This window comes from Salvelinus namaycush, chromosome 10 (assembly GCF_016432855.1).
Source record: "Salvelinus namaycush isolate Seneca chromosome 10, SaNama_1.0, whole genome shotgun sequence".
Classification (NCBI taxonomy): Eukaryota; Metazoa; Chordata; class Actinopteri; order Salmoniformes; family Salmonidae; genus Salvelinus; species Salvelinus namaycush.
In genome coordinates, this window is record NC_052316.1 from 20,115,241 (window position 1) to 20,187,329 (window position 72,089).

The window sequence follows — 72,089 nt, forward strand, 5'->3', positions numbered from 1 at the left end:
CCTGACCAAGGCCCTTCTTCCTGATTGCTCAGTTTGGCAGGGCTGCCAGCTCTAGGAAGAGTCTTGGTGGTTCCAAAATTTGTCCATTTAAGAATGATGGAGGCCACTGTGTTCTTGGGGACCTTCAATGCTGCAGAAATGTTTTGGTACCCTTCCCCAGATCTGTTCCCACACAATCATGTCTCGGAGCTCTACGGACAATTCCTTCGACCTTGTGGCTTGGTTTTTACTCTGACATGACCTGTCAACTGTGGGACCTTATATAGGCAGGTGTGTGCCTTTCCAAATCATGTCCAATCAATTCAATTTACCACAGGTGGACTCCAATCAAGTTGTATAAACATCTCAAGGATAATCAACGGAAACAGGATGCACCTGAGCTCAATTTCAAGTCTCATAGCAAAGGGTCTGAATACTTATTTAGTTATTTCTGTTTTTTATTTGTAATACATTTGCAAAAATGTCTAAAAACCTGTTTTTGCTTTGTCATTATGGGGTATTGTGTGTAGATTGATGAGGAAAATGTTTTATTTGATCCATTTTCAAATAAGACATTAATGTAACAAAATGCGGAAAAGTGAAGGGGTCTGAATACTTTCCTAATGCACTGTATGTATTCATTTGTGGATGTCCGCCATTTCGTATAATATGTTACGAATTACAATTTGTAGGATATGTTACGAATTCCAATTTGTTGGAATTAACAGTAGTTAACTAGGTGGCTAGGTGGCTAACGTTAGGTAGGCTAGGGATTAGGGTTAGGGTTAGGTGTTAGGGTTAGAGTTAGGTGTTAGGGTTAGGGTTAGGGTTAGGGTTAGATAGGCTAGGGATTAGGGTTAGGGTTAGATGTTAGGTGTTGGGTGTTAGGTGTTAGGGTTAGGGTTCGGTGTTAGGTGTTAGAGTTAGGGTTAGGTGTTAGGTTAAAGGGTTAAGGTTAGGGTAAGGCAGTGCTTAATTTGAACACATAGCGAGAGCGAGAGGGGGTTATCGAGGCGGCTCTGTGATACAGGAACGCATGAGAAAGTGACAAACACAATGCAGCAGCGCAGAGGACAGAGTGAACACCCAAGTATCCTACTATCTATGTTGGTGAAACGGACAGCGCTCTCCAAGGTGCTGATTAATTTGCAGCATTTTAGACATCACTGCAGAACACCCGCCATACGTATAGTCTATAGCAGGGATGGTCTGCTTACCTATATGTGCGTACCCTAATTTTATGCAATTCTACTCATTTTGCCATGGGGCAGAGAGGAAAATTAGCTGTTTTTTAGCAGAACACGCATATGAGAATATATAGACCTCCTGCCTATGTGATAACATGAAGCACATATTCAGATTAACTTCACAGTACAGAACAAGTTTGTAAAGGAAAAATATGTTCCTACCTTAGTTTTCAAAACCTTCCACAACGTCTCTCCCCATGTCAAGTCCATTTAACTCCTGACAGTCAATTTCTTGCTCAAAGCAAGAAATGTTGCTGTGATGGTTAGCCTCCTTGTAAGGCTGTTTGGAACACTGGCTGTAGTGTCTATTTTTTCATTTTGAGTGTTAACTATAACCTGGGTGTCCTCTTTAGGCTTGTCTACCAGTCTTTTCTAGACCCAAGCTCCCTACCTTTTTGCATGTTGTACAGCCCAGCTTTGAAATTTGCATGACAAGCCAGGGGTTATAAGTTTGCTTGTTCTTGAACTGAGCCTTCGTCCAAATTGCACCTGCTCCAAGCACTATGTTGGTGGATACACAGCGAAGAGCAGGTCTGGAATCAGTGTGGCAGGATAGGGTGATTACACAGAAGGATCCCTGCACTTTTACGTTATGGTTTTTCTAGGGGGCGGGAGAAATAACGAGGAGACAACTTGATTTAACTCTGGTCGCTTTTAAAATAATGTTTTCAATTAATAAATCATGCCGCGAGAGGAACCGGATCCAGGCAAATAGGTGCCGGAACGAACCAAGTCAAATCTGAGAGATGCCGGATCCTGTTCCGGCAGGATCCAGCTCAAATTAAGCACTGGGATATGGGTTAGAAGTATACTTATTATTATTTATTTTAAGTAGCTAAAAAGTAGTAAGTAGTTGCAAAGTTGCTAATGAACTAAAATGCTAAAGTTGTCCCTGATGAGATTCACCCATTGACCAACAACCTTACCTTTGTTTTTTCCTTAAGTAAGATTCTGTGTTATCTAACCATACCAAATGTAACCATATCATACTCATTTGAGTGTCCTAGATTTACATTTACTACCTTACGTCTAGTCTATGAGAGCAGGCTGGAAAGATTTTCAGGGTGTGGCATTCAACAGCCTACTTTCACAATACTACATTTGTGAAAAAAAATATAAGTGCTGTGAGTTCTATGCAAGTGCTACTGAAAAAACACTCCATCTAACCTACATGCAAATTATGAATAAAACATTTGCATGTTGTTTTTAATTATTTGAGTGTGACAATGTGGCAAAGCACAATAATATGGAAAACTTAATTGTTTAATTATTTTCCTTATTGTGGTGGGATAATAGTTCTCTGAAGAGATCTTGAATCTGGTTTAGTTGAACCTTAGGAAATTGGTCTTAATGGCCAATGTCTAGATTTTATTTCATAGGCTGACAGTTTATGGGCAAAATATGGAGTATGTTAGCAAAACAAACCGCAAAGCAAACCCCCTCCAAGTAGAGATTGACAAAGCAGGGAGTTTAGGAGAAAGGAGGCTGAGAACAGGGGACAATCAAAGGCTGTTATTTTAATCTGGGCTGCCTCAGAGATTAGCAAACCACATTGTTTTAATTGTTTTAACGGGAGGGAGTGAAACGCTCGTTTATTGTGGGGGGATCCTTTGCGTAAATCTCCCCAAGTTCAATAGTTTCAAAAACTTGAGCCCTTGGACCCCCCTCTTTTCCCTCATCCCACCTAATCCAGGCTAATACCTTTCTTTCTATTGGCTAATGGTTGAGGGGAGCTGGAGTAAATGCTTCTTAAATAGTCGTGGGTCGGTGGGTGAGAATGGTTTTCGGAGAATTAGATCCATGCCGTGGTGGACGAGGATAAGGCCTGCATTTCGAAAGTATTGGACTGTATAGGTGGACCTCTTTGCCTCTAAAGTGCACGAGAATCGGTTACATTTCTGCTGTTTTGTGAGCTTTTCAGGTAAAATAAAAAATACTGGAATTTTTACACACTTCATCACTGGAATATTGTTTTTTTGTCTGATCTGTATTTTGAAAATAGTTGTATGTTGGTAGCCTACTGCAGCAGATTGTCACTAAATCAAGTGGCAATGGTTTATGCTTAGAGAAGAATAACTTTCAATTACCTTGAACTATCAAGAAAGTTGAAAATGTATATTTACCGTTTGTCCTGTATTTTTTAATTTTTGAAGTGAGTTTAGACTGTAAATCAAAATTGCACCGTGCAATTTTGCACAGTGCAAGCGTCCTACATGTACAATAAGCTATATAGGCGAAATTGTATGCTTAGTTATTATGGTGTAAGGCCAATAAAATAAAAACGGTTATTTTGTCTATATTAATTTAGGGGCGCTATGAATGCTTTGAATTTCTGCGGGGGATCCAACAGTGGAGTCTATCCTCTACACAGCTTCAACTCCGTCTGTTTCGACCACCACCAGATGGCAGACCAGTACCAGGTTTATTCATTGGCCAATCCCTCCTCGGTTAACACGTTCTCTGTTGCTGAAAGACTTGCAGGTATTTAGACGAGACTACTTTAATTTATGACAGTGTCTGCAATCGATGCATGCAATCAAACAAATGCAGGTGGCAACATTTTTTCACACACACACAAAAAAAAACATTAAAAAACATTTGTAGACTGCCAAAATGCTGGTATTTTCACATTTAGCCCGACATCTGAAATGCCAACTGGCTGGCTGTTTTACCACTAATCTTGTTGTGGCTTTTCCACTGTCCCTACAGAGTTGATCCTGGAGGCCCGTTATGGGAACCAGCAAAAGCAGCGTCGAAGCCGCACAGCTTTCACTGTGTCCCAGCTACAGGCTCTAGAGAAAGCCTTCCAACAGACCCAGTACCCTGATGTAAGCATGAGAGAAAGACTGGCTGTCTGCGTCAACCTGCCTGAAGCTCGCATTCAGGTCAGTAAAGGTCGCTCTTCAAAAAGGACCAGCCTGTGTGCATTCATTCATTCATTCATAATATTTATTTGAACTGCTGCTTTTACTAACGTTATTCTTGTAATATACAGCGCCTTCGGAAAGTATTCAGACCCCTTGACTTTTTCCACATTTTGTTACGTTACAGCCTTATTCGAAAATGTATTAAATATTTGTATTATTATTATTATTATTTATTAATATTTATCAGCAATCTACACACAATACCAGATAATGACAAAGCAAAAACAGGTGTTTTGAAATGTTTGCAAATGTATTAAAAATAAAAAATAGAAATACCTTATTTACATAATTATTCAGACCCTTTGCTATGAGACTTGAAATTGACCTCCGGTGCATCCTGTTTCCATTGATCATCCTTGATGTTTCATCAACTTGATTGGAGTCAACCTCTGGTAAATTCAATTGATTGGACATGATTTGAAAAGGCACACACCTGCATGACAGAGCAAACACCAAGCCAAAAGGTCGAAGGAATTGTCCGTAGAGCTCCGAGACAGGATTGTGTCGAGGCACAGATCTGGGGAAGGGTACCAAAACATTTCTGCAGTATTGAAGGTCCCCAAGAACACAGTGGCCTCCATCATTCTTAAATGGAAAAAGTTTGGAACCACCAAGACTCTTCCTAGAGCTGGGCACCCGGCCAAACTGAGCAATCGGAGTAGAAGGGCCTTGGTCAGGGAGGTGAAAATAGCTGTGCACAACTCTCCCCATCCAACCTGACAGAGCTTGAGAGGATCTGCAGAGAGGAATGGGAGAAACTCCCAAAATACAGGTGTGCCAAGCTTGTAGCGTCACACCCAAGATGCTTTCATTGCTGCCAAAGGTGCTTCAACAAAGTACAGAGTAAAGGGTCTGAATACTTATGTAAATGAGATATTTTTATTTTGTATAAATGAGCAAAAATGTGCTTAGTCATTATGGGGTATTGTGTGAGGGGGGAAAAAACAATTTAATAAATTTTAGAATAAGGCTGTAACGTAACAAAATGTGGAAAAAGTCAAGGGGTCTAAATACTTTCCTGAAAGGAACTGTATATAAAAGCTGTAGTGCTTTTAGATATAACTTTTTAAAAGCTTTATAAACACTTCAACCCTTCACCAATAACTAAATAATATGCTCCTCCAGGTGTGGTTCAAGAACAGAAGAGCAAAGCTTCGTAAGGGACAGCGATGCTCCCCTCTTCGCAGAGAGCAAAGCCTGGAGGAACCACATCAGACCAAGGCAGGAGGGGAAGAGAGCACTACTAAGGACTCCAAAACACAAAGCAAATTCGCTCCTCTCTGTGAAGTCAGTGATGCTCCCACCATTTCTTGTCCTGGAGACGCCATTGCAACTCAGGTCCACACAAGATTACATTATCCTCCCGTTTTTCCCTTTGTGTATGGAGAGCGGAACCACCTTCCACATCATCATGCTTTAGGGATGCTGTCAGCTGGCCTACATTTCACCCCCAAATTCTGGCCCATTTTACAGCAACACAGCTTAGGAGTTGCCCCACCGGTTGGTAAAAACTGCAGCCTTTCCCTTCAGACTTTCTTTCCCAGTAAAGCTGTACCCCACCCCAACCTGGGTCTTTAACTTCTCTACAGTGTGTGATGGCAAAAAGGGACTGGTACACTGGTGCACTAGTATCAATACGGACACATAAACTACTGATTGTATACTTTGACACTGTACATCTGTATGTATGTGTGAAGGACCTCTGACAAGTGATTATGTCTGTAGATGATTAGATTGATTAAGAAACACTCAAGGTATGTTGATCGCAATCAGGAGTGGATTGGTACATATTTCATTTGCATAGAGATGTTACAGTCAGTTTTTACTTACTTATGACAAGCACTTAGGAGAATAGAGAATTGAGATGTGATTTCGGGCACTTTTTTCACATCATATATTCATTTGTTCAAGACAATTTTCTGTAATGTCTCAAGGTATGATTTAAAAAATATATATTTAACTAGGCAAGTCAGTTAAGAACAAATTCTTATTTACAATGATGGCCTACCGGGGAACAGTTGGTTAACTGCCTTGTTCAGGGGCAGAATGACAGATTTTTACCTTGTCAGCTCAGGGATTCGATCCAGCAACTTTTCAGTTACTGGCCCAATGCTCTAACCACTAGGCAACCTGCCGCCCCAGTGAATCTTTAGGCCTATCCTACATTAATTTCATGGTAATACGCAATAAAATCATAATTCAACTTTGTGTCAATACAATTATTTTGAATCTTTTTAGTTTCCATTTGTATCTTTTTGCAAATAGAAAAATAATAACCCAATTGAGTTTGGGTCTGGTCTGGGGCAGAAGAAGGCAATAACTCAAGCAATGGGAGGTTAAGGTGTTAGAACAGAGGGTAAATGACTGGGATGTGCTCCAACAGATTCTTTGCAGGGAGGGAGTGCCAACCAGATACCCCTGTGTCAGGACACCCAATAAGCCTGGCACGGGAGGCTACCAGCCAGGTGACCAGAGGTAGCAGATGGTGATTTTAGGCCTACAGCACACATCAACTATAGAGCTTCAGATTGAAGATTGTTAGATTGAACTAATATACTAGTCAAAAGCACAATAAATGATTGAAATAAGGGTCATGGCAGAGGAGGAAATATTTTACCAAATTCTCATGCTGTGTAAATCAGTAGGACATGCCAATTACTTGTATGTCTAGTATGTTATATAGCCCCCTCAAGACACCAAAGTTAGACAAACAAATGCTCTTGATGTTTCATGATTTTGCTATGCTTTACCAAATGACAGTCCAGTAGTTCACAAAAGCTCAGAATTTGTGCTTCATAAATTGTATAGCTGGAAACTGAGCCACAGCATCCACACTCGACTATTTTCATGGGTTATTGAGCTGTATGGATTTTGGTCCTATTCTTCAAGCAAGGTGCGCTAGTTTACCAGCGCAAGGATAACGGTAGGAGTGAAAGATGACGCTGAATGCTTGCTTATCGTCTGGGAGACTTAAAGAGACAGCAAGACCTAGCGAGGGAGAAGAGATAAAATCTCGTAAATATATGACCATGTTGATACGTCCACTTTGAAAATACACGTTGACAGGTAAAATACGTTTCTTTGATGATACATGGTTAAGTGGGGGAGTTTTTTTCCGAAGGCAATCGCATTTAGCCGTAAATTAACGACCTAGCTAAGGAAAGAGCTAGCTACAAACTGGATTTATGTTGTAGGGATTAAGGAGTTGCCCACGGATGTTATGTTTGGGAACTGAAAACAAACGCAGCTAATTTAGGTGAAATGCACTTTGTTAATTCGCTTTTACGTACTTCGTATAATGTGTTTGCAATATTATAAGGGTTTGCCTTGATTAATGTGTAATTAAGGTTATGGCAATGAATATTTGATGTTGTATGCAGTTTTAGCTTGTTCTACTCGGCATTAGCTTGCTAACGTTAGCTAGTACGTGACTGATCAGTGTGTTTTGGGAACAAGTAGCTAGTAGGCCAGGATATGTTCGATGAGTAGCTAACTAATCATCAATTTGAATAGTTTGACAATAAAACAAGCTGGTGATAATGTATCAGTATTGGCCAATTACACGTCAGCTACCTCACCTCAGCACGCTAGTTAGCTAGGTAGCACTACGGACGGTACGGTAGCTAACGTTAGTTATCTCGCTTGCAAGTCTGTAACGATTTGATTTTTAAAAAAATCAGACTCCCGTTTCTTTAACTTCTGCGGAGTATTTACGGAGTTGACAAGTAGAAAAATATGGAAACTACAGACTGATCACAAGCATTGTCCTCTTCGTACGGGTACCAGGTTAAGCTACCTTTCCTAAATGGGCCACACAACTGACAGCAACTGCCATATAATCAGACTAGATAACTCGGTAGCTAGCATGAACTCTGCGCGAGGAAAATAATGAGCTAGCTAAATTAGCGAGCTAGCTCGATGTGAGGCCTTCATTAACCAGTGGAGTTGTCTTCATCACATAAGCTAGCTTTATATTTTGTCACTAATCTTACTTGTTAGCTAATTTACTGTAGACGTTATTGTTTCGTGTGTCTGTTACTGTTAGGACTCAACTATTTGGAAAGAGAATATAGCAGGTTACTAAGGCAAATAGCTAGCTAACACAACATCTCGTGAAAATTAGTCGCGCAAACATTTGACCAGGCATTTATTGTTTCTTCAGTGTCAAATTGGCTACCAAATAGGATTAAATGCAACGGTTCATATAGGCTATATTATTCATAGCTAGTTAGTATCTTTATATTGCTTGAATGATGACTATATTGTAAACACATGCTGGCTAATTTATGTATGAAAGGCGGTGGTTACACTCATAACCACGTTGGCAATTTATGCCAGGTAAAAAAAATGTGACAATAATATTCAACTGTTTAGTTAGTCAACTGTAGTGTTAAGTTCTGTTTCTGTGTCTTTTCAATTTCTCAGTTAAACAAAGTCAGTTGGAGATAGATAGATAGATGTATCAGCACACTGACTCAAATTATTTTATTTTTACTGTCCGGGTTTAAATATGTTTTTCCTATTAAAACCAGCCTCACTTGCTACCCCACTCTGTTTACATTACTGAGATGGAAGTAGCATGTATTCAGTGCTCTCACAATTTCATAATTTGTGGTGGTGGATACATTTAGCAAGTAATGGCGTTTCCATTTCATTGATTGACCTTTTTATTGACCAAGACTTGTCCAACTACATAGAGGATACAGTGATTTTTAATAATTGACCTTATCTACTCTGAACACATGCTTCTGTTTGTCTTTGCACAGGTGAAGGCACACACATTCCTACATTTAGCCTATTCTACTCATGTAAATGAGTTTATTCTACTACTGCATAAAGCTTGCACTGGGTATTGGCCAAGTTAAATTGGTTAATGTTGTGTGTTACTGCTATCTTTACATGCTATTTCAATGATGAACATATTATATAGGTAAGCCCTTTGGCTTGCCCTCTCCATTTCAATGTATCCCCTTAACTGATGTGAATCAGTTTTCCAGGCTATCAGGATGGAGAGGCATTTTGGCAGTCATTGATCAGTTTAAGTGCATTTCCTGAGGAAAGCATAGCTGCCTGCTGATATTGCTGGCATTACCTGCTCTCCATGAGTATCAGCAACATCACAGTTCCCAAGGGAAGGATAGGGAGGGAAGCTGGGCCTCAGGGTTATACAGAAACCTCCATGTATGCTATTAACTATTCAAAGGCTGTCAAATCACACTACCAGTGAAAACTGATATATTGATGAGGTTGTGGATGAGTGTACCAAGGCATAGGCTATGTAGCACACTCCAGTTGAATTTGTCAAATTTTACATTCCTGTGAATCAGTCATGTTTGATAGTCTTTATAGCTAATAGTCAAGGAACACCATTTGTCCAAAGCCATAGCCCTATAGTGTTGGTTTTTGGACATTCAAAATGATACGTCCTGGAAAGGGGTGCATTGTTCTCATCACAACACTCAGTCTAGTATGTGATGTTTCCACCCGTATTGATTGCTTTATTGAATTCACTGCATGTACCACTCAGAAAATGGATCCCATTTCTACTGCAGGCTAGAAATGTATGAATTACCAGTAACATACTAGGCTTTATAAAATTCTATCTCAGACTATTGTTGCATGCAGATTGCTGCATTTTTAAGGCTTTCAATTAGAAAAGACATGTCATTGATATCTGACCACTGCAAATGTGTATTTGGCAAGATGTTCTGTAATGGATTGTTACACCTAAGGGATAATTCAGTTTGTTTGTGTTTTTCAGATATCCAACTTAACAGAACTCTACTGCAGTATCTCATCATCATTGTTGACTCTGCCTCCACCATTGCCTCTTCCGCCGTGGCACTGGAACATGAAAAATGTCTGCTGTATTACCAAAGAGTGACCAGAAGGATGCAATGAGGGGCTCCGGGGAAAGTTGCCAAGCTGCGTTGTGGATCCAGTAGCTGGGATTCCAAGTGCTTGTTGTGTTTGTGTGTGCGTGGGTGCATGCTAGCACAACCTGCCCACTTCAGGCCGGGACATGCTACTCTGAGACTGGAGTTGGACAAACAGAGAAGAAAGGAGTCGACCACCATAAACAAGAAGGGGACAGTACAACATTGGCAGATAGACATACTGTGTGTTTTGGTTGCAGTTTTACCCCTGTGGAAGTGGCTTTTAATACACTGCATATTTCTATACAACACCTTTCCTCTGTCTTTGTATCGCCTTCCCCCTCCCTTAAGAGTCCTGGTTGTTTTGGCCCCTCTGTGATTTGCATGGCCGGAGAGTAATCGTGGAGAGGCCAGGGTATCACAAGCTTATGGATTTTGACAAGAAGGGGAGTAAAGGAGAGACAGAGGAAGGGAAAAAGATGTCTAAGGCAGCTGGCAGCAGGACTGGACATGGGGGCCGGGGTACAGGGACCAACTCTGGGGTTCTTATGGTTGGCCCAAACTTCCGTGTCGGAAAAAAGATTGGCTGTGGCAATTTTGGAGAGCTGCGGCTGGGGAAGAACCTCTACACCAACGAATATGTGGCCATCAAATTGGTAAGGCCAACATGTTTGACTAAACGGCATGGCTGTGGTGTGTTTCTGTTTGGATGCACTCCTACATTAATCATCCTCACCACTGTCTTTTTCAAATTACATACTGTAGGTCTATATTTTGCCATCCCCTCAAATCTAACATTCCTCTACACTACTTCACTACAACTAGTGCAGCTTGCCATTGGTTTGCTGCATTGTGACATTCATTTTTTTTGTTTTTTTTTGGAATTGTGTTACTGTAGTTTGGCCAAGGTAATTGAATCCAGTTTCCTTACAGCAGCTGAACACCCCACCCCTGATGACTTGTTGACCTTTAAGAGACAGGAAACATTTTAGTGCTGACAATGTGTCTTTCCCCCACAGGAAAATATTTACTTATCTGTAGCTTGGTCCCATGCACTGTTAATGAGTCAACCATGCTCAATTTGTATTATATTAAAGAGAAGGAAAAATAATTAACTTCCCAGGTCATGATATACACGACAGAGAAACGCCCACTAGAACTCCTTGAGGGAGGTAAGGGAATTGTTGCACAATATCACTATGAGAACAAGTCAACTACAGTACTGTCTCATGGTGATGTGTGCATGCATGTACACACACACAGTAGGGTTCTTACCTTTTATCTCAAAGATGAAATGGAATCTCAGGGTAAACCAGCATAGGGGGCTCAGAGGTTGCAAGTCAAGATTTTAATTCTGCAGCCTGCAGAGAGTGGGTCTGGGAAACCACATGAAATGGCAAGACCCATTTATTTTCTGATTGGTGAAGGGAGGCCGGGCCAGAAATTGAGCTTCCTCTGCAATATACAGAGCGTGGGTCTGGGAAACCACATGAAATGGCAAGACCCATTTATTTTCTGATTGGTGAAGGGAAGCCAGCCAGAAATTGAGCTTCCTCTGCAACATTTTAAGTTTCTGTTTTCCTCCAGTCATGTAGAAGCCTGAATGTCACTGTAAACGCTGGTATATCCATATGTTTTAATGGGGTCATTTAAAGTTGCCAATTAGAAGTCTCTTGGAAAAAGGCCTTGGTGTAACTCTGCACCCTACGAGAGAGGTTGTTTGTCAGAAATGGCGTCTGAACGCTGCACTCGAGTGTGGGCTTGGCGTCAACACCTACACAGCCACACTGGACCGTGTATGATTATCTTTACATTTGTATCTCCCAGGGAGGTCATTATCTCTGACTAGACACATATTGAAGGCTTTGCTAACCGCATTGAAAGCCGAGGTTAGCGCTGTAATTTAAATCTCTTTTACTTCTGAAATCCTCCGCTGCGCTGCTTCTCCTCTCTGTCTGAAACGTTCCATCTGTTTTGGGTATTTTTATCCTCATCATGTCCATTTTATATCCGGCTCTAGCATTATTTCCGTAACATCCGTAACATCACTGTTGCTCCATGAGTACATTTGAAGTGGACCAAATAATTTGTTTCAATGGTGGTAGTTACTAGCTAGCTACTCTCTCACCTTTCCTAATTAGGGCAATGGCATTGTGCCCCGTTGATTGATCTCATCAGCTAGCAAGCAGCATGGACCTGTTCAGCCAGGCAACAGATAATGGCATTACTGAACTGTTACTGGGCATTACTGCCCGCAAGATTGTTTTTCTCCAGGGTACTTTAGGCTTTTATGTGCTGCTGGTTTGACTTGTGTCCTCTCCTCTGAGGCTTTGACCCATGTGAACTCCTCTGACCTAAGTTTGGGCATGAGTGGTGTGTTTTGCTTTAGCTCCCCTGGCTGACCTCCAGTCTAGTGCAGCTGTCCACATGTTTGTGCGTTCCCCTCCCTGGTCACTCAAACATGGGTTCTTCCCCCTCATGCACAAGGACATAGGATTTCGACACCCACCATATCAGATTGTGCAAAAATCATTTCTGTAGTTAGAAACTGATAATGTAATTTCATCTGAGAAATTAAGCTAGTACATTTTTAATTTATGGGATTCATAAAATCATCTGATTTTTAAACCATCATTCTTCCTAACAATGAGTAAGGGCAATTTCAGCATTACGGATATGACATTTGCACACAAAATGTCTCACAAAATTGACTTATCAGGCATAAATGTTAATGTGTACAGTGCATTCGGGAAGTATTCAGACCACTTTTTCCACATTTTATGTTACAGCCTTATTCTAAAATGGATTAAATGTTTTTTTTCCCCCTCTCAATCTACACACAACACCCCATAATGATAAAGCAAAAATGGGTTTAGAATTTTTAGCAAATGTATTAAAAATAATTATCACATTTACATAAGTATTCAGACCCTTTACTCAGTACTTTGTTGAAGCACCTTTGGCAGCGATTACAGCCTTGAGTCTTCTTGGGTATGGCTCTATAAGCTTGGCAACCCTGTATTCGGGCAGTTTCTCCCATTCTTCTCTGCAGATCTAGAAAGATGTCTGGTTGGATGGGGAGTGTCGCTGCACAGCTATTTTCAGGTCTCCAGAGATGTGCGATCGGGTTCAAGTCCGGGCTCTGGCTGGGCCGCTCAAGGACGTTCAGAGACTAGTCCCGAAACCACTCCTGCGTTGCCTGTGTGCTTAGGCTTGTTGTCCTGTTGGAAGGTGAATCTTCGCTCCAGTATGAGGTCCTGAGCGCTCTGGAGCAGGTTTTCATCAAGGATCTCTTTGTACTTTGCTCCGTTCATCTTTCCCTCGATCCTGACTAGTTTCCCAGTCTCTGCTGCTGAAAAACATCCCCACAGCATGATGCTACAACTACAATCCTGCCTCAGCGCACTACTGACAATTCCTTCGACCTCATGGCTTGGTTTTTGCTCTGACATGCACTGTCAACTGTGGGACCTTTATGTAGACAGGTGTGTGCCTTTCCAAATCATGTCCAATTCATTGAATTTGCCACAGGTGGAGTCCAATCAAGTTGTAGAAACATCTCAAGGATGAGCATTAGACACCGGATGCACCCGAGTCTCATAGCAAAGGGTCTGAATACTTGTGTAAATAAGGTATTTCTGTTTTATTTGCAAAGATGTCTAAACCTGTTTTCGCTTTGTCATTGTGGGGTATTGTGTGTAGATTGAGGAAATGTTTTTATTTAATCAATTTGAGATTAAGGTTGTCACTTAACAAAATGTGAGATCTAGAAGGGGTCTGAATACTTTCCGAATGTACTGTATATTTGTAGAACCCTATAGGGGAAGTGTAGACAAAATTACAAAATTCTAACTTATACCACTTTGAAGTAACGGAACAACAACTTGCGTTATGGATGTGACGGAAATGGACAGGCATTTTTGGGAGAATGGACACATCAGCAAATGTCTGTGAATCGCTAAGTCTTAGGTTAAAATGTTAATAGCCACTTTGAAAGTAAGGCTTCGATCCACACATGAACAACAATGATGAAAATATAAAAATTGTCATATACTTTAAAGAAGTTGACCGTTATGGATGTGACATTCTCCGTTATGGATGTGACTCTGTGCAAAATAAGTGTTTATAAATTAAACATTTCTTCACCAAACTTTTGTTGTCGTCTGAAAATGCAGTGTACCTCAAACAAGAAATCGCCAGTATCTTGAATAGTTACAATTTAGAATTCTTTATTTGAAAATGTATTTTCATTGGCAGACCTCAACAATTTATAGAAGTATTTGCGCTTTCATAATAAGGCTAGAGAAAAATGTTGTTATGGATGTGACAGGGTCCCAAAAGAGACCAGAAAAATGACACTGCACTCCATTTCAAATGTATGTTTTAGTCATTTCTTTCTAGATCATTAATGACTGAAATAAATCACCTACTGGGTAACAGAATAAACATACAACTCGATTATTTTTTACATTTTTTATATAAGCTCATGCTTTGTATTAATGTTACACCCTTTAATCTGCCAGCACAGGCTCTATGAAATGGTACCTCCTCCCCCTGTTGTCCACAAAAGGACACAGGGACTAGACAACTTGACCTGCAGCCATCCAAGCCTTGTTTTCCTTGGACATCCGATGTGGTCGTTTCTCCTCAAGAACTGCTTTTCAACAGCGTCAGTCAGTCTTTATCTGTTACCAGTCCCACAAACTGCCCTTATATCCATTGAGTATACCAAACATTAGGACCGCCTTCCTAATTAAGTTGCCCCCCCCCCCCCCCGCCCCCCTCCTGCCCTCAGAACAGCCTCAATTCGTTGGGGCAAGGACTCTACAAGGTGTCAAGCGTTCCAAAGGGATGCTGGCCCATGTTGATTCCAATGCTTCCCACAGTTGTGTGTCAAGTTATCTGAATGTCCTTTGGGTGGTGAATCATTCTTGATATATATGGGAAACTTGAGTGTGAAAATCCCAGCAGCGTTGCAGTTCTTGACACAAACTGGTGCACCTGGCACCTACTACTATACCCCCATTCAAATGAACTTTTTTTGTCTTGGCCATTCACCCTCTGACTGGCACACACGCAATCCATGTCTCAATTGTCTCAAGGTTTAGAAATCCTTCTTGAACCTGTCTCCCCCTTCATCTATACTGATTGAAGTGGATTTAACAGGTGACATCAATAAGGGATCATAGGTTTTACCTGGTCAGTCTGTCATGGAAAGAGCAGGTGTCCTTAATGTTTTTTAGACTGTATAATCCACAGCATAATTAACTAGACTTTTAATAAATAAATAAATATATTTTTTTACCTTTTTATTTAACTAGGCAAGTCAGTTAAGAACAAATTCTTATTTACAATGACGGCCTAGGAACAGTGGGTTAACTGCCTTGTTCAGGGGCAGAATGACAGATTTTTACCTTGTCAGCTCGGGGATTCGATCTAGCAACCTTTCGGTTACTGGCCCAACGCTCTAACCACTAGGCTACCTGTCACCCCAAGCAAATAAATACCTTGCTAAAATAAATATTTAATATCTGATTTGTTATTATTACCAATCACTACCCTTCTTTGAGGCTTTTCAAAAGCTCCCTTGTTTTAGTAGTTGAATCTGTGCTTGAAATGCAATACTTGACTGAGGGACCTTACAGATGGATGTATGGAGGACAGAGGAAGTGTTAGTCAATCAACTCATGTCAACCCCTATTTCACACAGTAAGTCCATGTAACTTATTATTTGATTTGTTAAGCCAAATGTTACTCCTTAATTAATTTTAGGGGCGGAATACTTATACAACTTATCTAAAATCTTCCTCCTTGACATTATAGTATTTTGCAGTAGATTGTTGACAATTAAATCCATTTTAATCCCACTTTGTAACAATAAACCCGGTCTGTAATACCAACTTGTTTCAAGGAGACCACCATAGTCCCCATGCCCAAGAACGCCAAGAAATGCTATAGCCATGAAATATTTTGAAAGGCTGGTCATGGCTCACATCAACACCATCACCCTGGACCCACTCCAATTCCCATTTCGCTGCAACAGATCCACAGACGACGCAATATCTATTGCACTCCACACTGCCCTTACCCACCTGGACAAAAGGAACACCTACAGTATGTAAGAATGCTGTTCATTGACTACAGCTCAGCATTCTATACCACAGTCCCCTCCAAGCTCAGGACCCTGGGACCGAACCCTCTGCAACTGGATGCTGGAATTCCTGATGTGTTTCCTGGTGGTGAGGGTAGGCAACACATCCACCTTCAACATGGGAGCCCCTCAGGGGTGTGTGCTTAGTCTCCTCCTGTACTCCCTGTTCACCCACAACTGCGTGGCTGCGTAAGACTCCAACACCATCATCAAGTTTGCTGACGACACGACGGTGATGAGGCAGCCTATAGAGAGGAGGTCCGAGACCTGGCAGTGTGGTGTAGAGGTTGACCGATTAATCGGAATCATAACAGTAGGAAATCGGTATTTTTGGACACCGATTTGGCCGATAATTAAAAAATTATATATTTTTTTACACCTTTAACTAGGCAAGTCAGTTAAAGAACACATTCTTATTTTCAATGACGGCCTAGGAACGGTGGGTTAACTGCCTTGTTCAGGGGCAGAACGACAGATTTTTACATTGTCAGCTCGGGGATTCAATCTTGCAACCTTCCGGTTAACTAGTCCAACGCTCTAACCACCTGCCTTACATTGCACTCCACAAGGAGCCTGCCTGTTACGCGAATGCAGTAAGAAGCCACGGTAAGTTGCTAGCTAGCATTAAACTTATCTTATAAAAAACAATCAATCAATCAGTCACTAGTTATAACTACACATGGTTGATGATATTACTAGTTTATCTAGCGTGTCCTGCGTTGCATATAATCGATGCGGTGCGCATTTGCGAAAAAGGACTGTCGTTGCTCCAACGTGTACCTAACCATAAACATCAATGCCTTTCTTAAAATCAATACACAAGTATATATTTTTAAACCTGCATATTTACTTAATATTGCCTGCTAACATGAATTTCTTTTAACTAGGAAAATTGTGTAACTTCTCTTGCAACAGAGTCAGGTTATATGCAGCAGTTTGGGCTGCCTGGCTCGTTGCGAACTGTGTGAAGACTATTTCTTCCTAACAAAGACAGCCAACTTCGCCAAACGGGGGATGATTTAACAAAAGCGCATTTGCGAAAAACGCACAATCGTTGCACGACTGTACCTAACCATAAACATCAATGCCTTTCTTACAATCAATACACAGAAGTATATATTTTTAAACATGCATATTTAGCTAAAAGAAATCCAGGTTAGCAGGCAATATTAACCAGGTGAAATTGTGTCACTTCTCTTGCGTTCATTGCACGCAGAGTCAGGGTATATGCAACAGTTTGGGCCGCCTGGCTCGTTGCGAACTAATTTGCCAGAATTTTACGTAATTATGACATAACATTGAAGGTTGTGCAATGTAACAGGAATATTTAGACTTATGGATGCCACCCGTTCGATAAAATACGCAACGGTTCCGTAATTCACTGAAAAAATAGATGTTTTGTTTTCGAGATGATAGTTTCCGGATTCGACCAAATTAATGACCTAAGGCTCGTGTTTCTGTGTGTTATTATGTTATAATTAAGTATATGATTTGATAGAGCAGTCTGACTGAGCGATGGTAGGCACCAGCAGGCTCGTAAGCATTCATTCAAACAGCACTTTTCGTGCGTTTTGCCAGCACCTCTTCACAATGCTTCAAGCATTGCGCTGTTTATGACTTCAAGCTTATCAACTCCCGAGATTAGGCTGGTGTAACCGATGTGAAATGGCTAGCTAGTTAGCGGGGTGCGCGCTAATAGCCTTTCAAACGTCACTCGCTCTGAGACTTGAAGTAGTTGTGGGTAACACTGCTTCGAGGGTGGCTGTTGTCCAAGACAGCACCTTTTATTTTTTGGCGTCACCCAATAGGACATTGTCACACCGATGGACAATGTACAACATGCAGTCAAATTTTACTGTTAAAACAATGATACTTTCAGAAGTTTTTGACCACTGTAAAAATGCTTCTAAACATAGCTCCTTAACATCAGTAATGGACCCTCATTAAAGGATTTAAAGTGTACTCATTCCAATTACAGGGACCCAAAAGAGTCCTGTATTGGATTTTTTTATCACCACCTCCCTGAATCGGGAGTGGATCATTTGTGTGCCTGCTGCCTTTCTTGGAAGTAGTAGCTGTTTCTCAAGGCTCCCTCTTTGGAATCGAACCCTGATTTCCCCATTACCCGTGGTCACCATGGTAGGCACAGAAACTTCCATTGAAAGTTGATAGGGGCAGAAATTCGAATGAGTGCCACGAAGGGTCACCAAAAGTGGCCGGGGCACCAGAGAGCACCCTGTATAGGTTTTGTCTAATAAATGCATGTGTGCCCCAAAGTCAGCGCCACAGTTATCCAAGTAACATTGGAGCGGATGGAACAATGGAACAATTACTGATTTCATGAGTCATTCACTGTTTCACTGTATCGACCATGTGTACTAAGACTAGCATGGCTTAATCTTTGGGACAAGAATATGGCAGGAGCACACTACAAAAATGTAGGAGCACACACAGACATTTAGGAGCACAAGCATGATGGTCAGGAATCTGAGTTCAGTGTATGCACCATGGCACTCTGGCTGCGCTACAGTGAAGTGATCATTACAACAAAAATCATCTGGGTGATTTAACATTTTTTATAATTCCAAGGCACACTGGTGTTCCTAAATAAAATGTCCATGTCGCACAGCAAAATATTTAGGTGCATATGCGATTTAAAATGGTTGCAATGTGTAGCCCTGCAGTAGCAGGAACAACGGCATTTAGTGGTTGTTACTTTAACAGTAAATTATGCTAAATAATGTATGTGACTTCAGTGGCTAATTTCTCTGAACAGGGGGAAAAAAACATCACCAGTTTCACTGGGAATACTTTACAAAGGATGAAGAAGCAATACTCTAAGCCATAGCTTCATACTACTTGGCCTTCATATAACTCTTACAGAATTATCACTTGGATGGGGATATTGGAAATGTAATCTGTCAACTGGAGAACAATTTGTTCTCAAAGATGCACTATGCAGAAAGCACTCTGCCATTTTCTGGTTGCAGAAATTTGAATAGTTCACCTAATTTCAGTTTGTGATAAAGTAAAAAATGCAAAAACTAAACTTACAAACGGGAAGCATAGAAATATCGCACATAGAAAATATCTACCGCTTCTTAGACTTGCTTTCAATGAGTGACAGATTTATAACTCACATTTCTATGTGAATTTTGTTGGGTCGCCCAAAAAGTTTGTACATTCGGAAACTATTCAGACCCCTTGACTTTTTCACAATTTGTTACGTTACAGCCTTATTCTAAAATTGATGACATTTTCCCTCATTAATCTACACAGAATACCCCATCATTTTTTTGAAAATCATATTTACAAAACTATTCAGACTCTACTCAGTACTTTTGAAGCACCTCTGGCAGATATTACAGCCTCAAGTCTTCTTGGGTATGACGCTACAAGCTTGGCACACCTGTATTTGGGAAGTTTCTCCCATTTCTTCTCTGCAGATCCTCTCAAGTTCTGTCAGGTTGGATGGGGAGTGTCGCTGTACAGCTATTTTCAGGTCTCCAGAGATGTTTCATCGTGTTCAAGTCCGGGCTTTGGCCGTGGCTGCCACCACCATGCTTCACCGTAGGATGGTGCCTGGTTTCCTCCGTGACGCTTGGCATTCAGGCCAAAGAGTTCAATCTTGGTTTCATCAGACCAGAGAATCTTGTTTCTCATGGTTTGAGTGTCCTTTAGGTGCTTTTTGGCAAACTCCAAGCGGGCTGTAATGTATGTACCTTTTACTGAGGAGTGGCTTCCGTCTGACCACTAACATAAAGGCCTGATTTGGTGGAGTGCTGCAGAGATGGTTGTCCTTCTGAAAGGTTCTCCCATCTCCACAGAGGAACTCTAGAGCTCTGTCCGAGTTATCATCGAGTTCTTGGTCACCTCCCTGACCAAGAACCCGGAAGAGTCTTGGTGGTTCCAAACTTCTTCCATTTTAGAATGATGTAGGCCACTCTGAAGGTCCCCAAGAAATGTTGCAGAAATGTTTTTGTACCCTTCCCCAGATCTGTGCCTCGACACAATCCTGTCTCGGAGCTCTACGAACAATTCCTTTGACCTCATGGCTTGGTTTTTGCTCTGACATGCACTGTCAACTGTGGGACCTTTTATATAGACAGGTGTGTACCTGTCCAATTAATTGAATTCACCACAGGTGGACTCCAAGTTGTAGAAACATCTCAAGGATGATCAATGGAAACGATGCACTTGAGCTCAATTTCGAGTCTCATAGCAAAGGGTCTGAATACTTATGTAAATAAGGTATTTCTGTTTTTTCTTTTTAATAAATTAGCAAAAATGTCAAACTGTTTCACTTTGTCATTATGGGGTATTGTGTGTAGATTGATGAGTAAAACATTTAATTTGATACATTTTAGAATTAGGCTGTAACGTAAAAAAATGTGGAATAAGTCCAGGGGTCTGAATACTTTCCGAATGCACTGTAACTTCAATGCGCCTCTAATATTTTTCTCTTATAGAACACACAACAAGCCGACTAGGTAAATGGATAAACTATTCTACTATGGGGTTGTCTGTTTCTGTTCATTACTCTTTTTGTTTGCAGAGGAAAAGTTAATGTGGACAGTTCTAGCATCTTCAAATTGCGCCTCGGCAGAAATATATTTTCATGTTCCATATTTCTTTGGGGGCGGCAGCAATCATTTTGCCGTGATGCAGCGCCATATATGCAGCGGAAACACTGCTCTTTGCAGAATTATTTATCTTAATTATTATTTAACTCTCAATCAGATTCTATATTCGATTTAGATTGAACTTGTATGTTCAACATCACAGCATAGTTGAAATATACTCTATATGGTGTGTAGAAATCCAGATGGAGTAGCCAGCAGAGATGGATGGGATGAGGGAAACCGAGGGTTTGAATGTGGAACTGGAGATGAGTGTGAGTGAAATTGCTGATTGAGGGGTAAAATGGCGGGTAAAAAAATACATATTTTTTTATGACTCTAAAAAAGGTTGTTACAGCCAATGCCTGTTTTGAGGGTGGCCTGGTGGTTGGGAGCACTGGGCCGCTGCCTCGGGCCCCCAGAGTCGTCTGGGTGGGGGATCCATCGATGTGCCCTTGAGCGGGGTTCTTGTCGGTTGCTCTGGATTGGAGCCTCTGCTAGATGCCTAAAACGTTATGTAAATGTTGTATGGCTTCACTGCAAGTGGATTGTATGTTTTAAAATTCACAAATAATGTAAATTATACTAAAGAAGCTCCATACTACTTGTCAGACATGGAGAAGTGATACTATATACTGGTGATTGGGGGGCGTGGGTGGCTTTTGACCATTTCATTGGATTACTCAATGGTTTGGTCCAAAATTGGATGTTTGGTTACTATATTTATTAGACGTCGACCGATTAATCGGAATGGCCGATTTAATTAGGGCCGATTTTCAAGTTTTCATAACAATCGGAAATCGGTAATTTTGGATGCCGATTTTGCTGTAAAAAAAACAAAAACATTTTATTTGCAAAATTAGTTTTTTTTGTTGCACCTTTATTTAACTAGGCAAGTCAGTTAAGAACACATTCTTATTTTCAATGACGGCCTAGGAACGGTGGGTTAACTGCCTTGTTCAGGGACAGAACGACAGATTTTTACCTTGTCAGCTCAGGGATTCAATCTTGCAACCTTACGGTTAACTAGTCCAACGCTCTAACCACCTGCCTCACGAGGAGCCTGCCTGTTATGCGAATGCAGTAAGAAGCCACAGAAGCTGCTAGCTAGCATTAAACTTATCTTATAAAAAACAATCAATCAATCATAGTCACTAGTTATAACTACACATGGTTGATGATATTATTAGTTTATCTAGCGTGTCCTGCGTTGCATATAATCGATGCAGTGCGCATTCGCGAAAAAGGACTGTCGTTGCTCCAACGCGTACCTAACCATAAACATCAATGCCTTTCTTAAAATCAATACACAGAAGTATATATTTTTAAACCTGCATATTTAGCTAAAAGAAATCCAGGTTAGCAGGCAATATTAACCAGGTGAAATTGTGTCACTTCTCTTGCGTTCATTGCACGCAGTTTGGGCCGCCTGGCTCAAGCATTGTTTATGCGCTGTTTAGGACTTCAAGCCTATCAACTCCCGAGATTAGGCTGGTGTAACCGATGTGAAATGGCTAGCTAGTTAGCGGGGTGCGCGCTAATAGCGTTTCAAACGTCACTCGCTCTGAGACTTGGAGTAGTTGTTCCCCTTGCTCTGCATGGGTAACGCTGCTTCGAGGGTGGCTGTTGTCGATGTGTTCCTGGTTCGAGCCCAGGTAGCGGCGAGGAGAGGGATGGAAGCTATACTGTTACACTGGCAATACTAAAGTGCCTATAAGAACATCCAATAGTCAAAGGTATATGAAATACAAATCGTATAGAGAGAAATAGTCCTATAATTCCTATAATAACTACAACCTAAAACTTCTTACCTGGGAATATTGAAGACTCATGTTAAAAGGAACCACCAGCTTTCATATGTTCTCATGTTCTGAGCAAGGAACTTAAACGTTAGCTTTCTTACATGGCACATATTGCACTTTTACTTTCTTCTCCAACACTTAGTTTTTGCATTATTTAAACCAAATTGAACATGTTTCATTATTTATTTGAGGCTAAATAGATTTTATTGATGTATTATATTAAGTTAAAATAAGTGTTCATTCAGTATTGTTGTAATTGTCATTATTACAAATACATTTTTAAAAAATGGCCGATTTTTAATCGGTATCGGCTTTTTTTGGTCCTCCAATTATCTGTATCGGCGTTGAAAAATCATAATCGGTCGACCTCTATTTATTTTAATATTATGTGAATCCTATAAATTAGAATGGCCAATTTGGGTGCAATCAATGAGCTTAATTTCCCAGAGATCAAATACAATCTCAACAAAATAAAGTTGCCGGAATGCTAATCTTAACTTTATTTTATTTTAGTACTTTTTAGCCCTTTTTCGTGATATCCATTTGGTAGTTAGTATTGTCCCATTGCTGCAACTCCAGTACGGACTCGGGAGAGGCGAAGGTCGAGAGCAATGCGTCCCCCGAAACACGTGTCCGTAGTGACGTCTCTAGCACTGTGATGCAGTGCCTTAGACCGTTGCGCTGGTCGGTAGGCCTAATCTTATCTATTTCTAACTACAAAAAAAGATTTCAGAACAGTCTGACATGGTGGGTGTCATGTCTTGCTGAAATGACATGGAACGACTCTCATGCAGGCCCTGAATAACCCAGTTAATGTTGCAGCCTTTGGTAATATGGCTTCTGTTTTAGTTGTCAGTATTAGCCTCTGTTCATTATGGACTGGCAAGTGTCTTGTATATTATTTTCTGCCTCATACGAAGTTGCATGAGCAGCATGCGATTGGGTGGTGGCTGCACCTGAGACAAAGGTGAATGCCAGTGTCACCCTTGCCAGTGAGAGAGAGGGACGTGCTAGTTGCAGCCCTCGGTCTGACTATCTGGAACTGCACTGCACAGAGAGAAAATGCAGAGTGAGAAACTGCTGAGCACTGAAAGGTCGTCTTTGTTGGCCAGCCATTTCCACACACAGTGGTCTAGTCTGTGGTTCAGCTGTGCACTTTCTCACACTGACGAATCCTTCAGTGATGGAAGCAGGAGCCCGCTCCTGTAAGTACACTGCAGGCTTACAATCTGGGGGGGAACCCAAGCCTTAAAGAAACACATCCTAACAACTTTACAGTAATTGCAGCTCATAATTCATTTAAGCCGTTTACTTGAAAAACTAGCCATGACATTTTTCTTCTGCTCTCCCATGGTGACTTGTGATTTACGGATAACGTTTCTGTACATAAAGATGATCTATTATGTTGTTTGATATCCATTCGCCTTTTTCCTGTCACATTTTTATTAGGCTACTACTCATTCTCTTTTACCGCCCCGGGGAGGTTCTCTTTTCCTACTGAAATCTCTCCACGTGCTACAATCTACCCTCAGTTAATGTGTCCCTCTTTCCTGGTTGGCACCCTTTTTGCCGTTTTGAGTGGACTAGGGATCTGGCGATCAAGGTCATGATGCCCTGGTGCCCCGCAATAGATCTGCCATGGATTTAGACATAAGGGACCTCTTGTCCCCGTCGCGCACGCACACACACACACACTTAGGGCGAAGACCGTAAATAGAAGTCAGCCTCCATCCCTCTATAAGGAAGAGGTGTGGGGGAAATCAGTCTTGTCTTTCATTTCTCCCCCTCCTGTACAGTCATTTATTGACAGCTGGAGATAAAGAGGATGGGAGTTGTTAAACCTGCCACCTATGAGGCCCGTGTTATTTGCAATAAACCCCGGGCAGGCTTGTGGGCTGAATCTGCTGGTGACCGTGATGGACAGCTTCTGCTTTGACTGGCAATAGCTCACGGCTTTGAAGGAGAGTGATAAGTGAATTACACTTCCATGGAGACTCCCTGTAAGATACTTCCCCACTGCTGAAGGACTGATATTTGAATGACCTCATAGTGCTCATTACTACTTAGTGGATATGTATGTGGAGACCAATATGTGTAAGATACTAAGGACTTGCTGTGGCTGGCGAGAAGGTGAATTGTGGTCAACCATAACATGGAAATCAGAATTGCTGTATCCTCTTCCTCCTTTTACTGTATCACACACCTATTGCAGCTTGTGGTGGTTGTTGTAGTGTGTTTAAAGTACAAACGCTCCATCAGCATGTTGTGCATTACCGAAACTGACATGATGATTGAACTGCCTATTTTTCACAAGCCAACCGATTAACCCTGTGATGTAAAAAGGCTGCTTTTAGTGAACAGGCTATTCACGTAATCAATGCCCAACATATACATCAAGCTGTTGCTCTGGAAATGGTTAATTATGACTTGTAAAACCCAGGGCTGTGTTTGTGGGGAGAGAGAGCTGTGTAGTAGCAGGGGGACACTGAGTGTAGTAGTCGTTCCATTAGCTATTGAGGTCCACTCCTCCATCTCGTGTCAGAGCGGAGCCGCCTGTGTCACTGGTGCTAGTGTTCTTTCAGTGGCTGGGGGGCAGCTGAGGCAGACATGTTTGAAGCGCTGCTATCACGTGGTGGCAGCTGCAGGCTCCATCTGAAACCTGATCTGAAACAGGAGAAGGGCTGGACACAGGCCAGCTGTTGCTCTCTCACATTGCCTCTTCCACACCTCTGGCAATTAAAGCTGAAGGGACAGCCCCTTGCACCCTGTTTACTAGTATTATAGCATCACTCATTTCCTTATGCAGGTCTGGGCACAGTGGCGATACCTGGGCTTATGCTCTGTTTGAATGTTCAGTCTGCTCTCTAAAATGATAAATATACTTTCCATTTTTATGGTTTAGTATTTCACTATAGCAGTGAGGATATAATCAGAGATGCCCATTTCTCTGAACTCTGCACCACGTACAGTGCCTGATTGATGGTCAAGATGAGGATACACAGTGGTGTATTTATTTCCCACGTCTTACGTAATGGCAGTTTCAGTAATATGCTATATTACAGTGAGGATCTTTCGGAGAAGCGTCAAGAGGCAATCTCCCGGGATCCGTGTCAACAGGATCTCTCTCTGTCAGCTGTGATGGAGCTACCATGATCAGATTTAGATGATCAGCTGCATCCGTAATCCACCCAGAGATCCGTAGCACAGTTTTCAGACCAGCTCAGGAACGCGTTAATGGGTTAAAGTTAAAACCTGCCATGATCATGAGATCTATGACATAATGAGATGTTGACGAGCCTAAAGCGTGTTTCTTGGAATGGAAATGCTAATAGGTCAAGGCAAGCTTGATAGGAAAATGATATCTCCCTTACAACAACTACTATGCTACTACAGGCTTGGCTGTGAAACAGACTGGCTGATCCGTTTTAGTTAGTCCTTTGTTGGAGAGCGGTCTGTGAGCAGTGTGGTGGTGGCAGCTGAGCAGGAGAGGGGCTGCAGCAGGAGGTCCAACACTGAAGTTCCTTTTAGACCTGGCTGCAGGTCAGCTGCCCCAGTCCCCAGCCTTGCCTGGTCACACTCCATGTCTGCTGTACATGCTCAACTAAATAATATGCTTATAGAATGTTACAAAAATCACAATTTATGAAAAGGATATTGACAAAAAAGTAGCCTAGTTTTCTATTTATCTTCTCAAACACCCACCCCCCTCCAACAAAATTTGATTTTCCACACATCATGGGCTTTCCATACATAAATCCAACACATTTTGGGTTTGACAGACACCTGTGTCCAGTTCAGCTGACTAGTTTCTAGGAAGAATACATTTGCTTCATTGAAGTACGCACACCATTAGGCAGCCTATACGTTAAAATCTTTACAAGCCCAAATGCGTGATTTCATTTGAATATTAGATTTAGGGAGAATAAGCTGTAACCTTACGTTACAGATAATCTGCTTTTGGACTGCTCATTTCCTGAAAAGAGCAGCTGTAGGGACATCCTTAAACGCTTAAGGTTCCAGAACCTCTATACCAGGCAGTGTCAGAGGAAGGCCCAACATAATGGTGAAAGACTCCAGCCACCCAAGCCATAGACTGTTCTCTCTGCTACCACGAGGCAAGCGGTACCAGTGTTGCTACTATCGTATCTATCCTGTTGCCTAGTCACTTTACCCCTAACTACAAGGACTCTCGAAGTATTCACACCCCTTGACTTTTCCACATTTTGTTGTGTGGCATTAAAATGGAAAACCCTCAAACATTCCTTACCCCAGGATACTTCAACTGACTATCTGGGAGAGTAAAGATAATGGAGGACTTTGTGGTTGTGTAAATGTTATAGATTTATTGATGGGAGAAGCAAACAATAGGCTTACATTTTGGCATGAATCACCTTCATCAGAGCCGTCGGTAGCCATGAAGTGCTTTGAAAAAACTGGTCATGGCTCACATCAACACCATCATCCCAGAAACCCTAGACCCACCAATTTTGCATACCGCCCCAACAGATCCACAGATGACGGAATCTGAATCGCACTCCACACTGCTCTTTCCCACCAGGATCCTGGACTTCCTGACGGGCCACCCCCAGGTGGTAAGGGTAGGCAACAACACATCTGCCACGCTGATCCTCAACACCGGGGCCCCTCGGGTGCTTGCTTAGTCCCCACCTGTACTCCCTGTTCACCCACGACTCCAACACCATCATTAAGTTTGCTGACGACACAACAGTGATCACCGACAACAATGAGACAGCCTATAGGGAGGAGGTCAGAGACCTGGCAGTGTGGTGCCAGGACAACAACCTCTCCCTCAATGTGAGCCAGACAAAGGAGCTAATCGTGGACTACAGGAAAAGGAGGGCCGAACAGGCTCCCATTAACATCGACAGGGCTGTAGTGGAGCGTGTCGAGAGTTTCACATTCCTTGGTGTCCACATCACCAACAACATGGTCCAAACACACCAAGACGGTTATGAAGAGGGCACGACAACACCTTTTCCCCCTCAGGAGACTGAAAAGATTTGACATGGGTCCCCAGATCCTCAAAAGGTTCTACAGCTGCACCATCGAGAGCATCCTGACCGGTTGCGTCACCACCTAGTATGGCAACTGCTCAGCATCTGACTGTAAGGCCCTACAGAGTGTAGTGCGTACAGCGCAATACATCACTGGGGCCAAGCATCCTGCCATTCAGGACCTATATACTAGGCGGTGTCAGGGGAAGGCCAAAAAAAATAGTCAAAGACTCCAGTCACCCAAGTCATAGACTGTTCTCTCTGATACCGCAAGGCAAGCGGTACCGGAGCGCCAAGTCTAGGTCCAAAAGGCTTCTTAACAGCTTCTACCCCCAAGCTATAAGACTGCTGAACAATTCATCAAATGGCTACCTGGACTATTTATATTGACCCCCCCTTACACTGCTGCTACTCGCTGTTTATTATCTATGCATTGTCACTTTACCCCTACCTACATGTACAAACTACCTCGACTAACCTGTAACACCGCACATTGATTCGGTACGAGTACCCCCTGTATATAGCCTCGTTATTGTTATTTTATTGTGTTTTTATTTACTTTAGTTTATTTAGTCAATATTTTCTTATCTCTTTTTCTTGAGCTACATTGTAGGTTTAAGGGCTTGTAAGTAAAAGCATTTCACATGTGACAAATAACATTTGAGTAGGAAAAATGTGGGAAGCACCTACTGTATGTATCCCACTCGTCATGTCAACTAAACATGTCAATATCTGTACTGTCAGTAGTAGTATTAGCAACTACACAGGTTATTCAAACAAGAGTATGATCATCATTCAAAATTCCTACACATATACATTCCTCTTGAATAACAAAAGACAGAGAAATAAACAAACAAAAAATATTTACAAAAAGATGAGAGAGCTGTTCATTCAGACCCTTCGGTTCGACGCAATCTAAGCAGTCGATTCAAAGTGCCTCTCTCTGTAACAATTTTCTCACTATATTGCCAGGAAAGAGAAACTTTCTAAATTCCCCAGAATTTCAAGGTAGAGGATGAGCCATGACTGGCATTTACGTAATGCCGCACAATCACATAGTCCATATTTTTGGTGCGGATAGCTGTTTTGTGTTCAGCTATTTTTACTTTGAGTGCGAGTGTCGTCTGACCAATGTAAACAAGCCCACATGGGCATTTGAGCATGTAAACCACAGTGTTGAGATTAAAATTGATTTAAGTGTTATTTTCGCCAACGATCTACACAAACTACTCTGTCAAAGAAGAAGAAAAATTACAACTTCAAAAATATATATATGGTAAATAAAACACCATCTTGATTAGATAAGTATTCAACCCCATGAGTCAATACATGTTAGAATCACCGTTGCCATAGATTACAGCTGTGAGTCTTTTGGGGTAAGTCTCTCTAAGAGTTTAGCACACCTTGATTGTACAATATTTGTCCATTTATTCTTTAAAATGTTATTCAAGTGCTGTCAAGTTGGTTGGTGATCATTGCTAGACAGCCTTTTTTAAGTCTTGCCATAGATTTCCATGCCGGTGTAAGTCAAAACTGTAACTAGGCCACTCCGGAACATTCAATGTCGTCTTGGTAAGCAACTCCGGTGTAGATTTGGCTTTGTGTTTTAGCTTATTGTCCTGCTGAAAGGTACATTTGTGTCCCAGTGTCTGTTGAAAAGTAGACTGAACCAGGTTTTCCTCTAGCTCTATTCCATTTTTTTTATCCTAAATGTGGAACAGTATTGCTTTCGTCCCTCTCCTCACCCCCACCTGGGCATGAAACCGGGACCCTCTGCACACATCGACAACAGTCACCCTCGAAGCCTCAATACCTATCGCTCCACAAAATCCACAGCCCTTGCAGAGCTAGGGAAACAACTACTTCAAGGTCTCCGAGCGAGTGACGTCACCGATTTGAAACTCTTCTAGCGTGCACCGCTAACTAGCTAGCCATTTTACACCAGTTACTCAAGCATACCCATAACATGATGCAGCCACCACCATACTTGAAAATATGGTGTGGTGCTCAGTGATGTGTTGTTGCATTTGCTCCAAATATAACACTTTGTATTCAGGACAAAAAGTTAATTTCTTTGCCACATTTTTTGCGGTATTACTTTAATGCCTTATTGAAAACAGGATGCATGTTTTAGAATATTTTTTATTCTGTACAGGCTTCCTTCTTTTCACTCTCATTTAGGTTAGTATTGTGGAGTAACTACCGTTTTTGATCCATCCTCTGTTTTTTTCTATCACAGCCATTAAACTCTGGAACTTTTTAAAAATCACCATTGGCCTCATGGTGAAATCCCTAAAGGGTTTCCTTCCTCTCTAGCAACTGAGTTAGGAAGGACACCTGTATCTTTGTAGGGACTGGGTGTATTGATACACCATCCAAAGTATAATAACTTCACCATGCTCAAAGGGATATTCAATGCCTTCATTTTATTTTTACCCATCTACCAATAGATGCTCTTCTTTGCGAACCATTGGAAAACTTCCCTGGTCTTTGTTGTTGACTCCGTGCTTGAAATTCACTGCTCGACTGAGGGACCTTACAGATTGTATGTGTGGGGTACAGAGATGGGGTAGTCATTCAAAAACAATGTTAAACACTATTATTGCACACAGTGAGTCCATGCAACTTATGTGACTTGTTAAGCACATTTTTACTCCTGAACTTTAAACTTGCCATAACAAAAGGGTTGAATACTTACTGACTCAAGACATTTCAGCTTTTAATTTTTTATTAGTTTGTAAGCATTTCTATAAACATAATTCCACTTTGACATTTATGGGATATTGTGTCTACTGTAGTGACACGTCTCAATTTCATCCATTTTAAACACAACAAAATGTGGAAAAAGTCAAGGGAGGCACTGTACACCCATCTAGTACCGGGTCGGACCCCCCTTTGCCTCCAGAACAGCCTGAATTCTACTAGGTGTCGGAAACGTTCCACAGGGAAGTTGGTCCATGCTGACGCGATAGCATCATGCAGTTGCTGCAGATTGGACAGCGGTATAGTGGTACTGCAAACAGCCCGTTCCATCTCATCTCAAGATGCTCTATTGGGTTGAGGTCTGGGGACTGCGCAGGCCACTCAAGTAAACTGAACGTAATGTCATGTTCCAGGCAATGTTTTCCACTCCTCAACTGTCCACTCCAGCCCATCTGTGACAAGGACCAACTAGTTGTGCATTCCAAGATGCCGTTCTGCACACCACTGTTATACTACTCCATTATTTGTCAAACCACGCTCAGTCGCTTTGGTCAGTCGTTTTGCCCATTCTAACGTTCAATCGAACAGTAATTGAATGCCTCGATGCCTGTCTGTCTGCTTTATATAACAAGCCATGGCCACGTGCCTCACTGTCTGTAGGAGCAATCCGTTTTTGTGAAAAGGGTGGTGTACCTAATAAACTGTCAGTTGAGTGTATTTGTACATAGCTACCTCAATTACCTTGTACCCCTGCACATCAACTTGGTACTGGTTACTCCCCTTACTGTATATAGCCTTGTTATTCTACTTCCTGTATGTAGCCATGTCATTTCTTACTATTTATTATTTGTTAATCACTGTATTTATTCGTGTCACTATTTCTACATTTTTATTTCAATATTTTTTCTTTAACTCTGCATTTTTTTAAAAAGGGCCTGTAAATAAGCATTCCATTATTAAGTATGCACCGTTGTTTACAAAGCATGTGGCTAATAACATTTTATTGTTTGCGCCTAAGCACTTTATTCCATCTAAGTGAAAAGGTTGTTTGTAATGCTTCTAGTGCGAGCTCTGTGAGCATCTTCTTTTAAAAGGTTGGGTGTGGAGATTGGGCATCGAGAGGGTCTGCTATAAGTTTTGAGAGGGAATGATAAGGAATTTTATGAACCATTTAACATAGAAAGGTAGGCTACCTACCGAGATTGTAGATATTATTTCCTGGGTTGGTTTGGTCATTTGCATAGTTATCTGCTGGGATGTGTCTACGCATGTAAAGCCCCATAAGCCTCTGTTTTAGGGTCCTGTGGTTTTCAGCCATCTGTTTTTATTTCTAAATTTTTCCCACGTCCTCCCTAGTGGAGAGGCTAAGCCTCCCTCCACTGATGATGTCACAGACAGTGCCCCGCCCTGACCTCCCTCACCGCCCAGTGCCTGGTCATGTGTCCAGTTCAGTTCCACTTAACCAGTCTCTCTCTCCTCAGATATCCACTTAAGATGGATGAGATGTGCCTAATGTTCAGACTGGGAGCAGGATGGGGCTGTGTCTTAATCTTATTTTCATCTCCTTTCCTTCACCTGCACTAATATGAAAACACTGTTGAGTAGACTGGTGCTGGGTGGAGGAGAGCTGTTGAGTAGACTGATGCTGGGTGGAGGAGAGCTGTTGAGTAGACTGGTGCTGGGTGGAGGAGAGTTGTTGAGTAGACTGGTGCTGGGTGGAGGAGAGCTGTTGAGTAGACTGATGCTGGGTGGAGGAGAGCTGTTGAGTAGACTGATGCTGGGTGGAGGAGAGCTGTTGAGTAGACTGGTGCTGGGTGGAGGAGAGCTGTTGAGTAGACATGCTGGGTGGGGGAGAGCTGTTGAGTAGACTGGTGCTGGGTGGAGGAGAGCTGTTGAGTAGACTGGTGCCGGGTGGAGGAGAGCTGTTGAGGAGACTGGTGCCGGGTGGAGTAGAGCTGTTGAGTAGACTGGTGCTGGGTGGAGGAGAGCTGTTGAGTAGACTGGTGCTGGGTGGATGAAAGGTGTCGAGTAGGGATGTGACAAATAAAAACGTTTTCTTCGTGTTGAAACTGCAATTTGTTTTTATTGGTTTTCCGTTATCATAAAATTCAGTGTGAATTCACAATGCAGCTGCGATGCTGCCAGAAACGGTTTGGGTCTCTCGCTTGCATTTCTCTACCAATTTTTCCAACTGTAACGACAATGACGTCATGGTGGAGAGTGGACTCCAAAATAATTGTTTCCACGATTCCTTGCAGGTCGACTCCTATTTCTGAGTGTCAAGATTCGATTCCGCTATGAATCAACTCTTATGATTCAATATTATTGGAACAGTACTTCCGGTAACATAAACACTTGCATCTTTCATAGCGAACTAGCGAGGGGAAGGGCACAGTATAGGCAGGTCGGCCACCAGGCACACAGTCAGAACCATGCACTAGGCCTTGTGGCAATCAAAAGCTGTATCTCACAGCATTCCATTGCATCTCGCAATTTCTTGGCTTGCAATGTCTCACAACTTCAGTAAAGCAGGGTCTATCATCAATGAATAGGCTAGGATATTCTAGACGCAATAGACCGAAGACTGAACACACACTCGCATCATTTGTAAAGAGAGAGAGCAGGTGAGCCAGCGTGAGGGAGAGCGAGGAGGGTGCAGGCAGAAAGAACCGTCTGTATACGTCTTGGTAATCTGTATCTCTTAATGTCTTGGCTTGCATGCCTCACGTTCACCAAAGTAGCCAAAAGTTTGCCTCTTCCTCTCCGGTTTTATTTAAATTACACAAAGTTCCCCAGGCCTATATAGCCTATTGTCTAGTTAGGCTATAACACTTAAAATAAAATACATTTTTCTTAACGTTAAGGATCCCAATTTTGTGAAACGGGGGAGACTGGTGCTGGTTGGATGAGCTGTGTGGAGGAGGCTAATGCTGCCCTGGGTGGTTGATGTGTCTAGGGCCCAATAAAATCTGTTAAATTTTTTGCCTGGTTCTGTTTTCTCCATTTTTGTTTTTACAGGTTTGTTTTTCCTCTTGCAAGCTACATTTGTTCATAAATACATAATGCCCTTGCATCATCATCGTGGAGGAAGGATGTTGTGTTAAGTAGATGATGATGATTTATGTTTTAGGTTCTTAGCTCTACATGGTGTCTAAGACTGAGGGATCTTAGGAATGTTATAGTAAGCATGGATGCATCCTTAGTTGTCTCATGGAATCTGTGAAAAGGTCTATACTGTTTCACATACAACATTGTTTTTCAACCATTTATCACAATAATCTTGACGTTGATCTACCTATTGAATATGTTAATAACCACTACGTGTTTTCCATTACTAATGGGGTTCTCTTTCTTTCCTCTTTCAGGAACCGATAAAGTCCCGGGCTCCACAGCTTCACTTGGAATATAGATTTTATAAACAGTTGGGAAGTTCAGGTAAGCACATACAGCTACAGTATTATAACTGTTTAATAACAGTGTTTGCTAGTAGGCTCAGCTGGATGGATGGCGATCTTCTCTGCACACGTATCTGGGAGATATGAAAGCCCTGTCCCCCTCCTACAGATGGTTGTTCCCTAGCAGGACCAGGACCTTAATGCCATGTCTATGTGCTCTCTCTGCGCTGTGATCCGCGGGGCTGTGCTGTGCCTCCAGCCCTTTGATTTGGCCGCTTGGCTTCAGAGGGGAGAGGTGGGGCAGTAGGATCAGGTGGTGGGGAGGGACAGGGACCTGGAACAGCTCACAACAAAGCTTGGCCAGCCTGGAATGCTTAGTGTTTGATCCTCTCACTGCTTAATTCTATCATTGAAAAATCTCTCTGACATTGGGCCACTTAAAAAAAAATGTTTTTAACCAAAGTGATTAGTACTATACTTTTCATCATTAGTTAGTTCAAGTCACTTTCTATGAGCGTTTGATCTGTTAAGAAAACAACTGGTGAATATATTGTATTTACGGTCCGTAAATAGATTCTATTGTATTTGAGGGTAGGTAGGGACAAGCTGACCACTTGTATTCTAATTCCACTAAATGTGACTGAGGACACTGGTCTTTGATCCTTTTGGCTTTTAAAGAAAGAGATAAACAGCTTGGGCAAAGCCTGTGCATTCATTTGATCACTGGAGTGGAAGGCCACACACGCACTCTAAGACGAGTGTGTGTGTCACTGCGCCCAGGGATGTTCTCTTTCATAAGACAAGTGTGTGTCTCTTTCTCTCTCATAGAGAGCTGATCACCTGCCAGCTTGCTCTCTGTTCCTGTGCCAGAGCAGCAGCTCCACAGTGTTAATAGGGAGTTGGAGTGCAGGGCATTAGAGGTGTCCTAGGCTAGTCTATTTATAGATGGCCTTCAATGTGCAATAGGGCCATCATCGTATATCTACTTCCATCGCTCGTCTCAGCAATGCCTCTGGCCTGCCTGAAGAAGAAAGGCCAGGGAAACTCTCTTGTGATGTACAGGGAAAAGGGCTGGCCTATCTCTGTCTGTCAGTTATCCTTTGTTGTGATCTGTCTGATTGGGCCAGTAGTTGTATTTCCACAGCATAGCACAATGTACTATATCTTCTTTACACCTATTTGAGAACAGAGTCGATCGAAGTTGCTTGTGGATCCTCATTCATTCATTGGATAGTGAGTCTTTATCCTCACCCCTTGGGCCAGCCCATTGAAGGAGTCCATGTCCTCTGTAGTGTTTCCACTGATGCGTTATACACATCCTGACTTCCCTCTCCTCCTCCGGCCACTGTGGCAGAGGGACCACCAGAGAGAGGCCTGCTACAATCTCATAGGCTGAGCTAAAGATGGAGCCAGTGACGATGTTGGTCCAGCTTCCCTCCCATTATAGAATGGAGGGGGAAAGGGGTTCCTCTTACTGGTTGCTACATCTATTGAAAAATTGTGTGGAGTAGTGAGAAATTATCAAGTCTTCTTCTGCTCATGATTCTTCTGTAAAAATGATTATGTATGGTACAGATGGATACAGGCGTGTAGTCCTTTTACAATGTGAATATGACATAATTTAAGCCAGGGTCAAGCCCTGGTCTGAACCTGGACCCCACTGCCACAAATACTGGAGCGGTGTCAACTGTACTTGGTGCTTAAGAGGAGCTTATCTTAAGAGTGTTAATTCTCGCCTGCCCTGGAAAGCACCCAATCACTAGAACAACACATTCAGTTACACACACTAGCTGGCCTGGTCTGGCCACTCCCCAACCCCAACATTAACCAATGAGCATGGGGTGTCTGAGACATCATACACTTTTTTAAATTTTTATTTAAAAAATTTAATTTTATCCCCTTTTCTCCCCAATTTTGTGGTATCCAATTGTTAGTAATTACTATCTTGTCTCATCGCTACAACTCCCGTACGGGCTCGGGAGAGACGAAGGTCGAAAGCCATGCGTCCTCCGAAACACAACCCAACCAAGCCGCACTGCTTCTTAACACAGCGCGCCTCCAACCCGGAAGCCAGCCGCACCAATGCGTCGGAGGAAACACCGTGCACCTGGCTCCCTTTGTCACGATCGTTATGAGGCGAATGAGTGGACCAAGGCGCAGCGTGGAAAAAAGACATCTTCTTTTAATGAAGAAAAACAAACACTTACTAAACGAACAAAAAAACAAACGATCGTGAAGCTAAAACGAACTAAGTGCACACATGCAACATAGAACATAGACAATTACCCACAAAACCCAAATGCCTATGGCTGCCTTAAATATGGCTCTCAGAGACAATGAACCACAGCTGCCTCTAATTGAGAACCAATCTAGGCAGCCATAGACATACAAACACCTAGACAAGACACTGACCCATTAAACGTACAAAACCCCTAGACAATCCAAAAAAACACATACATTCCCCATGTCACACCCTGACCTAACTAAAATAATAAAGATAACTAAGGCCAGGGCGTGACACCCTTGGTTAGCGCGCACTGCGCCCGGCCCGCCACAGGAGTCGCTGGTGCGCGATGAGACAAGGAAATCCCTACCGGCCAAACCCTCCCTATCCCGGACGACGCTAGGCCAATTGTGCGTCGCCCCACGGACCTCCCGGTCGCGGCCGGCTGCGACAGAGCCTGGGCACGAACCCAGAGTCTCTGGTGACGCAGCTAGCGCTGCGATGCAGTGCCCTAGACCACTGCGCCACCCGGGAGGCCACATCTTACACTTTTTACGTCACTATCAATAATTTAACTGGATGACTGGTTGACTGAGCTCACACAGTCCTGATAGCATGTTCTTCGCTTGTGAAAGCACTGCATGCGACCAGTCTCCTTATGAGATGATTTAAGATTTCACTGATAATATCAGTGCATGTGAATATTTAGTAACCCATCAACAAAGCTTTGCCTCAAAGCATTGCCTGCTCTTACACAAGTCGTATGTGTGTCCTTCTACAATGCCCGCTGCCCTGGTATCTTGGGAGTGATAAATCAATCAGTGCCATTTTGAGTATGAGTTTGCAGTGATCTTCTGTGGTCCATCCAGTCCAGAGCAGTCTGGATATTTTATGCGCTGCCTGCCCGGGATGGATAACATAACCTACCACTGAGTCACACAGGCTCTATGCAGGGCAGGCCGGCTGGACGATCACGTTTCAGCCCGGCTACATCACCACAGCGCTGCCCTCCCGGCCTAATGAAATCAGCGCCGCCTTTTCTCTCCCCCGATGCACTCAGCATTCTAAATGTTTAATTGAGACCGCCTCCCTCTCGGGCTCGGCCTAAACTTTGACATTTCATTGTAGGGCAACATTGTCTGCCACAGTGGCCAGACTGAGAGGGGCCCCTGTCTGAGACAATACTCTGGATTGTTCCAGACACGTTTCACTTGTGTTTGGAGAGAGTGGGTTGTGAGCAGTGCACAGAATGGCACTGGAAGGCAGCAGAATAGACTTTGAAGCTAGTGGTGCTGCGGACAGCAGCCAATTATATCTGTTGTCATAAATCACGATAAAGAATAGTTTCTAGGAAACCACTCACCCCTTGCATAAGTGCTTTTATTACAGGCGTGATTGGCTAAGGTTATTTTTACACTGGAATAACATCATCCACATAGTACTTAGCAAATATGATTAGATCTAGCTTTTGACAAAGATAAAATCATTCTCATTTGAATGGTTTCTCTGAAATTGACATTTATTCTAGGCCTTTTCCATTTCAGTTGAAGCTTTTCCCCAGCTGTTATCTTTGTTTACAGCTCTAGAGTTCCCCAGTAGGGAGTATTGTTGGTGTAGTCAGGGACAGTTGTTCTAGCGTAGACACTTTCCAATTGATCAGTGCATTGGCAGGGCTGCTGAATGCCCTCCCTCTAGATTTGGGCGGGCTTTGATGAGTCAGCTTACTTGTTGATCTTTTGTCGCTGCCGCCTCGTCCGCCATCGCCATCATTACCAGCAAGTCCTGCTGCCTAAAGTGCCCTGGGACAGCTGTGTGGATGTGTGAGATCTGCACTGCTTCGCTGTGGGAGTGACATGAGTGGTGATCAGGTAAATCCTGCTCTAATCCCTCCCCTCCTCCTCACACAGCCTCCCGGCCAGCCTGCCATACTACTAAAGCTGCTGATCCTCTCCTCTCTCTGACGGGGTTGGGGTGCCCTCGGGGCGACAGCCGCCTGCTGGGAGGGGAGCATGCAGTCACTTTGGCACAACTGCCTGCCAAGGAATGGAATGAAGGCCACTGGTATCAGATACTGGTCTGAACTGGTGAGGCATAACCTGGAGCTGTATGTGTACTAGGAGGCTGGACCGTAAGGTTATGTTGGCCATGGGGTCACAAATGGCCATTGTCCTTTGTTCTACTCCACATAGGGAATAGAGTTACTGTTAAACTGGAGTCTCCTCTTCAGGGAATTTTTACTGTGATGATAAACTCCAAAATTCCTCCCAGGTCACACATACAACATGACCAAAAGTATGTGGCCATCTGTTCGTTGAATAAAAATCATGGGCATTAATATGGAGTTGGTCCCCTCCTTTGCTGCTTTAACAGCCTCCACTTTTCTGGGAAGGCTTTCCACTAGATGTTGAAGCATTGCTGCGGGGACTTTCTTCCATTCAGCCATGAGCATTAGTGAGGCCGGGCACCAATGTTGGGCGATTAGGCCTGGCTCGCAGTTGGCGTTCTAATTCATCCCAAAGGTGTTCGATGGGGTTGAGGTCAGGGCTCTGTGCAGGCCAGTCAAGTTCTTCCACACCGATCTCGACAAACCATTTCTGTATGGACCTTGCTTTGTGCACACGGGGGCATTGTCATGCTGAAACAGGAAAGGGCCTTCCCCAAACTGTTACCACAAAGTTGGAAGCACAGAATTGTCTAGAATGACATTGTATGCTGTAGCGTTAACATTTCCCTTCACTGGAACTAAGGGGCCTAGTCTGAACCATGAAAAACAGCCCCAGACCATTATTCCTCTTCCACCAAACTTTACAGTTCGTACTATGCATTCGAGTATGTAGCGTTCTCCTGGCATCCGCCAAACCCAGATTTGTCCGTTGGACTGCCAGATGTTGACGCGTGATTCATCACTCCAGAGAACTTGTTTCCACTGCTCCAGAGTCCAATGGCGGCGAGCTTTACACCACTCCAGCCAACACTTGGCATTGCGCATGGTGATCTTAGGCTTGTGTGCTGCTGCTCAGCAATGGAAACCCATTTCATGAAGCTCTCGACGAACAGCTCTTCTTCTGACGTTGCTTCCAGAGGTAGTTCGGAACTCGGTAGTGAGTGTTGCAACCAAGGACAGACAATTTTTATGTTCTTCAGCACTCGGCGGTCCTGTGTGGCCTACAGGACGTGTCTGTGATCTTGTGTGGCCTACCACTTCACGGCTGAGCCGTTGTTGCTCCTAGACGTTTCCACTTCACAATAACAGTACTTGCAGTTGAGTGGGTCAGCTCTAGCAGGGCAGAAATTTGACAAACTGACTCGTTGGAAAGGTGGCATCCTATGACGGTGCCACATTGAAAGTCACCGAGCTCTTCATTAAGGCCATTCTACTGCAAATGTTTGTCTATGGAGATTGCATGGCTGTGTGCTCGATTTTATACACCAGTCAGCAACGGGTGTGGCTGAAATAGCCGAATCCACTAATTTGAAGGACTGTCCACATACTTCTGTACATATAGTGTATGACCACATGACAAGGCGTGTTGGCAAACAGTTTTTTCCATCACACGGCATCAACGTTGACACGTTTTTGTTTACCATCCATGTTGTTCTAATCGAACCGCCTTCCCACACACGTAGGCTGCTCAATATCAACATGGCTATGTAGCCTGATTTCATGTCAGCAAGTCAAAGCCCTACTACCCTTCTTTAACTACCACCTTTCATGCATCCGTAGTCCCTCCGCCTCTAAGCTTTTTTAGAAGGGCCGAATGCTTTTAATGCTTTTAGAATATCTGTGGCTCTTATGATGCTAAAACAGATGGTTAGTAGTTAAGCCTTTTTTAAACCCTTAGGATGCTAGCACGCTCCCTGTAAGTTGTGTGGTCCCACTCATATCATGTGTCCCTGCCTGTCTCTGTGTTGCAGAGGGTATTCCTCAGGTGTACTACTTTGGGCCATGTGGGAAGTACAATGCCATGGTGCTGGAGCTGCTGGGGCCCAGCCTGGAAGACCTGTTTGATCTCTGTGACCGCACCTTCTCCCTCAAGACCGTCCTCATGATAGCCATACAGCTGGTAAGATTTGAATTGTTGTTTTACGTAAGTAAGTGTCTTACACACAGGTGCCCAACCCGTATTTTATAAGACTACTCTAAGACTACTCTGTAGTCTACAGATGTGTCGATGGCTCATTTACAGTGTTTGCATTTGAAAAGTGCACTGAGCGAGTTTGAGATCTTAGCTTGTCTACATGCTCAATGCTCTATCTCCCAGATAACGCGGATGGAGTTTGTCCACACAAAGAGCTTGATATACAGAGACGTGAAGCCAGAGAACTTTTTGGTTGGGCGGCCGGGCAGCAAGAGGCAGCACACAATCCACATCATCGACTTTGGGCTGGCCAAAGAATACATCGACCCCGAGACCAAAAAACACATCCCGTACCGGGAGCACAAGAGCCTGACAGGCACGGCGCGCTACATGAGCATCAACACACACCTGGGGAAAGGTGAGAAATGATCATGAAGACACACGCTGCTGTGTTATTGGAAAGATGGACCTTTTCTTTCCTAATCCTGTGAACCTGTCCTGGGCTGAAGTTGATTATCAACTTTTCCATTAGGTTCAGTAAAAGCTGAATCCCAACTTGAGATCTGTACGCATAACTTCATCATGTAGATGGATCATGCATTGATTGATGCATTTTAGATGTTCACATTATGTCCTAAGCCTTATGGTGTCATATATAGTTGAAGTGGTGGATAATTGTGTGAGTAACAAACTCTTCTTCTCCTCCAGAGCAAAGCAGACGGGATGATCTGGAGGCTCTGGGTCACATGTTTATGTACTTCCTGCGAGGCAGCCTTCCCTGGCAAGGCCTGAAGGTATACAGTTTCATGATATCTACATGATCTCAGACACACACCCTGTCACTTAGCCCCCCAGCGCAAAATAACTTCTCTCATTCAAGATCCAAGTGACATTTCAAGGCCTCAGACTCTAGAAAGTGTTTACAGTATTTAGGGAAGAGGAAGACATGCTAGGGGAAAATACAATGTAAATAGTGCTGTAACCATACACAGGAAGGATTTTCACCTCCTGAGATTTGAATCGTCTCTGTGTAATTGAATTAACAATGGAAAAACATATTCATATAATGCAGTTTCTACATTTTTTTAATTGTTTTATTTCTATCATTGTGCAATTTATACCGGATACCACCATTTAGCTCATACCTTTTGGTCTCTGCAGTTTTTAATAGATGTAAATGTCATCTTATTTTACCAACATAAGTCACTCCCACACTTTCCCCTTTGAGGTCCTCTCCACCCAGTTTCAGGAATAGGACCTGTGTGGCAGCGTATAGCTATCTAACTGTAGAATATCATGGTAGAACTCATATAACTATTTTTGGGGGGCTCCTGAGTGGCGCAGCGGTCTAAGGCACTGCATCTCAGTGCTAGAGGCGTCACTACAGACCCTGGTTTGATTCCAGGCTGTATCGCAACCGGCCGTGATTGGGAGTCCCATAGAGTGGGGCACAATTGGCCCAGCATCGTCTGGGTTAGGGTTTGGCTGGGGTAGGCCGTCATTGTAAATAAGAATTTGTTAAGGATCAGACCCTTTAAAAAATATATTCTTATTCTTGATACCATTTGAAAGGAAACACTTTGAAGTTGGTGGAAATGTGAAATTAATGTAGGAGACTATAACACATTAGATCTAGTAAAAGATAATACAAAGATGCATTATTATTATTATTTATTTTTTATCATCTTTGGAATGCAAGAGAAAAGTGACAATGTACTATTCCAGGTTAGGTGCAATTTGGATTTTGGCCACTAGATGGCAGCAGTGTATGTGCACAGTTTTAGACTGATTCAATGAACCATTGCATTTCTGTTCAAAATGTTGTATCAAGGCTGCCCAAATGTGCCTAATAGGTTTATTAATACATCTTCAAGTTCATAACTGTGCACTCTCTTCAAACAATAGCATGGTATTATTTCTCTGTAATAGCTACTGTAAATTGGACAGTGCAGTTAGATTAACAAGAATTTAAGCTTTCTGCCCATATCAGATATCAGACACCGATCCCATAGAGGTTAACTGACTTGCCTAGTTAAATAAAGGTTAAATATAAAAAAACAAGAACCCCCCTGTATAACAGCCTCATGTCAATGGGATGACTCAAGATATAAAATGGCTTACGAGAGGATTTGCATGTGGATGCAAACTAAGACGCTTTAATTTTCTACGTGTGAACATTATTCCCATTCAATTACACTGCCTCCAGCTATGTATTGCCCTAAATTTGGCATTATATTTTGCTTTCTGCAAAGCTTTACTTTTTCGACTGTGCTGTGTGGGAATTAAAGCTAAATGCGTGGGAGAATAATTGTTGTACTTTGTTGATTCCAGGCAGACACTTTGAAGGAGAGGTATCAGAAGATTGGAGATACCAAGCGAGCTACTCCAATTGAAGTGCTTTGTGAAAGCTTCCCTGGTCAGATTTGATTGGTTTCATTTGGAATGTGTTACTCCTTCCTTTTTGTTTAGGTCTAGTTCTAGATCAGTTTATGCAAATGTAGTAATTGTGTGCCTTCGTCCTGCAGAAGAGATGGCCACCTATCTGCGTTACGTGAGGAGGCTGGACTTCTTTGAGAAACCTGATTACGACTACTTACGGAAACTCTTTACTGACCTCTTCGATAGGAACGGCTATGTCTTTGATTATGAATACGACTGGGTCGGCAAGCCACTTGTGAGTCTCCTTCATCACTTGTTTCTTCTCCCTATTCAAAGTTTTGAGGGACCGCTTGACCCCTCTATCTGCAGATTTTCATTTGTCTTTTTCTGTAAATAATCAGACGGGATGAAAATTGAGATTTCCTGTGATGTCTTAGCGGTTCAAGGGCCTATTTATTTTTTATATATTCATATCTTCATGTTGTGGTCGGAGTAAAGTATTTTATGTCCTAGATAAAATGCTGTGTCATTTTGTCCCCAACCATAGCCTACACCGATAGGCCCCATCCCCAGTGACACACCCGCTCAGCCCAGCAGAGACAAAGCACAACAGCAGACCAAAAACCAGGTGACCTCACCGCCGCCCGCCACACCCACCCACCTCGTCAGTCAAGTTCCCCCTTGTCTCAGAGGCAACTGCCAACCCTCCTGTCCTACTCTCAGCTTCCTCAAGAATATGGCCTCTTTTACAGTGTTACCTTTATTCACTCCATCCTCTTTAATCTACTCTTTACTCTGTTTTTGCGATTGAGCAAGAATGATTGGGAACTGATGACCCTATTATAATTGTGGTTAAATGTTGTAGCATCATCTTTGAAAGTTCAACTGTTTTAGCATTGGAGGGTTTTGTCTTCAACCTTTCTCCTTAAAAACGAGTCATTGCTTTGCAAAATGCAGTGCGTTGCTCACATCAGCAATGACAAAGCAGTTTGCTTCGTGTGTAGCAAAATTGCATGCTTTCTTTTCCTTTCCTGGTTCTATCAGCATGCTATTTGAGCCTTGATCCTACTACACTGTCATCAACATGACACATGTTTTTTTAGACCTTATTAGTCTTTTTCAATCTTTTTCTCTAAAAAAGCACATAAGATTTTATAATTGTCCTTTGCTGTGTACTCGCGGCTGTAATTATGACTCTCCAGTACAATGTAAAGAGTATCATCATTTATGAACATAAACAGGCAACACGTTGCATAGTACAAACAATCACAGAGTTTATTACAGAAACCAGGAATAGTCACAACAATGATTAGCTAATTCAGTCAGGACAATAGACAGGAGATTGCTGCGGGCTGGAAGAAAATATAGATTTTGGAATAAAAGACTAGATACTTAGTGTTTCCGATCAAGGCTGTTTTCACTTCTGCATGAGGCAGTGGGCTCTGCTTTGTTTTGCTCTATTTTCCTTCTGTTAACATAGTCTGTTTTAACAAGCCTGCTTCTTCTTGTGAGATGTCTTCTGTATTTATTTTTGTTTGTTTGTTTTTGTTGACTTTCTTTCCCCATTCACTCCCCCATCACCACCACACTACCTTCCACCTCTTCACTCCTGCCCCCATAACCTCCCTCCCCTCCCCCTGTGCTCTTTGCGTCAGTCTCCTGAGCCCAAAGGAGATGAGTCTCAGCGTCAGCCCTCTCCAATGACCAATAAGGAGACACTGGGGTCGTATCTCACGGCCGAAAGGCTGGGGGGCTCTGTGCAGGTACTGCTTGCTGCGCATGGTGCTGCATGACGGTCTGTCCACCCCAGCTTTCTCTGCCTCTGTCTCTCTCTCTGTTTGTCTGTCTGTCTGTCTGTATGTCTGCTCGCTCTGTCTGCTCTGCTATGCTTCACTCATCTGCTCCAGGCTGATAACAGGGGAGGGAAGCTGTCATGTCAGGAGAACCATGCGGTCACTGTCATTGAAACCTTTTATCAGGACAGGAACCCCCCTCTCCCTAGAAAAGGGATCTCATTGAGTATGAACAGTCTCAGCGCTGACTCCACTTTGAAGGGATGAAGGGGCAACAGCAGCTCAGAAGATACCTCTGTTTAAAAACATTTGAATATCTGACTGGATATTTCATATCTATAGTCCTTCATGGTGCAATTATGACTTGCTTTAAATGGTAAGTGATGTACAGTCTCCAGTCTCAGATTAGAAACTTTTAGGATAATTAGTAAAGCAAATGTGCCATCTAGTGTTCTGGAAGGGAATTGCACCCTTTGGAATTATTACGTCTTTTACCAACTAGTAGATACATTTACAATGTAATATGGTCAAGGGTAACAATTATAAGCTAATGCTTCAATTAACTCATTTCCTATGAAGGGTTAAGTACAGATAATGTATCATGATTTGATCATATATCCTAAAAACAGACATCCTGTCTAAAATTCCCTGTGTTCACCTGTACAGGTGATGAGCTCGACAAATGGAGAGCTGAACACTGACGACCCGACGGCAGGACACTCCAACGCTCCCATCACTGCTCCCACCGAGGTAGAGGTGGCTGATGATACAAAGTAAGACGGCTGTCTTTACCTGGGGTTGACTGGCAGTGACTCGGTCTCACTACCTCTGGCAGTCATTGCAAGAAACACACTGTCAAATAGAAATATGGGTTCTGAACCCATTCACAATACTGTTCAAACAAAACATTGAACAAGTTGCACACATTTAAGGCCTCTAATGTTGAGTTTATATTTTTAACATTACATTTTTTGATATGCAACATTAATTTACTTTGAAACTAAATTCTAGTATATCCTTGCCTGCAGGTGCTGTTGTTTCTTCAAAAGGAGAAAGAGGAAACCCCTCCAGCGGCACAAGTGAAGAGAAGAACTTGAAACATTCTGGTCACTGTCAAGTTTTAAATGGAAGCAACTACACAGATCACCCATCTTATCTCTTTCCCAATCTCTCTTTCTCTCTTCTCTCTCTCAGCGCTCCCCTGCTACAGACGTGTAAAGGAATGTTGTCTTACAGACTCTGGCTCCTTTAAAAAAAGAAAAATAAACATTTTAAAGTACCTGCATAGTAAAGGGAGATTGAGAGAACGTTAAAAGCTGTAAAAATGAAACGTGAATACCGTGACGTGAAGATATAAAAAAGATACTGTTTGAAACAGTTGTTGTATTTTAGATTCCATACAGAACATTTTCTGTTCAACAGCCATTGATCTGAGGGAACTGTCAATGAGTCGAGGGAAAGAAGTCTGTTCTATAGAAATAGTCCTTTATTTATGGGATCAAGGTAATGAGCAAGAATGAACAATACTAACTCTGGAATCACTGAGCGCAACAGGAAGCATTTCATCTAAACCAGAATTGGAGGATCTTTATGCATTTTTTCCCCCTTTTTTTTGTAATTTAATCCTCAGTAGTTTTCAAAGTTGACTTCCTGGATTGAAAACAAACTTTTACTTTTATGTTGTAGTGTTTCTGGAAATCTTTGTAGCACAGTCACTGGCCTCAGGTACTGTGGAAGATTGAAAGAAACAGATATTAAGCTCTTCTCTTATTATTGCACTTTTGAAAGAAAAAAAAGTACAGTGGAATTCTAGGTTTGAAATTAACAAACAAGAAAACAACAAAATAAAGACTGATCTAGGAATAGTCCTATACAATGCTTAAATCTGAGTAAGGGCCGAAATGTCAATCTACATGAAACAAGATGTCTTTCAGTTTTATTTCTTACATCAGAATAATTTACCAGGAAATCATAGTTTGTGCCTTTCCAAGTAAAATGTTTAAAGCTCAAGTAAGTGTCCTGCAATGACATTCTCTGAACTTATTCCAAATGTTGCTCATTGACTGTGCGCATGTGTGTGTGCTTTATCTCTCTGAAAGCATTGTCGATGTCTCACATTCCCAGGGTGTGGTCCTATGTAGAGGTCATACTGTCTCCACCAATGACTGTATGGGTCTCCACCATCACAACTACAGTCTATCTCCTCTGCTATGACAATCAAGGGATCTTTACAGTGGAGGTTAACTCTCTATGTTCACTTTCTGTAAAAAAAGGAAAGATTTTAAAGCTTGTGTATTGCGAGCTAAGCAATTCTAGTCATTGATGACAGCAGATCAAAGTTAGTAGCAGCAAGCAAGCATGTACGTTTAAAAAAAAAAAGACAAATGAAGCGACAGCCCGTCAATAACTGAAGTTTCCACCAGACGTATTGGATGCACAACTGTTTTTCTTTTGAAGTTCCTCGCTGCATTAGTTACATGCATCTTTGCCTGAACATTGTAATGGTCTGTTTGTCATGGCCTAACAACAACATGCTCTGTCATCTCTAGAGTATATACAGTTGTCCCAAATGGTTTTGATCAGAGATGACTGCAGTGTGGGGTCGTGCATATATATATATATATATTAGTTCACAAGCAAAGCCCCCTTAATTTTTTTATTACTGTAGATTTACACAGTGTACAAAATATTAGGAACACCTGCTCTGTCCATGACATAGACTGACCATGTGAAAGCTATGATCCTTTATTGATGTCACTTGTTAAATCCACTTCAATCAGTAGATGAAGGGCAGGAGACCAGTTAGAGAAGGATTTTTAAGCCTTGAGACATGGATTGTGTATGTGTGCCATTCAGAGGGCAATGGGCAAGACAAAATATTTATTTAAGTCCTTTTGAACGGGGTATGGTAGTAGGTGCCAGGCACACCGGTTTGAATATGTCAAGAACTGCAACGCTGCTAGATTTTTCATCCTCAACCGTTTCCAGTGTGTATCAAGAATGGCCCACCACCCAAAGAACATCCAGCCAACTTGACACAACTGTGCGAAGCATTGGAGTCAACATTAGACAGTATCCCTGTGGAATGCTTTTGACACCTTGTAGAGACCATACCCTGACGAATTGAGGCTGTTCTGAGGGGAGGGGGGGTGCACTCAATATTAGTTCCTAATGTTTTGTACACTTAGTGTATATTCCCTGTTACAAAAGACTGCTTTATCACTTCGCCCTTTTAAGTAACATACTGTATGCTGGTGTCATTGTGGTTATGAGTCAAGGCCATGTGACCCAGAATGTATTGTAATGAGATCAGTCAAAGTTGTTAGCTTTTTCTGGAAAAGTCGACATGAGGGCATTGGGTTAGGGTTGCTAAAAAAAACTATGACAATATCAATAGCAGCTATGTGTGAACATTTTCATAAACATCTCAAACTGAAAAGAGCAATATAGATGTAATTGAAAATGTGTTTCACTAGACTCTAAATGAATGGAGCTAAATTAAGTGGTTAATTCATTGGGTTAAATTGAGATGTTTCATGTAGTAGAACTGTCTCCAACGTTGTTTTCCCATGATCATTTTTATCATAAATCTATTTGATTTCCACTATGTGCTGTCTGCTATCGAGGGAGGTGGTAGAACTCTTTTCCACTTCTTTTCCTCCTAATTTAACCCCTGGCTATACTGTGAGTGCTTTGGTTATACAATATTCAACAGTGACACAATATTCAATACAACAGAATGAATATGAGTTTCACCAATACAAGAAGCATTCATGTCATGATCATTCTGATTCTTAACGGGACAATCTCCATTGGGATTATGTGGTTTGAGCTCTGGTGCACCACTTGTCACTAGGTTTTACTCAAATAACCCACAAATGCATAGGACTTTGGCAATATGAAAATATCACAGATTGTAATCACATGATGCTGTTGATCAACCTGTATGACAGTCTGTTTTCTGCATGTTATTTGAGCTATTTCAGTGAAGTGAGAGGAAAATGAAACACTGTACGTAGGAGGCTCAGCCTGTTCAAGGCTAGATTACATTGAGTAGTCTGCATTTGGATGATATTGGTTTCTACAGGACTGGAAATGCAAATTGGAGAACCATGTCAAATTCATGGGTTTCGTTTTAACAGGCGGCATTGAAGACATGAGCACTCTAAACATAATTTTGCCAGTGGATAGGAGTCTCTGGCCTGTGGGTGTAGGTTGAGACTCAGCCTGCGTAAAGTGTCTTTTGTTTTAGGACCTAGTTTGACCTAATCCTATGTTAAATCGTTTCAGCTGATCAAGCAGGGAAACAGTTTGATGTAATCCTAATTTGGCTGGTTTCAGTTTTCTAGCAATATTGTTGAGCGTTTTTGGAGTTGCCTTGCGCAATTAAGAAGTGTATCCTTAGCTCGTTTTTGGGGATATGAAAGGAACTTATTTTTTTTATCACTGATATTGAAGTGAAATAGTTGGTAACAGTTATGTCTGACCAGTTGCTCTCTAATGAGCGGTCTTTACCCCTCTTCAGGCGGTTGTGTTACGCAGCTGGTCACTTTTTGAACGACCTTTGCGCGTCATTATGGTTTACCTACCTATTGGTCTACTACCATTCCGTGCTTGGGTTCAAGAGCACATATGCAGGTGTATTGCTGTTTATAGGTCAAATAGCGGACGGTGTCTCCACGCCCCTTGTCGGTATCGAGTCGGATCGAACAGCTGGATGTGGAGCATATGGCAAAAGAAAAACTTGGCATTTAGTCGGTAAGTATGACTTCAATAATGATAATTGATTAGCCTGGTTTAACTAAAGTTATGTAGCAATTGAGGGGTTACCCAGTAAAACTATTGGGTGAGTGCACCTGTGCCATAAAGATCCAGACCATTTGGCAAAGGCCATAATTCTATACTTACATGCAGGTAGGCTAGGTTACACTCTCCATCTGTCGAAAATCTATTGCACACATGAGAATAAGAGAACAGTTCCAACAAGCTTGAGACCGTTGGAAGGTTTCAATTGTCCCAGGTTTATTAGACTAATGAAATGTCGCATTAACAAAAAAAAATCATTGCGAGATGTGTAGGCCTAAAGGAAACTGCAGAGGATATGTTTTCTAAAGATCGACAATATTTGTATCTGTTAGATGGGTGTATTTTTATTTTGTCGAACTTTCTTTATTGCGACAAATGATGATGGAAACGGATGTTTTTCGAATAAGTAATTGCCGAATACTTTTAAAGGTACACGGGGGTACGTGATGTAATCACGTAACTATAAATTCCAATCCACATTTCATTCTAAATGCCTACTGCTTGCAAAATATATTTTTCAACTATCAAAATTATGTTTCTTTGCAGGACAAGGATTTTCCTGTATTTCAAGAATGCCTGAATTGCTTGCCCTTGCTTTTCTGGTTGGCTGGCAAGTTCCACCATCCAATTATTTCAGATCTACAGGAGTGCAAGTTTCACCAAGGCGCGGACCCTGGCGTTATGTTGGCACATACAGTACCAATCAAATGTTTGGACACCTACTCATTGTTTTCTTTATTTTGACTATTTTCTACATTGTAGAATAATAGTGAAGACATCAAAACTATGAAATAACATATGGAATCATGTAGTAATCAAAAAAGTGCTAAACAAATCAAAAGATATCTATTTGAGATTCTTCAAAGTAGCCACCATTTTCCTTTGACATCTTTGCACACTCTTGACATTCTCTCAACCAGCTTCATGAGGAATGTTTTTCCAACAGTCTTGAGTCCCATGTAACTCAGTTGGTAGAGCATGGCGCTTGCAACGACAGGGTTGTGGGTTTCATTCCTGTGGGGGACCAGTACGAAAATGTATGTGCACACTATTGTAAGTTGCTCTTGATAATAGCGTCTGCTAAATGACTACATTGGAAATGATGCAGGGTATTGTTGAATCTATTTTCTATGCTAACTGTAGACAAAAAAATCACTGGGCAAGTTCATGAAAATATAGCTACTGTTGGGATCATCTCGCCACTGCCAGCAATGTAGTATTTGAGGAGGAACAGGCAGGACTTGAACCAGCAACTTTCTGTGATTACAGGGTGAGTGCTCCTCTGGGGGGTGAAGGACAGAGGTGTACCTAGTAAGGGTGCCCAGCTTTAGGTTTTGGAATGTCCCATGCATTGGACCATTATTCATGTAATTATGAAATAATCCCAGTAAATTTACATGTAGGACAGCGGGTAGCCTAGTGGTTAAGGGCGTTGGGTTAGTAACCGAAAGGTCGCTGGTTTGAATCCCTGAGCCGACTAAATAAAATCTGTATGTGCTCTTGAGCAAGGCACTTAACCCTAATTGCTCTGGATAAAAATTAAAAATATAGTCATAATATTGTACAGGATTATACTGTATTATAAAAACCATCAATTAACTAATAATCGTATAACTAGACCAGCTGATTAAACATCATTACAACGGGCTCATGAAAAATGATTTTTTTTTGTCCTGTCAACATTTCTCTTTATTGTTAGTTCCATGCATGACTAACTCTCATAGGCTGGATAGTTTGTTTACCCTGACCTCATCCCTCCACCCTTACAGGCACTATCAGCGTACTTATCTCCTTTCCCTTCATATTTAACCCGTGTCTGGGATGTGGTGACAACACTCCACAGTGGGTGTGGCTCACCTATTTCACCCCCTTCATCATCATCTTCCAGTTTGGCTGGGCCGCCACCCAGATCTCCCACCTGTCACTCATCCCAGAGCTGGTGTCCAGTGAGCATGCCAAGGTGGAGCTCACTGCCTACAGGTGAGCCGAATAGGCTACTTTAGCAGGAGGTCAACAGCAAGCTAGTGAGGTGACTCTTATCACCCTAAATAAAAACATGTATGAGGAAATCAGTTGAAAGTGAAAAAATAAGGTACTGTACCACAGGAGGCTGCTGAGAGGAGAATGGTTCATAATAATGTCCAGAATGGTGCAAATGGAATGCCATCAAACTCCTGCAAATTATGTGTTTGATACCATTCCGCTCGTCATTACCACGAGCTCGTTCTCCCCATTTAAGGTGCCACCTTACCACCAGTATTACATAGTCTAATTATTAGTGATATCTTCCGATGTAGTTTTACAACCTTGTACCGTCTCTCTCACTGTGTAGGTATGCGTTCACGGTGGTGGCCAATATTACAGTGTATGCTGTGGCCTTGTTACTCTTTCACTTCCAGGCCCAGCAGACTGGAGATCCCTCTGTCACTGACAGCTTGGGCATTGTTGACATCCCCATATTCAGGGTAAGCTCTGCCCTTCCTGACCTCACTGTTTTACAAACGGTACTCTGGTGCAATACAGTTGAAATGGGAAGATCACTTTGTTCAGATTGTTACAGTCATGATGGCTGAATGTAGTCTGAGTACCTGTCTTTTTAACTAACATTCCACTCTGTCACTCCTGTCATTTGCCAAAGACAGGAGTGGCAAGGAGAAGAATGTTAGTTAAAAAGTCTGGTACCCAGACTACCCACTGGGCACACACTGGTTGAATCAACATTGTTTCCACGTCATTTCAATGAAATTACATTGAACCAACGTGGAATATACGTTGAATTGACATCTGTGCCCAGTGGGTAGGCTGCTCTTGATTGTAATCCTGGATATTACTTTATCCTGGACTCTACCGATTGGGACATTTTCAAAGATGACAACGCCAACATTCACGATTACACTGACAGGGTCACGTCTTACATCAGTGTTTGTGAGGAAAACTGGATTTTGTCAAATTCAGAAACTACAAACCCTGATTCATGCTGAACTCCGAGCGCTGCACTTAGCTAAAGAGGTGGCACATAGGTGTAACAACAAAGATGATTATAGAACTGCGAAGCAGCTGCTCAACAAGGGGATTAAAGTGGCCAAAAGTTGTTTCAAGGAGTGCTTTCAACGACTGCTCGTCTGTCTGGAAGGGTCTCCGACAGATCACAAACTACAAATGAGTTCTACTGTCGTTTTGAAACAAAAAGTGCCCTCAGCCATCAATAGTCTCCTCAGTTGACAACACCCTCAGCCATCTTGCCCCTCAGTTGACAACACCCTCAGCCATCAGGACTATACCCCCACCACCCTGCGCCCATCCCATCTACTTTCTATCAATCATGACCAAAACCGCCTGCCACCTGAACAGTTTCATCCAACATGCTGTGCCCTTCATAAACCGGCCATCGGGTTCATAGGGATTAGTTGATTTTGCATTGAGCCGATTACTGCACCTAGTCATCAATGACCTCTAACGCAAATCTGCACTGTACTGCATTTGCGCTATGTCGACAACGTTGTATATGCACTGTATATATTCGCCACGGCAGCATCCCTCTACTATATATCTCTATGTCCCCTCTGTATATTGTATATTCCCTCTGTAATCAGCCTTTACTCCAGAGTTTTATGTTTCCTGTTCCGATATTGCATATTATGTATGATGTCTGTGTCAATATTCTCTTTTGTATATTGCCTTGCTGGCAACGCCTTCTCTAAGGCAAATTCTGGGTATGGGTAAATGTACTTGGTGAATAAAGGTGACGATTCTGTATATTGTTTCCCTCTGTCTTTCTGTCTGTCTCTCTCACTCTCTCTCTTTTGTGTCTGTCTTTGCCTCTCTCCCTCTCCTGTCTCCTGCCATCAGGATCTGTCCCTCATTGTGCTGGGGATCGGGGCAGTGTTTTCTTTCGTCTTCCACCTGGGTACCCGAGAGAGGGTTCCTCACAGGGAAGAGCCAGGCTCGCAGAATGATGAGAGTCAACCCCTGATCTCCCCAACTTCCCATAACACTATACCCCAATCTCTCCTCCAATGGAATCATTGGCTGAAGGAGCCTTCATTTTACCAGGTCTTTCTCTAATCTGAGTGTATACAATATAAATGACCTTTAGGTTTTGTGGAAGTGTAAACTGTAAACCTGCTTATTTTGGTCCAGGTTGCTTTTCTGTACATGTGCACCAGGTTGATAGTCAACTTGTCCCAGACCTACGTTTCCATGTATCTCATCAACTCCTTATTGCTACCAAAGGTAAGGCTACATGCATATAATACATTATAATGGTGCCATTTATAACCATTCTTCAGAATCTTTTGTGCTTGTGAAACTTGCTGACTGTGTAGTAATGTTGGGCTCATTTCCTTCTCCTTTTCCAGAACTTCATTGCCACCGTTCCTTTAGTGATGTATGTCAGTGGGTTTGTGTGCTCTCTGGTCATGAAGCCAATCAGCAAGCTTGTAGGCATTAGTGTGAGTTTTTCTGTCTGTGATGTTTTAAAACTGTCAGAAAAATCATATAAAAAGCCATAGTATTAATGTTCTTGTATACCCATTTTTTATTTTGTAATTCCCCCTCTCCTTAGATGACTTATTTGCTAGGCCTTGTGCTGATCCTGGGGTTTTCCTCCTGGGTGTTGGTGGGCATGAACATAGGGAGGCTGATCTATGGAGCTGCTGTACTGCTGGGTGCAGGCTCTGCCACCATCCTGGTCATGTCGCTCTCCATGACGGCCAAACTGATTGGAGAACAGACGGTAGGAACACCCTGTATGTTGTAGCTAGATGATTTTTCTCCACTGTTGTCATGACGTTTCTCACCATGTCAAAGGAATTAACTGTGACCTTGTTCGGCAGCAAAGTGGGGCCTTTGTGTACGGGGCGATGAGCTTCACAGATAAGGTGGCCAATGGCATTGGTGTCATCATAATCCAGAGACTGCATCCCTGCAAGTGAGTATGGACCAGACTGGGATCTGTTCTTCAAAATATCCCTTCTTTAGTGTGGTTTGCAGACCCCAAGGGAAACCAGGGTACAACTTTACGAGTAACTGTCGCTCTTGGTTGTATACAGTTCACAAGACAGCTGTCCAGAAAGTGTGTGGTTCTATCGAGATGTCATGGTGATTGTGACCGGGGGTGTGGCCTTAGCAGCAGCATTTTCCCTATGCACCCTCCTCATCTGGCCTATTAGGATCCGCCAACGTAAGTGTCCAAATCAGTTGTTGGTCATGTTCCGCTGCTCAGACATTGTTGAAGCGTGCCAGATCTTACGCTTGGATAGGTATTTCACGTATCAAAGAACCACATATTTTATAGCAATCTGGTGACGGCAGCTTAGTTGATGATGTGGCACGCAACCATTGGTTGATGCGTGCAACATCTGAGCAGGGGAACGCAGATGTTATCTCTGTGTGTGCAATATCTGGTTATTGGGTTGTGAGAGTATCATCTTGGCGGAGGGTGTGGAGGTGGTGTTGTAACTTACTGCTCTGTATTCCAGTCTCACAGTAAAATCAGTTAAATGGTGGGAGAACTGCTCTATAGAGTTTTTTTTTTTTTTTTTTGGTGATCAAATAATTTGACAGGGGAAGGGTTAAAATTAGTCCGCATGCAGCTTGAAGGTATTTAGATAATATGCTTAGCTTTTTATATTTGCAAGCTTGCGCTACTAATTCCAGAAATATTTTGACTTGGATTTTGTATTTGCTAATTACAAATAATGTCTAATCCAAACTTTTTTTTACTGCCATAAGATAAAGCCACGCCTCCATCTAGTGGAAAAATGTTGAACTACACCTCAGATTGATATGGCCCTTGCACACAACAGCACTCAAACATGGACACACTGGTTGAAAATCTCCTATAATGCATTAGCTATGTATTTCCTATCATTGTTCTCCTCATAGGTTTACCCAGTACTTCTGTCCAGATGGAGGCAGAAGACAACAGAGAATGAGGCTACACAGGAGTCAACTGAAGAACAGAGATTCATTACACTGATTAATCTGTGGGGAAAACATTGCGCCGGTTTACAGGACAAAGACCAGGAGATTTTCAGTATACCCATTGGAAATAAAACAGAAACTTTACAGCAAGACTAACACCACCATATCTATCTATACCTTTTAACCAATTTAGATGTAATGCATTTATGGGGAATTTATGGAGGGAAATAATTTTTACAATGTTTATTTAACTAGGCAAGTCAGTGAAGAACAAATTCTTATTTACAATGATGGGTACCAATAAATGGGTACAATATTCTACTTTATAATAATACTGCGTACTGTAGGCCTACTTACATGTCAATGTTTTACACTTAAAAGGGAATCACTTTTTTCTCTCTTTTTCTTCCATAGATGTTCTGAAATAATACTTAACAGGTGTAGTGACTGTCTCCATTATTTCCTTCAGATTTTCAATGTACAGATTTTGAAATTGTCAGTCACGCAGAGATGTAAACTGTATTTGTATGATTCTTTTCATATTTAAAATGTTAATGTCTTGTTTCCTTTGAGCTTTTGGACACATTTGCCTGATGCATGGTGGAAAAAATGACCACAATGCCTAGTTTCTGATGAAGATGAGTTATCTCAGGGGAATAAACATTTACATCTCACTCACATCTTCACTGAGAGAGATGAGACAATCATCAGTACAGTTGCATACTATTTTCCACAGGTGGGCTCCCTGGGTAGCAATCGCAATTGACCACGTTGCAGGTTGGATTTATGTGGTTGTTAAGGTTGAATTTAATGTTGTGAGTTACACATTGTAACCATTTGGTGAGTACAGTCAGTTGAGTCCTAGGTTATGAAATATAATCAAGAGAAGCAAAGAGAGAAAAGGTCCTTTCATTATTCTCTGTGAGATGGGCTTATTGCTTAGCCTACAGCCATCTAACTGATTCCCCAAAGCACTGTTTAGAGATGCGGTCTTGGGTAATTTGGAGGGCGGGCGTCATCACTGCTTGTTAGTTGAACCACTAATTGGAGTCTGTGCTGGCAATTGGTGGGGGGCGGGAGCGGTGGTACACTGTGAGTGGTCCCCTCAGGGGCTATAGATTTGGAACAGTGTTGTACAGAAAGCACACCATCATCAGAGGCTTATTCAGGACTGACACCCTTTGTTTTCAAAAATCCATATGACAAATACATTTTTTAGATTACATTTTTGTTGCCCCATTTAAATGTTATCATACTGTATATCAAGATAGTCTACACGCCATTCTACACCACTAGTTGCTTCATCAGTTGTGTCTTGGAAAATGAACCACCGCCTACCAAGAAGGAACATATCACATGGTCATTTACTTGTCAACTGTTGGCCAACTTGTCAACTACAGCTATCATGCTTCCTTCAGGAGGAATATTTAATCAGTGGATAAATCCCATTAAATCTGAGCTCTTTCTCATTAATGTGTCAGATTGACCATAAACCACCTCCTACACACCATCTAATTAGTGTTTAAAAGACACAGATACATACCTCCAATAGAGTTAGAGGGAGTCAGAGAACAAACAGATTTTGTTCAGTGTTAACTGATGAATGTAAACAGCAGAAATTCCCCCAATGTGTTGCCAGCGATAAAGCTATAAGTGCTTGGTGAGCAATTGTGTAAATAAGGAGGCTTGATTTTAGGACAGCAGCATGTTTGAAAATTAACTTGGCCAACCCATCTATTCTTGATCAAAAGAACTACTGGTGTCCATTGTTCCAATGTCAATGCTATGTCCCTTTTATGCTCTGTGGCCCCTCGAAGCTATCAAATTCTCTCAAACAGATGTAATTATAGCCAACGCCTCGGTTTCTGAAGATATTTCATGGCTTAAAACAGCAACTTGACATTTACATTAGTTCTTGTGTCCCAACATAACTGTGGCAAGTCACGACAGCTGCTTGAGTTGCACTCTTGGATCTGTGACACACTGACTTATTCCTGTGTGTTTGCCCTGCTGCTTTGAGTTGAGTACCTTGAGTTGAATTTGTTTTGCAATAAAATACAAAGCATTGGACAATGGACATTATGTTTTAATTTTACTCTGACTATGCTATATTTAAATGATTCATTGTAGGCCAGTATAGCCTTAACCAGGGTTTTTCAAACCTCACCTCAGGGACCCCCAGTGATTCCATGTATTTGAACTATTCAAAAGCTGTCACACCTGATTCAACTTTTCAACTGATTATCAAGCCCTTGATTAGGTGAAACAGTTAAGGAGATGTTTGACTGGCCTAAACTACAGACTACTGTGAATGAAACATATACAGTCACCGGACAGTTTATTAGGTACACCCATTTGGTACTGGATCAGACCCCCCTTGGCCTCCAGAACAGCCTGAATTATTCAGGTAATTCTACAAGGTGTCGGAAACGTTCCACCGGGATGTTGGTCTATGTTGACGCCATGGCATTACGGAGTTTCTGCAGATTGGACGGTAGTGCGTTCATGCTGCGAACAGCCCGTTCCATCTCATCTCAAGATGCTCTATTGGGTTGAGGTCTAGGGCCTGCGCAGGCCACTCAAGTAAACTGAACGCACTGTCATGTTCCAGGCGATGTTTTCCACTCCTCAACTGTCCAGTGTTGGTGATCGCGAGCCCACTGGAGCAGCTTCTTCTTGTTTTTAGCTGATAGGAGTGGAACCCGGTGTGGTCATCTGCTGCAATAGCCCATCTATGACAGGGATCGACGAGTTGTGCGTTACAAGATGCCTGTTCTGCACACCATTGTTGTACTGGCCTTGAACTGCACAGTTACTGGTCTGTTTGTGGCCCGCCTGTTAGTTTGCACAATTCTTTCCATTCTTCTTCGACCTCTCATCAATGAGCTGTTTTCGCCCACAGGATTGCCGCTGACTGGATGCTTTTTGTTTGTCGCACCATTCTCGGTAAACCCTAGACACTGTCATGCGTGAAAATCCCTGGAGGGCGGCCGTTCCTGAGGTACTGGATCCGACGGGACTGGCACCGACGATCATGCCACGCTCAAAGTTGCTTAGGTCACTCTTTTTGCCCATTCTAACACTCAATCGAACAGTAACTGATTGCCTTGATGCCTGTTTGCCTGCTTTATATAGCAAGCCATGGCCACTTGACTGTAGGAGAGATCCATTTTTGTGTACGGGTGGTGTACCTAATAAACTGGCATGTGAGTATCTTTAAAAGAAAATTATATACTTTTTATATTTTACATAGAAACAGGAAGACAATGCTGAAGTTAACTCATTAGTGGTGTGATGGGTGCAACAAGCCACTCAGGTCAGGTGCTGCAGTCAAAATGTGGATGATTGACGGCTCAAATGCGTTGCATGGGCCAACCAACCAGACAGAGCGCTTTCTCATTCGATTGAATATAGAGCATCATGAAACTCCCGCCAACTTGAAAGTCGACTGTAGGCATACACAGGTGAGATAGCTAGCTAGCTAGCCATGAAGATAAAGTAGTCTACTATTTGCCAGCCATGAAGATAAAGTAGTCTACTATTTGTCAGCCATGAAGATAAAGTAGTCTACTATTTGCCAGTCATTGACAAGAACATTGTTAACATTTTGCATTCAAATAAATGAATCAATGTTCACTCGACGTTTAGAGGAAACGCTATTTCATCTTGTGTTTACAGGAAAACGTATTTGTTTGAAACTAAACTTAGCTACGTATCCACAAAAAGTAGGCAAAAAAAGGTGAAGGCTGCAGAAGTGCTCGTTAGCTAGCTGTTATACGCTGCTTATTTAGCTAAGCAGATAGTCTCATTAAAACACGTTAGAGCACATAATTACGACGTAGCAGAATGTCAATGCATTTTTTTTGCTTGACTTCAAGTAGGGCTTATGTAGCCAGTAGTCTACTAGCTATGTTTGTTATTGCAGGAACGCCCTGGACCAGTGTTGGGACCATAGCTATTGCCTGCCCCTTGACAGACCTGATCTGCTAAGTAGCCCACTAGCCTACAGTAGGCCTATGTTTATTCAGATACTGGTTTTGTGTTTTCTTCAGTTGAAGACTACTGAGGGTTCTATTGATGTCTACACACTACTGTCTTTTGATGTCCACCCACTGCTGGACAATAATATGTATTTTCTGGTGAGTTATGGAGGTTGTTTGTTGAGTGCCTGATTGAATGGGGTTACATTTGTGAGTCATGGAATGATTCCCCTTTTGTGGGCACAACAATTTCTCAACTTTTAGCCTTCCTTTTGAAACTATTATTATTTTTATGGTTGGGGAAACATCTCTTTATGGTATGGAAAGAGTGTTGCCACAATATTACCACACTGTCCTGATGAAACTCTGAGAAAATAGAGAATTAGAGGAGGGAAAAGGTTACTGTCGCAGTGTATGTCATTATTTTTAGAGTAAGGATAGGTCATGATTCATTGTGGATGGCCAAAGAATGTACATGAGTTATGATGCCAACTCAGCCAGCAAAAGTCCAGATCAGACCTGCTGGAGCTGGAATTCAAACAGTCACATTTACTACCATATCATTACTCCAGTGTACATACTTACAACAGCATGTGTGATCCAACAACAGCCTATAAAGGAGGGCTGTTTTTTTTACCCTGAAAGAGCTTTCACCAGCCATTAGAAGTTGTGTATCACCTCGAGGATATTTCAAATGACTCTGGTTTTATTTGCGGAGCGCCACTACAATTTAGTTGTGGTTTTATGTTTGAATAATGCCAGCCTTTTCCACTTTTCAAGCCTGAAATATAATTTTAAAACATTGAGTCTGTCTCAGCCAATTGTCCGCAAGAAGGTTGGTGAAATGTCATCCTCGTCTGAGGTTTGCCCTTTTTCTATGGTCATGCTTGCTCATAAAGTCAGAGTAAGCATGTGGTTTGTTTAGACAGTGGTTCATGCAGACCTTCTGTTTTTAACTGAGAAGATGCTAACTGAAGTGTCTGAACCAACGTCATGCTCTGAGACACTGTGGTTGGACTGATGCCATTTCCTGGTTTATGCTCACTTGTATTTTTCATCACAACACTTAGGGTTGTCAAAAACAAAGTGATAGTTGAAAGATGCAGTTTTAGATTATGAGAAAGAAGTCTGCATTGTCCATAACTATGCAAAGTAGACGTTAGTCTTTTGTAAATTTCAGTGATCTTTTTTAGATCTAAGTATTTCATAATGGATAGTTAAACCTGTGTGGTGGTCTTCATTTTGTTTATTTTTTGGGGCACAATTTTAAAAACATGAAACATGCAACAACATATTATTTGGTCATTGATATCTTTGACCACAGAAACAGTTATGAGAGAAACAAAGGAAGAATAACGAGACAAAACGAGTAACCTACATCTCTTCTATGCACATTCAGAATTTATGTGGTCAAAACACATGTTAATGAATCAAAGGCTGGTAACCTCAAGCCTGGGGAGTGGGGAGGATTTGTGGAAGAGACATTTGTTTTCTACACTCCTTAAAAGAAAAAGCCATTGCAGAATGCCTGCCGACTACACTCCGATGAAAGCATGTAACGCGTTTCTCTCCATTTAAAGTCCAAAAAGAAGGAAAATCTTGGAAGACAGCCTTGTTAACTGACTCCAGCTGTGTGGTTATTATGGGTGAGAAGCTGCTCTCTCTGATGGCTTCCCTTGGCTGGGGGGGAGAGAAAAGCCACAGACCGGATGCCCCTGTATCATAAGCTCACTCAAAGCTATATAGAAAGGGGCTTGCAAAGTTTAAAGCACAGCCTCTTGCTTGTTTGAAGTAGGATTGCCTCGTGGGGTCCACTTCTTATAACTTGGGGGTGATTGTTTTTAGGAATGGGTCGTTTGAACATGGGTCGTTTTGTACTTTCTGTTCAACAAAGGTTAGCCTATATGTCTTTTTAGGATAGTCTCAATTTTAATATGTTCTGTACTGTTGTTTTTCTTTGAATATCTTCCCACTCTTATGTTTTTTCCAAACGTGTGCTTGATATACTATTCAAACATGTGAATGTGTGTGTGTGTGTGTGTGGGTTAGTACAGCTGGAATTTGGTAGGCTGTCTAGCAACCTGTGGTGGTGGTGTCTATATGGTCTGGAGTGAGTGTGTGTGTGTATGGCTGCAGTTGGCTGCTGGTGTCCTAATCTTCCTGGTCTTACCCACTCTCTGTAGACTACCCAATCTCTCTGAGAGCCTTGCAGGGAGGTAAGGAAGGATGAGAGAGGGAGATGCCGGAGAGGGTTGGTAGCTGTGTGCAAGTGACTCCTGCCTGACTGTGAGACTGGAGTTGTGCTGAGCGTCCGTACTTCACTGTACTGCTACATCTGGCTCTCCATGGAGCTCCCCAACATCACACATATGGGTGGCAAGGCAGCAGACAACGCTATCAAATGGCAGCTGTGCTATGACATGACGGCCAAAACCTGGTGGATGGTGAGTTCACATGAGAACTAATTTGAGGTCTTTATGTATGGTCAGTGTCTTAAGTATTCCTGAAATCATAATTTATATTGCCTTTATCCACCGCTTTTGTTAAAACTACCTTTGGTTTGAAGTTGGATTTTATGCTATCTGATATCTCACTGAATATTGTTGTGTGTCCAGATGTTTCAGTTGCTTTGTAGTTTACAGATTTATTATAGTTTAAACGAAAATGACCATAGAAATACCCGTAATTCGTAATAACCTTGTTTGGTGTTGATATTATTCCAAAATGCAAAGTTTGAACTTGCATGAATTCAAAAATTGTTAGGCCTAGGCTAATTGTTTATACTAAAACTTAATATACAAGTGGTCAAAACAACAGTGAATGCCTATACTAACATCGTGAACGTCACTGTGTTGTCTGTCCTGTGCCAATATACAGAACTTTGTGCTTTGCAAATATTTTGTTTTGATCAAAATATGTGGGCCACCATCACCATGATTTATAGCCCACTGAATAAATTGCATGATAGTTTATTTTCTTTATTTCTTGGTAAATAGTATGAAAGTAAATATGTTGATGAATCTGCACAAACCATGTGGGCAGCAGGTGTCCCCTGATGTCTTCGAGATATTACATGCATCACCACACACAAAAATACACTATACATTCAACTAATAGAGACAATAGTTCCACTGTAGTTCATCGATTGATTGCTATGAACTAAAATCTATATTTTAGTATTTGTTGAGGGGAAAACAATTGACATTGTTTGTTTCATTACTCTTTCGTTCACAGATGCAGAATAAACTAGGTCAATGTCTTTCTGTTGACCTAAATGCATGACTTCTCTCTTCGTGAGAAACTTGAGACAGAGTATGCGCTTACAACTGATCAGCTAACAAATATCTGTTTGCTTACACTATCATGTAGATCATCAGTACTGTCATGCATATTCCCCAAACCACTCTCATGCACGCATTCACACATTTTCTCATGTTTTGTTGTTGTGTTAGCTCAATTGCGACAAATCTGTGAGTCTATATTGGATTACACTGTCAAATACATTTGAACACAGACACTATTTTCTGTCCCCAAAATGTTGGAGAAGCACAACATAAGAAGATAAACATACTTTTAAGTTGTACACGAAAACTCATGTCTCGTGTTCAGTTTCAGTAAGAGCGGACTACATCCTAACTGCAGTGATGTGAACCTGGTCACAATTTGGCAGTCATATACAATATCAGTAGTTATGTAAATAATCAAGCTCTCAAATGTTTTGGGTGTTATCATTATGCGGAGTCTATACCATTCCTACTGTGATATGCATATACACTGTTCTATGGGTATGCACTGCACAGTATTTGTACATTCTACTGTAAATCAAATGTACTTTTATTTTATTTGTCACATGCTTGGTAAACAACTGGTGTACACTGAGAGTGAAATGCTTACTTACGGGTCCTTCCCAACAATACTGAGAGAAAGAAAATAGAGAAATAATAGAAAAGTTATAATAAATACACAATGAGTAACTATAAGTTGGCTATATACACAGGGTACCAGTACTGAGTCAATATGCAGGGGTACAAGGTAATTGATGTAGATATGGACATATAACTAGGAATACAGTGACTAGGCATCAGTTCCTACACTGTATACTAAAGTCTGGCCCGCTCCTGTCTTCTCTCAGCCAGTTTCCTTCAGAATAGTCTGTATTTGCTTATTGTCCAAGTTCCCAGTTTTGATTATTTATTCATCTGTAATAAATTGCGTGTTTTCTCCCATATTATAACAAAGGTGATTGCTATCCTCCCGCTCGTTCTCTCTTTCTGCATTAGCCACCCACGCTTTTGTTTAAATCAGCTTGGCAATTAAGACTTGCTACGAGGCCTAACTAATCAAAATGCTGCTCTTTGATTGTTTGTCAGACCCACTATGAGAAATGAGCTGTCTCACTAGCTGGTGTTTCACACATGTTCTCCTTTGTCAACATTAGCTGCTTGAGTTACCTTTTGATCCTGCCTGTATGTGTGTGCGGAGCCGTTTTGCTGCCATCACCCTGGAAGTACCCTTTTGGAAAACTTCAAATCAAAATTGAGTGCATGCCCCTTTGTTACTCAATTCATTCAATTCATCAGAGTTTTTTTTCTTCTACTGCACATATGAAAAGTTTTTAGAGCTAATGAGTAGTTTAGTCCTTCTCTCTGAATATGAATCTAGCCTATATGATTCATTCTCTTCATTCCATAAAGGCCTACAGTGCCTTCAGAAAGTATTCATACCCCTTGTTTATTCCACATTTTGATGTGTTACATCCTGAATTTAAAATCGATTAAATAAATTTTTTCGCACCCATCTGCACGCAATACCCCATAATGACAAAGTGAAAACAAGTTTTTAGAATTTTTTGCAAATATATTGAAAATGAAACGCATACATATCTTATTAACATAAGTATTCACACCCCTGAGTCAATACATGTTATAATCACCTTTGGCAGTGATTTACAGCTGTGAGTCTTTCTGGGTAAGTATCTAAGAGTCATGATTCTTAAAAAAATTATCTGTCAAGTTGATTTTTGATCATTGCTAGACAAACATATTCAAGTCTTGCTATAGATTTTCATGCCAGTTTAAGTCAAAATTGTAACTAGGCCACTCAGGAACATTCAATGTAGTCTTGGTAAGCAACTCCAGTGTAGATTAAGCCTTGTGTTTTACGTTATTGTCCTGTTGAAGGGTAAATTTGTCTCCCAGTGTCTGTTGGAAAGCAGACTGAACCAGGTTTTCCTCTAGGATTTTGCCTGTGCTTAGCTACATTAAGTTTATTGTTATCCTAAAAAAACTCCTTAGTCCTTGCCGATGACAAGCATACCCATAACATTATGCAGCCACCACCATGCTTGAAATATGAAGAGTGGTACTCAGTGATGTGTTGTGTTTGATTTTCCCCAAACATAACACTTTGTATTCAGGGCATAAAGTGAATTGCTTTGCCACATTTTCCTTATTGAAAATAGGATGCATGTTTTGGAATATTTTAATTCTGTACAGGCTTCCTTTTCTCTCTGTCATTTAGGTTAGTATTGTGGAGTAACTACAGTTTTTGATCCATCCGCAGTTTTCTCCTATCACAGCCATTAAACTCTGTAACTGTTTCAAAGTCACAATTGGCCGCATGGTTAAATCCTAGAGCGGTTTCCTTCCTCTCCGGCAACTGAGTTAGGAAGGACGGCTTTGTTTGTAGTGACTGGGTGTATTGATACACCCTCTAATAACTTCACCATGCTCAAAGGGATATTCAATATCTGCTTTGTTTTATTTTTATCCATCTACCAATTTGTGCCCTACTTTGCGAGGCATTGTAAAACCTCCATGGTCTTTAAACACTATTATTGCACACAGTGAGTCCATGTAACATATTATGTAACACAGGGGTTGAATACTTATTGACTCGAGGCATTTCTAAAAACATAACTCCACTTTGACATGGGGTATTGTGTGTGTTTAGGCCAGTGACACGAAATCTCATTAATCAATTTTAAATTCAAGCTGTAACAACAAAATGTGGGAAAATTCAAGAGGTGTGAATACTTTCTGAAGGCACTGTATGCCTGTGTGACAGTTACAATAAACAGACATTGCTGTTGCTAAAGATTGACAAGGGTTTAGGTTAGTTGAATGGTCTCAGTCAACAGCCATCTCTAGCTGAGGCTGAGCACAAACCACTGTCCTGCCCTAATGGTCTGTTTCTTTACTTCTGAATAACAAACTCATGCCAAAACAGCCATTATGCCCAGTCGAATGCATGTCTGTGTACTACTGGAGCTTCCTGTTCCCCCCATGCAAATCTCTTCCAAGATCATTAGGAATGGGTGACACATGTTGGACTGGGTTGTGGTTTTGTGTAAAAAAGGCAGTACAAGCTGGAAAAAGAAGTTCACCTTCCAAAAGGGGAGATGAAACAAAAATCCATTTGGATACATTTCAAAAATTGGGATGTGAGAGGATGTTCCATCCTCACCTTCGTATTTTCACCGTATTATTATGTTTACTGCACATGCATTTTTATATAGAGGTTTACCATTATCTTATTTTTATTTATTTAAATAAATGTTCTCTCCAATTTCGTGGTATCCAATTGGTAGTTACAGTCTTGTCTCATCGCTGCAACTCCCGTATGGACTCGGGAGAGGCGAAGGTCGAGAGCTGTGCGTCCTCCAAAACACAACCAAGCCGCACTGCTTCTTGACACAATGCCCACTTAACCCGGAAGCCAGGCTGCCGGCTTGCGACAGAGCCTGGACTCGAACCCAGAATCTCTAGTGGCACAGCTAGTACTGCAATGCAGTGCCTTAGACCACTGCGCCACTCGGGAGGCCTGAGGTTTACCATTATTGATGTGCTGATTCCAAAGATTGTCATGGAAAATTAAGTGTGAGGACTACAGTGATATTCCAAATTGGCCTTGATTTACTTTATAATCAAAGTTTCAGTAACTTTCAGTTGACCATACTTGATAGTCTAATTGCCAAAGTCTCTTGCCTCTGCGTTTTATAATGTAGACATGTCCCAAGTACCAATGTTTACATTTTTGATTCAGTCAAATCTGAGCTACACCATGCTTAAGGGAACCAAATAAAAATCCTTAATCAAAGAAACATCTCTTCAGAATGTAGGATTTCCAAAAGTAGGGGCCAAATGGTGGGAGGGAATTAGTGTTGGCTGTAATGTCTAATGGGTTTTGGAAATTAAATACCAACATTTACATGACCAAAAGTTTGGTGGACTTCAGGCTCATGCAGCATTACACTATAGTTGCAGCTCAGTGAAAATCAGAATTTGGGCTGGGATTTAAGACCCCTACTGTGCGACTCGGGAGGAATCCTTCCAAGTTCCTTATCCCTCTGACAGGACATTTATAAACATGTTAATGAAAGTGTACTTCTTTTAAGTTCTTTGCATCTAACATAAAAACGTGTTAATGACAGTTTATTCTCAGGGCCTGTATTGTATGTCTTTTAGTACAAGGGTTTGTATTGAGGAATTACTCAGTGATGATTGAATAATGAATGGCAACATGAAAGAGCTCTTGTACTGTAACTCAGCTTTAAGTGTAGCTTGATTAAATCGTATTTTGGACGGTGCATGAGAGGCCTTTGATCGTACTCTGAAGTCTTTGTGCATATTGTCCAGTCAGTGCTTTCCAATGCCGGATGTTTATATGAGCCAATTTTGCATTTATTACCCAATAATGTACAGTGCAGCTAGCTGGGTGATATATCATGAAGGAGGTCCTAAGAGATAAACCACATTATCTTCACTGGCTTTCATCAGGAAGTCTGGAGAGCGAGAGAGCCTTTCACTGTTGACTGCCTTAGCAGTGTCTGTACACAATATGTCGCTCTGCAACCAACCCCCCAGCATGACACAGCTGACACGTTGTTTTGCTTGCATCATTGTCCAGCGTTGCAGTGTGAATTTAGAACAATGTGCGTATTGCCTCTGCTACCATCCGTGCCTAGTTATTTACAGCCCGACCTCATTAAAGCGTCCTCTGGATGTTGCTGTTCACCACAGAGGGCAGTAAAATGTATCCTTATGCTGGTGGATCTCCCTCCTCAGCCCTTCTCCTATCCTCTGGGGGAACAGAGTCAGCCCTGGGATTGTGGTCCCAGGCCATGACATCAGATGTCTGGAAACTGACGTGAATTATTCAGAGAACCATAGGCTACTTCAACAAGGCTAAAATTAGGGGGAAATAATGGTTATTCGAGAAAATGGTAACAGTCATTTATCTGCCTTGACATGCGATTCCGACATACAGGAGGAGCTGGCATGACAAAAGAAGATATTGTTACTTGCTCTCTCTATTCATCTTTTTTTAAACCTTAACAAAACTAATTCGGACACTTCCCCCCCAAAAAATTACCTTCCTGACATCTTCTTTGATTAATTAACAGACCAGGATAAGCACAGAAAGGGCAATCTCCAAACTACAGATTATCCCTCACTTTAAAGAGGCCAAAACATTTTATTTTCAGTTTCTCTGCAAATCGGCCAGTATAATCCTCACACCATCTGTGCTATCAGATCTTAAGGAATGCACGCAATGTTGTGGCAATCCTTCCTAGTTACTGTACACTATATCCCATGTTATCCTTTTCCCTCTGGTCTGTCTTGGCTTCACTTGGCCCAAGATATTATTCATTGAAGAGGCAATCTGTAGTTGCTACATCCATCAGAACCCAAAATATAGGTTTGTTTTACTCCAATGTTTGTAAACAATTACATGTAAACAAACCCTATTTAGCCTCAAAACATGGTTAAAAGTATAATTTTGATATCATGGATGGTCAGTCCTTGCATCCATAGCTCTGTCTATGAATTTGAGTGGTTACGTTTCTCCAGCCCAATTCCTCCGCTTTTTACCGAAACAGGGGCAGGGATATCGCTTTTTTATTGTTTCAACTGCTGATTGCCACTTTAAGTACATCACTCTGTGCTAAGTATCATCAAAGACAGTGCAGTATGAAGATAGGCAGAAACTGCTTCTCCAATAGAAATCCCAGATCACTCTTGTAAGCGATGCCATGGCGACGCAAGCTAAGCTCATGCGTAGGAGCACGTCATTGGGTCTAACGGCGTCTTGGGCCGAGCAGCGCACTTTTTTGATACAAAGTTGTTTTTGATGAAAATGTGTCACTTTCACGAGGTTTGAGTGATAACATGTTCAACTACGTAAGACATTGGCTCGAAACTAGGTTGTATCTTTAGAAAATTAATAACCAAGGAAGAATTTTTCACTTCTCTCATTGACTTCTCAAACCCTGCCCTGGCCTGCTTGGTCTGTTTCAAAAGTGTTCCCGGAAGTCTTGTGATGTTGCGTCTCTCTGAGTTTAGAAACACTGGTATCATGGTGTCTGCAAGACAGAAGTTGTACATACTTTCAAGATAGAGCTGGGTGATATGTACAAAAATCAATATGATAAATTGACTGAATTATCCCGAGAACGATACGTTTCTAACTTTAATGTGCACCAGTTAACCTACTTTTGTATATTACCATACCCTTAGAACTACTACTAATACTTTGAATGTTGTAACTATCAATTGTATACCTAACATTATCGATAGCCCATATTAGTAGAATGATTTAATTTCAAACGTCACATTTCTCTAGTATAGGCTACTTGTGGTGATTATCAATATCTGTTAAATGTCCTCGATAAATCGTTGTTGTCGAAAATGTTCGGTTTATCGTCCCAGCTCTATTTCAGGACATACTGTACAAAAAAATGACTTTATTTGGTTGCATTCAATTGAATTTGATCATGACACACACAATATGTAACATTCTGTATCATCTATATAGACTGTATTCATTGGAAAGGGACATTACTTTGTTCTGTAAGACATTAGTGGTTATTTGCTTATCAGTAGTATTATGGAAAAGGTATTCTATTCAGCTGGTTCGGCCAGATGATCAGTCAGTTGTTTTTGATGATGTTTTCATGTCCACCGTCCTATACAAATAAACCGTGACAACAAGGATGTTTAAAACATATAATAGATTATATAGCTTTATAAACAGTCCTTTCATATGGATAGAATAGGCCTACTCAGTACTCACTGATGCTCTTTGTGTTGAAGTGAGCAACGGTATGGTACCGATTCAGAACTGAGTTTTTTGTTAAATAAGGGAGTGGCACTTGCTGCTTTACATTGAGATAATCCCAACTAGATTGAATAAGGGAGGTTTAAAGTTTTAGGACACTTGCCTGTTCAACTTTGGCCTTCCTCAGAGTTTTCTATTCCATCCCAGCTTTCATTAGATTGAATTGGGTGTTAGTGTAATTCTCCTTTTTGGAAATTGTGCATTTAGCGTGATTAAGTTTTTGGATTACTTGCCGGATTTGTGTGGGACTTTCTTTGCACTTTAGAAAAGTTTGGACATGTAAAAATGGAGTCTAAGTGTTTACAGAGTGCAAGTTATCCTCGACGAGTGAGAGCCTGGGCATGGTTCACCTATTTGAAGAGGCTTAGATATTACCTGGCTTTAGGGCATTAACCTTGAATTACAAACATCACCCTTAAAGTGGGCATTACCAGGGCTTGAGTTTATTTGAATGTGGATAGAGAGAGGATACCTTCAGTTGGTTTTGAAAGGTCACTGCTTTTGTTGATTACTGAGGTCAGATAAACTAACCTGTTGAATCCCACTAGTTGTAATTAGATATTTCATCACCAGTAGAGGGTGGTAATGAACCTCTTCTTTTTTTTCTGATCATATTTCTGAGTCTAGAGTGGAGACTCAACAGTAGGTGTCACTAGATAGTCACTGAATGTCCTGACATTTTTTAATTACAATTTGTTTATGTCTTGGTAGACTAATTTCATTACTATTTGCTTCCAAAATACTGAATTTGCTTTTGGTTTATTATCGTGCACTTTTTTGTTATCTACTGATAGAATGGTATGAATTCTCAGTTCTGCTCAGTCCCAGACCTGTAGACGTTGTTTTTCATGCAGTAACTGGTTGGTCCCGCTGTAGATTTTACATATGGACGTCCTGCGCTTTAACTTTCAGCCTTTGACGTTGGAACAGAGAGCAGAGATCACAGAAGAGGACCACAGATAATACATTTTTAAGTTTAGTTAGATAAAATACATTTACAGCAAAAACATTTGCACATTTGTCTGATTTTATTGCATTTTGTTTCTTGGCACGGTGACATGACTGAATTTATTACATTATATTTTTACAGAGCTGCAATAAAGATCAAGTTAAACAACCTAAACATTGATATACAAGCATTAGATGAGAGAAGAGAATAGCATTAGTTCATGTGGAATATAGAATTAAATCAGAAAGTCAGTTAAAAGGTGTCCTATGACCTATCACGGGTTTGCGTGATAATCTAACTATTTTATTACGGGACCATCACTTTTGTTCACAGATTTGCGAGAAATGCCCAGTTCAGGTGAAATGGAAAAAGGAATGACAAGATATGTAAAGAGACAAGACCAGCCTTGTGTGTTGTGAGATTGCTGTGTGAGTCTTCCAGGCTAGTCAGCACTTGCACTTCGGGTCCAACTCATAGAGCCAGAAGTGCTGGTGTATACTTAAGCAATAAGGCCCTAGGAGGTGTGGTATATGGCCAATATACCACGGCTAAGGGCTGTTCTTAGGGACGACGCAACGCGGAGTGCCTGGACACAGCCCTTAGCCGTGGTGTATTGGCCATGTATCACAAACCCCCGAGGAGCCTTATTGCTATTATAAACTGGTTACCAACGTAATTAGAGCAGTAAAACTAAATGTTTTGTCATACCCGTGGTATACCATGGCCTTCATGGCTCAAACCACCCAGTTTCTAATGTACTGTATGGCCCCACATTATTACAGGTCTTTGGTAGGAGAATAATGACATAAAGCTTCAAAAGCTGTCTTGTGAAATAACTCAGTCTACTTGACACACACCTTTATCTCCCATTGTTCTCTCTAAAAGTAGAATTCTAGCAACTCACTTTTCCAAAGTCAACCATATTTCAAATTACTCAGTCAGCAGTACAATTCTTACTCATTTTGTCCTTTTATTGTATTTCTGTGCGGTAAGCAAAGGTTTGAATTATAGATGTACGATTATGTAATAACAGGCCTTGACATGAACTAACATCAGTACCTAATGAAAACCCTTGGATTGGCTGTACCTAATACGTACATTAGCTTATTACAGCATAATCCGTGCCAAATTACTGCAGAGTAATCATTTTCTAATAGCCATTAGTTTTGTCTCCAAGGGGATTTGGATCATGATAAATTAAACCTCTACATTATGCAAATTGATGTGGTGTGATTCTGGGAAAGAGAGCTGAATAAGCCTACTTTGTGGTCCTTTTGTAGCTCAGTTGGTAGAGCATGGCGCATGTAGCGCCAGGGTAGTGGGTTCAATCCCCGGGACCACACATACGTAAAATGTATGCTTGCATAACTGTAAATTGCTTTGGATGAAAGCGTCTGCTAAGTAGCATATATTATTAAATTAAAAGCACTCAGATTTTTATTTTGTACCAAGCACCCTCAATTATTATCACAAGGAGGGTTGACACTGCTCTTTTCATTGTCATTTACATTTTTGCTGATACTATTTGAAAGATGCTTTTAGCCTCTAAATAGGGTCGTTTGGAGCACTATATGTGTTTATACTCTAGGTATTTTAATGTGATTCAGGCTTATTATGCATACCCATTTCAACCTTGTTCTGTAGATATACTTACTGTACCTTATCAGGTCAGTTGCAGCTGCTTCCAACCCTCTTGCAGGATAGAGAGTTTTATCTGGCCCAGTAGTTTCCTTGGTCAGGGTTACAGCACCTCATGGGACAATTCATTGTTTTTACAAATTGTCAAGTTTTTATGCTTTCGGCTCATGCCCTGTATAGCTATTTGGATCTCTCCCCTCAGCTTTTGTACCACCCTTTCCACCTCCGCCAGTTACAGATCATCACTTCAAGACTGTAGGTTGTGTCACTTTTTCACTCTTTGAAGTGATTTATGTCAGTTCTTTTAGAAGACAATGTAGATAGCTCTCTCTCAAAAGCTATCCTGGTGTTCCAGTCCAATCCTGAACACTTTCACTCTACTGACAAAAGCTAAGTTTCCATCCAATTGGTGACAGATTTTCATGCGAATATGATAAAAAATCGGCATAAAAACAATATGCACATTTTCCCACCAGAGGTGCC

The 72,089-nt window shown here is 41.7% G+C and overlaps 3 protein-coding genes across 6 annotated transcripts; all 3 read left to right on the forward strand.

Moving 5' to 3' along the window:
- Positions 1–3,541: 3,541 nt before the first annotated feature.
- LOC120055205 (diencephalon/mesencephalon homeobox protein 1-B-like) lies at positions 3,542–5,731 on the forward strand. Its single transcript, XM_039003125.1, has 3 exons — positions 3,542–3,707; positions 3,936–4,111; positions 5,279–5,731. Exons 1-3 carry the CDS (start codon positions 3,542–3,544, stop codon positions 5,729–5,731), a joined length of 795 nt encoding a protein of 264 aa, XP_038859053.1.
- A 1,364-nt stretch (positions 5,732–7,095) lies between these two features.
- Positions 7,096–46,199, forward strand: csnk1g2b (casein kinase 1, gamma 2b). Of its 4 annotated transcripts, XM_039002481.1 has the most exons (12): positions 7,096–7,219; positions 9,915–10,685; positions 33,685–33,754; positions 39,854–40,002; positions 40,201–40,435; positions 40,726–40,811; positions 42,349–42,433; positions 42,543–42,691; positions 42,944–43,024; positions 44,052–44,159; positions 44,856–44,962; positions 45,218–46,199. In XM_039002481.1, the coding sequence occupies exons 2-12, from the start codon at positions 10,458–10,460 to the stop codon at positions 45,270–45,272; spliced, it is 1,353 nt and encodes a 450-aa protein (XP_038858409.1). In that variant the 5' UTR covers positions 7,096–7,219; positions 9,915–10,457; the 3' UTR covers positions 45,273–46,199. The 4 variants fall into 4 exon arrangements, with proteins under 4 accessions (XP_038858409.1, XP_038858406.1, XP_038858408.1 ...); XM_039002478.1 differs by lacking the exon at positions 44,052–44,159; XM_039002480.1 differs by lacking the exon at positions 44,052–44,159 and having other exon boundaries at positions 42,546–42,691.
- A 2,468-nt stretch (positions 46,200–48,667) lies between these two features.
- On the forward strand, positions 48,668–54,931 carry LOC120055206 (major facilitator superfamily domain-containing protein 12-like). The gene is made up of 10 exons (XM_039003126.1): positions 48,668–48,947; positions 50,765–50,975; positions 51,328–51,460; positions 52,845–53,048; positions 53,136–53,228; positions 53,354–53,446; positions 53,560–53,730; positions 53,831–53,925; positions 54,047–54,177; positions 54,882–54,931. The coding sequence occupies exons 1-10, from the start codon at positions 48,668–48,670 to the stop codon at positions 54,929–54,931; spliced, it is 1,461 nt and encodes a 486-aa protein (XP_038859054.1).
- The last annotated feature ends 17,158 nt before the right edge of the window (positions 54,932–72,089 follow it).

What these genes read in the sequence shown, in the direction of transcription:
- LOC120055205 (XM_039003125.1), top strand. Translation starts at nt 3,542, where the DNA reads ATGAATGCTTTGAATTTCTGCGGGGGATCCAACAGTGGAGTCTATCCT. An exon ending in TGTTGCTGAAAGACTTGCAG is followed by an intron (nt 3,708 to 3,935) that starts GTATTTAGACGA and finishes CTGTCCCTACAG; the next exon opens with AGTTGATCCTGGAGGCCCGT. An exon ending in TGCCTGAAGCTCGCATTCAG is followed by an intron (nt 4,112 to 5,278) that starts GTCAGTAAAGGT and finishes ATGCTCCTCCAG; the next exon opens with GTGTGGTTCAAGAACAGAAG.
- csnk1g2b (XM_039002481.1), top strand. Translation starts at nt 10,458, where the DNA reads ATGGATTTTGACAAGAAGGGGAGTAAAGGAGAGACAGAGGAAGGGAAA. An exon ending in AATATGTGGCCATCAAATTG is followed by an intron (nt 10,686 to 33,684) that starts GTAAGGCCAACA and finishes TTCCTCTTTCAG; the next exon opens with GAACCGATAAAGTCCCGGGC. An exon ending in GAGGTGGCTGATGATACAAA is followed by an intron (nt 44,963 to 45,217) that starts GTAAGACGGCTG and finishes CCTTGCCTGCAG; the next exon opens with GTGCTGTTGTTTCTTCAAAA.
- LOC120055206 (XM_039003126.1), top strand. Translation starts at nt 48,668, where the DNA reads ATGTCTGACCAGTTGCTCTCTAATGAGCGGTCTTTACCCCTCTTCAGG. An exon ending in GTGGAGCTCACTGCCTACAG is followed by an intron (nt 50,976 to 51,327) that starts GTGAGCCGAATA and finishes CTCACTGTGTAG; the next exon opens with GTATGCGTTCACGGTGGTGG. An exon ending in GCCTATTAGGATCCGCCAAC is followed by an intron (nt 54,178 to 54,881) that starts GTAAGTGTCCAA and finishes TTCTCCTCATAG; the next exon opens with GTTTACCCAGTACTTCTGTC.